Source organism: Copadichromis virginalis, linkage group LG22 (genome assembly GCF_057382275.1).
Source record: "Copadichromis virginalis isolate Kocher_CV1m ecotype Utaka linkage group LG22, C_Virginalis_male_GT1.1, whole genome shotgun sequence".
Lineage (NCBI taxonomy): Eukaryota > Metazoa > Chordata > Actinopteri > Cichliformes > Cichlidae > Copadichromis > Copadichromis virginalis.
The window spans coordinates 23,263,777-23,335,865 of NC_140638.1; the positions used below are offsets into that span (position 1 = coordinate 23,263,777).

The 72,089-nt window shown below is 41.0% G+C and overlaps 1 protein-coding gene and 2 long non-coding RNA genes across 9 annotated transcripts in view; 2 read left to right on the top strand and 1 right to left on the bottom strand.

Moving 5' to 3' along the window:
- The first annotated feature begins 26,321 nt into the window (after nucleotides 1-26,321).
- Nucleotides 26,322-28,406, top strand: LOC146683382 (uncharacterized). Of its 4 annotated transcripts, none has more exons than XR_014917547.1 (4): nucleotides 26,322-26,654; nucleotides 27,664-27,758; nucleotides 27,867-27,932; nucleotides 28,091-28,406. It is a non-coding gene; the product is annotated as an uncharacterized LOC146683382 (long non-coding RNA). The 4 variants fall into 4 exon arrangements; XR_014917549.1 differs by lacking the exon at nucleotides 28,091-28,406 and having other exon boundaries at nucleotides 26,322-26,441; nucleotides 26,542-26,654; nucleotides 27,867-28,066; XR_014917548.1 differs by lacking the exon at nucleotides 28,091-28,406 and having other exon boundaries at nucleotides 26,322-26,441; nucleotides 26,597-26,654; nucleotides 27,867-28,065.
- Nucleotides 28,407-28,448: 42 nt separating this feature from the next.
- LOC146683383 (uncharacterized) lies at nucleotides 28,449-31,265 on the bottom strand. 2 transcript variants are annotated; one of them, XR_014917711.1, is made up of 3 exons: nucleotides 31,151-31,265; nucleotides 30,938-30,995; nucleotides 28,449-29,822 (listed from the first exon to the last, which is right to left on the bottom strand). It is a non-coding gene; the product is annotated as an uncharacterized LOC146683383 (long non-coding RNA). The 2 variants fall into 2 exon arrangements; XR_014917712.1 differs by having other exon boundaries at nucleotides 30,938-31,050.
- A 32,021-nt stretch (nucleotides 31,266-63,286) lies between these two features.
- Nucleotides 63,287-72,089, top strand: part of col16a1 (collagen, type XVI, alpha 1) — an 86,173-nt gene continuing 77,370 nt past the window's right edge. For all 3 annotated transcript variants that reach the window (XM_085445372.1, XM_085445374.1, XM_085445373.1), the window contains exons 1-2: nucleotides 63,287-63,563; nucleotides 71,037-71,160. In XM_085445372.1, the coding sequence (XP_085301498.1) occupies nucleotides 71,085-71,160 (76 nt within the window). In that variant the 5' untranslated portion in view covers nucleotides 63,287-63,563; nucleotides 71,037-71,084. The remainder of the gene's footprint in view (nucleotides 63,564-71,036; nucleotides 71,161-72,089) is intronic.

Here is a 72,089-nt window from a genome sequence, read left to right on the forward strand (position 1 = left end):
CGTGTCTTTCCTTCGCTCTCTCTGCCTCACTCTCCCCTGATATCAGCACTACTCTTGGTGGTCTACCCCTCTGCAGAACATCACATTCTCTGCCTTTGGGCAGAGTGTCAGGCACAGCATTTCCTCAGCAATAATTCTGCATCATGTCCGAGGAAGCTTTTTTTTTTTGTCTATTCCAAATGAAGCACATGGCCTTTAAGCAGCTAACCCGGCCATAATGATTGCAAGAAGTGGAGGGGGGAGGTTGGCTGAGGGTGCGGTGATGACTGTTGGAGGAGTGCTTGAATCCTGCAGCTCCACTTTGTGATGACTATTTGCTAGCCGTAGGGCCACTGCTGTGCTCTGGATGCTGTGGCGGCACATCTTGCAGGGAGAGAGCTCCTGTTTCATACTTTATACATCCATTTTGAGTCAGTGACTGACAGCGTGGTGTGTGTTTCTTGACATTTTGGACTACCCCGAGGGCAAAAATATGTGTGTGCACGCATGTTTGTGTGCACCTGACCACAGTGTAGCTCCCACTGCTTTTCCATCTTTTCTTCCACTTCTCCTTCTCCCCAGACATCAGTGTTTCTTTTACAAAAAAGTACTAGAAACTCTTCTGGGGCTCTCAGATTGAATTTCTGTGTTTCACAAGTGTTATTCTATCCACTAAATACACTGGGAAAATGGGGGAAAACATAGCGCTTGGCAGCATTTTCCATTTGTGTAAGGTTGAGTTTAATCTTTAAAAAAAGAGGAGAGGGGGGGGGGTGTTTGCAAATACAAAAGAAGACGGGCCGAGTGAAGAGAGAAACTCGCAGAGGGTGATGTAATGAAGTGATAATTCTTTTACTGTCCACTGTTGGAAAACTCTCCTTGGCTTTGATAGATGTGTCTGGCCGAGTAATATGACATTTCCACGCTGTAGCAGGAACTCAACTTGAAATGTCAGACTGTGGACTGCCCCCTCCTCTGCCCTCTCTTTCTACTTTTGGTGCACTTTCTCTGATGTGACTGAGGGTGCATGTATGTGTGCATATACGTTTCTTCCTGTGTCCTGTCTCCAAGGTAACAGCAGATTATTCGGGTACACACCATCATACTAAACCCAATATTCCTTGTGTTCCCAAGTCCCTCTTGGTTTTCTTTTTTTTAGAGTCTCGTGACAACCAGTCCTGTGTTTGATTTGTCTTTTAGTTTAGGTAATGCAAGTGTCCATCAACCTAAGCCTGATAAGGAAAGTTTTTTGGGTTTTTTTTCCATTTTGCTCAGAGTGTTTCTGGAAATTCCGTTTGTTCTGTTAACTGTGTCGTTTAATAAATGGAAATGTTTTCAATTAATTTATTCTCTACGCAAAACAACCCGAGAGCCATCAACGGGTCTCTGAAGAGCATTTGCTGTGACAAATGCTGGCTTGCTTCAATTGGGTATTGATTTTGAGGTTCTTTAAAGCTGCCATTCATCAGATTCCCTTGACTTGTTCTTACTGTATTTACTCAACATTTTCATGTTGGCTGCAGCGCTGGCCTTTGTGTTCAGCACTCTTCATAAAAGGTGCATTTGACTTTGATCCAGTTTTTGGCACGTGATCTGGGAAGTTGTGTCATTCTTGCTTTAAACAATAGATGGATTGCCCAGGAACTTTTTAATTGATGGAGGCTACGGGACTGAAATCGAAGATTTGTGGTTGACAGAAAATCAGAAAATGGTATTGTGGCTCAGCTTTCCACGAACCATAAAAACTGATCTTTGTCTGGATTGTTTGGACTTTTTCTTCTAATCTTAAGCATCTTTTCCCATAGACCATAATATTTCTACTGTAGTCAAGACCTCATAGTGGGGGGTAGTGCTGTGTGGTATCAGCACTGGTATCAATAGTATCCATTTTTAGATTGATCCACCTGCTTCTAGTAGGGGGCCTTGGATGCAGTGGATGTAAATGTGCAGGCATATGTTTGAGTTGCCAGTTGTTTCTAAGGCTATTTCAACACAGTGGCAAGTTTACATACAATATTTAAGAACATGTAAAGTCTGACCGTCTTACTGCAAACAGCTCCAGCGTCTTTGGAAGTGTCTCTCCACTTTCGTTGTCACATTGTTGCACATTTTCTCTCTAACTTTGATGCCATCTCTGTCCCCAACTTGTACTCTGGTGATTTTTGATTTCTCTCGCTTTATACGGAGACAACATCAGAGTTGTAGCTGTATCATCCAGAGGACGGCTGCTGTATTGCAAACTACTCCACTGTGCAAGTCTGCAGAAAAACACAAACTATTAATTACATCAAATCATGATCCATCCAGCTATTGAAGTTACAGAGAAACTGTGTCACATGTGTTCACACTGCCATTGTTTGTTTTTTTGTTCATTTTTGTTGTTGTTGTCATCACCTCCTCCTGAGAAGAAAGTTATCATGCGCATCACATTCTATCATTTTGTCTAGAAACACAATAGCTCGAACAGTTTCTAATAAATCTAATAGACACTTTGTGAGTGATGTTGTCAGGTTTCAGTTAACGGACTCAGGCGCAGACCGGGACTCCTTACAGGATTTACAGATTTATTTCACACAACGACACCAGGTGATGCTATTTACAAAGTGCTGGAGGGAGGGGAGGGGGGTCCAGGGTTCCGGGGTATGTGAGGGAAAAGACGGGGATCTGACGTCCTCCAAAGGCTCTCTCTCTTCACTCCCTACACTGGGGAAACATCAACCACACACTCGTCCACGGGATGACAGGCAGGCAGGGAAAGGTCCGGGATAGATCTGTACACAGAGATAATAGTTAGAGGCGAACAGACGGAACGAACTCACAGATCCTTATTTGCAATCTACTGAGCGACTGACGCTGATAACTCAACGATCCAGCGACGAGTGACACAGTGCTGCTGTCTTAAATCGGCCTTGTGATTATCCCGATCGGCAGCAGGTGCGTGGGCCAGGGGCGGGAGCCCGTAATGAGCATCGCCCCGGCAGGAGAGAGAGCAAGAGAGAGAGAGAGAGAGAAAGAGAGAAAACATGTTGCCTAATACAGAATCAGCTGGTGAGGCACAGGGACCATGACAGATGTCCTATTAACAATCCATTAAATTAGACTTAGATCCACCAAGGTCTTCAACTAACTTCAAAAAAATCCATCCATCCGCTTATCCTATTATACTGCGCCACAAACTTCTCAAAATGTCTTCAAAAGGAACAAAGAAAAATGATTATATACAAAATACAACACAATTCCCTTAAAAGTAATTGCTGCCCAGAGAGTGACCTCCCACGGCAGAGGTTTGCAGTCTTAGAGTTCTTGTTGTTTTTTTTCCCCTGTATAATGCCAGGTATTTATATTGTAGGAGTCGGGCATTTATAAAACCACGTCTGATCATTCTGAGCCCCATTAATTTTGGGGATGTGACAAACTTTTCAAAAATTGATATTACAGATCTGAAAGAAGAAAAGAAAATCTACTTGAAAATCATTTGTGTTGTTGCAGAGCTGTATCACTGCATGTGTTTTCGTTATGGACCGATTTCTATAGTTTAACAGTTTAAAACATTGCAGATCCATCTCCTCACTTTTCTTCTTGTGTTGAGGCTATCCTGTGGCTCTCTGAAAGCAAAACTCCCACAAAGACATTTGTAATGAGGTCAAGTGCAAAAATAACTGTGTCCATGGGCCAGATTTTTTTAAACAGTCTGCACCGGAGCTTCTTTTTGCCATTAGAGAGCTACTGTCTGGATTTAATGAAGAAGCACAGCTTTGCAATTGAAAGCCATGGGCACAGGTATCATTGCATATGCATGTGTAGGAGTCTCCCTTTTACAGCACAAATCTTTGGGAGGAGAATATTTAAATGAATCATATGTGATTTACTAAGGTTTGCAGCTTGCAATTTAACACTAAACGTGACACTGAGAAAAAGCACAATATTTCGTTTGTGGGATAGTAGTATAGGAGTGTTTTTCTATTAGGAGGAAAATGTCATGAGAATGCATACGTAATTGTCATGGGTAAGACAGCTGTGAGCACAATGCTAAAAACTTTGGCCCTATCCTGTAACCTGTCACTCAGTCCTCACCCTCCATGTTTGGAGCTGAGTCCTTCTCAACATAGTGTATTCTGTGCAGTGTATCAAGGAATGCTCAGACCTCTACATTGCAGAAACCAAACAAACAGCCACTTTATAAACGCATGGCACAACATAGAAGAGCCACCTCAATGGGACAAGACTCAGCTGTTCATCTGCATTTAAGGAGACAGGTCACTCTTTTGAAGATGCCAATGTCCACATTTTGGACAGAGAAGACAGATGGTTTGAAAGGAGTGAAACAAGCCATCTATGTCTACTGTGAACGACAATCTTTGAACAGAGGTGGTGGCTTATGACACCAACTGTCTGCCATCTAATCCAGTTTTGAGATCCCTTCCCAGACGCCTTAACACCCACGCACATCTTGGGTCATTTGCTCTTGGTAAGTGACATGATGGGGCAAGGTCTCACAATGGGTTCACCTGAAACTGAAATGATTGTGACCCACACCCGTTTTAACACCTTGGCTCGAGTGATTAGGCAATCACAATAGGGGGGTCCAGGACCCTCTTAGGGACACTCCTAATAGGGCTTAAAATCTGGGACTCTCCCACCAATTGGTCTTAGAACTGAAGAAGCTTCTCAGATGAGAGGTGAAGAGTCTTCAAGAAACTTAAAAAGTCCAGATGCTTTTCTTTACAAGCTCCTTAGACATCAATGACCTGGATGACTGAGAGCCTTCACAGACAGTCCTTCTCTGTTGTTTAATAATAGTACAAATACTTTAATGGAACCAACCAGAACTAAACTGATCGGTTTTAGTCACATTTCTACATGCATATTTTACTTACTTAATACGTCTCTGCTCATTTTTTTTCTCAGCAGTGTACACACAGAGCTTTTAATGCAGGTTTGTTATCACTCTATCAGAGCGCTACATTGCAAATTCAAAGTTTCTGTAATGCAGTTTCATTAGTGTATCTGATTATTATCTGATTCTTGCAATTTGTAATATTGACTTTAATAAGAATCTGCACCTCACACAGCCTTTCAATAAAAAACAAAACAAAAAACAACAACAAAACCAGAGCAATGTGACCATTTACGGCAGAACAGGTTGTAATGATGCGGCTTTTCTCTGGATAAATCCTGCTCTTCACGTCAGTCCTCCATACGTCACACAGTCCCCAGCAATTTCCATCAGAAGAGTTTATCCTCATATCAAACACCAAAGATGCTGATTCTTCTTCAGCGTCCTCTCATTTATCTTGCCACACTTTATTCAGAAGAAACATGTATAAAACCTGTGCGTATATAGTATTATCTTTGCACTGCTCCTGGTAAGCAACTACTGAAGGGAACTGACTGCATCTTTGTATATAAATTAGCACACTGCTAGTAGATCACACAAAGAACTTTCCACTTCTCCGACTACATTTTTGCTAATGACTCACCACACTAAATTGCTCCACGGCTTTCAGTCTCAGAACTGACAATGCATTCCCAGTGATAGCTTTTTAATGCCAACAAAAAAGGTTTACTGGCTCTAGATATCGATGATGAGATTTGACCACTCATTTTGTCTTTACTGGCTTTGAAATAAACTTGGAAGTGACAAATGAATTTCAATCATCCAAGCTAACTATGAATATGTGAAGTACCTATGAGCCAAGGACACAGAGCACTTTGAAAGCAGCAAGAAGAAAGAACAGCAGCCGCAAGAAACAAAAAGCACCCAATGAATTTTTAAACAACAGTGATCCTGTGCTTAACCCAGCAACTTATTAGTAACATCAAACATCTTACTTGTTTAATTGATAATTTATTAGATTTGTTTTGGAAAAGATACAGACACATAATGTACTAGACGATTAAACAAGAGAAACAACAATATAAGACTAGCTGAATAATGTAAAACAACACACAGGCCAGAATATTGCGCTCAAACAAAGCAAGATAAATTTGAAAGAAGGCTAACATTAGCAGTGCTAGCACCAGTGTCTTGATTTTTTGGAAAATAGGCTATGTCCACACATATATGTGGATTTTTTTTTGTTTTGAACAATAACTCTGTCCACACATAAAACACACACACAAAATGTTATGCTCTTTGAAGAGCATGACAAAAGCAACGGGTGGCGACATAATGCTACCCGAATAAAAATACTGGTCTATCAAAAGATTACAAACAATATCACAGAACAGTCTGACTTCAAAAAAGGAGGTAAAGTCAAACACATGTGATGTTGAAGGATAACGTCTCCGTTCTTCTTGTCCAGTGAGTTTCTGAAAATCTCCACCCAGAAAGATTTACCAAAATACCTGCATAGGTGTGGACAGGGCCTTAACATCCACACACCTCTGTATTATACATGTATGCTGTTTGAGTTGAAGGGTTACATCCAAGTAAACTCCATCACAGGTTACAACCACATTCCAAATTAATGCAAAACTAAACTGATTTCTGCAGCTGCTATTCATTTGTTATTAATCAAGCTCATCACAGGCATCTGTAGTATATGAGTACTGTAGATTTAAGTCACTAGGTATGGCTAAGAAATTGACTTAGATGATCCCATATTACTTCACATGTAGAGCATGCTCTCAAAGATGCCAATCTGTTTAGCTATGTTGCGGTCACAGAAACTCTAACTGTTAAAATGGCTAAAAAAAAAACATGCCCTCATAGAAAACTTGACAGTAGTTGACCCTGTGGCGAGACAGTATTCAGGAACTTTTGAACTTTTCGCTCAAGCACTGCTTTTTCCTTTTGAGTTTTCATGTTTGCTGCACTGTGTCCAACACAGTGGATGCCTTTGAACGGAGCCTGCGTGAGTTTTTCCCCTTTTATCCCCGTTTGCACAATGTGTTCCATTTTGCAGCTGTTAAAAACACTTCTAATAGAAGATGTAATCGAACAACACTGTACTGGTTTATTTTAAGACTACCGAGCCCTTGTGCCCTTTCCTAAGATCATTTCGATACTAACCGCCTTCATTAAATGGCAGCTTTTTTAAAATTTACACATGTAATTGGAAAAATCTGACAAATCATTTTGTTTTCACGATCCATGTCTGATCGTGTAGCTTGTGACATTTTGCACACTGTTGCTATGTGGTAAATGCTATTTTTGTCACAAACTATCTGCAGGGTGGAATAGATCAAAAGGAATTGAAGGTGATCATATTTCCTATATGTGTTTATTCAGTCTTATCTGTTTTCCTATATACAAGGACATGCATTTATTGCACTCCTATGGCATTTCTACTTTAAAAAAAGCTTGAATTTATCATACAGAACACAGAATCCTTTGTAGATCCTATTTCATTATTAAGAATTGTTTGGCTTGAAAAATTCTCATTCAGAAATATGAGACCTTGAAGGTTTTCACACTATATACAAGAAAGAAAATATTTCTTCTCAGGGTTAAAATCGGGTTAGCTAGCCAACACTTTTAGTATTAGTAGTACAGTATTTAGGTTTAATAATTCTGTTATTTACTTTATTTTCAAAAGTGACAGCAGCAGAGTGGCTCTCTGATTCATAGTAATGCTGATTCTTTTCTTCTGTAGGTCTCACCCTCCTTCCGTACCACCTACACTCTTCTTTTCCTGCGTCACAAACAGGGGAGCCCTGTGAGGCACTGTGTGACACAGATCCAAGCTGACAGCTTGAAATAACAGTTAACAGCTCTTCTGCCTGGGTCCCTCTGACAAATTCACAGTGCTGTAATGTTAAATGGAGTGTACCGCAGACCACGAGCAGGTGCTCTCTGACACCACGCCGACTTCCCTTCAACACCCCTATCCTACAATCATCCATCCTGCATCATGGCAGCCTTCCTCTTTTCACTCTGTCATATCCCACCGTGTTAGTTTCCACCCGATGGCCCATGCCGCCTTCTTTACTGTCATTTTTCCTCCACGGCCTGTCATTTTTTCACAATTTTCCTTTTTTTTCCATCTGAGACCTTACCATTACTGCAATGTGAATGATTTTGCCATTATAATTTAATGATAATGAGAGTTAACTAATAAGACTAAATCTGCCATCTTAACAGTCTTTTCATGTGCATAATTCCATGTGCCTAATCATTACCCTAATGATAACTTATCTACAACTACTTATGTTGCAATAAAATCTGATCTCACTGCTACTGCGGTTACTTTAATGAATAAAGAAGCCATGTCCAGTATGCAAAGGAGCGCTTGTAAAGTCCTAAAGTTACACAAAGAAAGATTTGACAAAGATTTCAAACTTAGTGTCATTTTTACCAAATTGTTGGATTTAAGAAACTTTAAGAAACCGACAGATTTAAAAGATTCATAAACAGAGAACTTGACAGCAGGTAAATCAGTTTACAGGAATGAGGAGGGCACTCTGCCGGGGAGGAAACAGTAATTAGGTTTAGCCAGAGGTAACCATTTCAGGATTGATCTTGGTTTGCATTTGAGCTCCAGTCTAACTTAGTTATCTCTTTCAACAGGCTAAGGAGGGGTTACAGAGTGGCCGAAGAACTCTAGAGGAAGTAGTAGAAGAGAGCAGCAGTAACCTTTGATAACAGGCTGTTGGCTTGTGGAAACAGGTAAGTGTGGCACCAGGTTTGAAGTCAGTTAAGTCCACAAAAAATGCTGCAATGGCAGAGAGGAAGCTTCAGCCATCCCTTCACCAAATGAGTAACTGGAGATAGATGAGAAAGAAGAGACAGGCAGAAAGTAGCACAGGACACAAAGAAGCCAGTTACCACCACAGAACCAACAGCAATCTGACAGAGAGGAGACACAAGCCAGTCTTTAAATACTGCTAGCTGGTAGGAGATGAGAAACATGCGTGATAGTTGAGGCCTGAGAAAATCAGAAGCTCCACCAGCAGGTGGGTCCAGCAAAAAAAGCCAGCCCACAACTCCACCTGAGAGAAAGGAGGTAGCAAGAGGCCAGAGAGAGAAAGAAAGAGAAAATGGAAACAAAAAAAGAAAAACAGACTGCCTAGATCGTTACTCACATAGACACTTTATCATTAAAGTAAATGATTTGATTTTACATTCTGTGTAAGTGAATGTTAAAAGCATGTGAACCTTTGTTTCAGTATCTCATGTAACCCCATCCCAAGTAACAGACACTAAACCCTTGCTCCTTTAGGTTTAGGTTCTGCTTCATTAAGGACAGACGTTTGACGTGTCCAATCTAAAACATTATCTTCATTCTTCTTTGGTGATGGCTGCAGAACAAGACCGCCACAGTACTGAAATGGTAAGGCTAAATTAAATGCTATTGTTGATTTGCATGTGCTTAGATGAGAGTCCTATGACCACACTTAGATAACACTGAAAAATCTCCTTGACATAGGGGTGGGCGATATAAATGATATACGATAGAAACGATATAAATTTGGCCAACGATAGAGATTTTGTATCGCTCTATCACGATAGCACATGTTGATGATGTCATCAAGCTGCGCCTGTCTTGGTCGAAAGCATCGCAGTGGCTAAAACCATTATCATCTGCAAATTATGGCGGGCGACAGTCATAGCAAAGAGATGAAGCACCTTTGAAATATGGGGAAAGCCAAAAACTGTGCTTCCTCCACTTCCGTAACATTGATTCATTAATGTTGAATTCTCTCGCAGCTGCTCTATTCCCATGTTGTTGCAGTATTTTAATAACTAACCTTGTATTGTGGATGAATAATCTCAGTTGTTCTCCTGACTGACGTTTGCCCCGTGTATAGCATCCTGCTATGCGACTGCGTTTGTCCCTAACCACCAGAATCCCTCACATTAACTTTTATCGAGTGGAAAAAAAGTTGGCATTCATCCTCCAGCTTCACTGTGCTAATGTTATGCTAACATAGCTGTGTCGCTAGCAATCACGTAGCACAACATTATATACCAGGTAGTCCAATTTCAGTAACCCTGCAAACGCCACTGCTGTTTAGTTTTCTGTCTTCATTTATGTTGGAAGTGGTAGCAGAGCTGTACGTTTTAATTAGTTTCAAAAATCTCTCAGTCAGAACATGGTATGAAATGTTTAGGTGTAAACTAGCGAGCTAACTTCCTGTTAACTTCTAACTCCGTTAAATTTAATAAATTCTGTTTTCATTGATACATGGATGTAAAACTTAATTGTTACACCCGATAAAGCAGCAACGCTGATGATTTAATTAAAGATGAAAGAATTTAGACCGTTTTTAATTCTTAGTGTTCGTTTGACTTTGGGACCTGAAATGGATGGAGTTTTGGACCCAGATTACTCTGCGAAGCTCCTCACTACGGCAGCCATAATGCTCTGACAATCCATCAAGCAGTGCGGCTTACAAAAGTTGTACTAAAACATTTAACAGATTTCTGCACACCAAAATCGGTTCGAGGTCAGTAAGCACAACCAGAATTCATATAGAAGGCACACTCGATTTTTGAGAAAATTAAAGGAGTGCCTTATAGTGTGGAAAATACGTTATACAGAAGAAAATAATATATCGTGATATATATCGTTACTGCACATGCTTCAAATTATATCGCAATATGTATTTTAGGCCATATCGCCCAGCCCTACCTTGACATTTAATTTTCAAAGGTGTATCATATTCAGATATTAATTGAAATGAAAAAAATACACTGGAAATAGGAAACAAAATCCCATTTAGCATTTAATACAGCATTATTCAAGCCAGACATAGAAATGTTTGACTGTCACAGAGACAATGGTGGTGCCTTGGCTGTTTTCATCTTCCACATGCTAAAACTCATACTACTGTTATGTCAGTACTTAAACTACAGTTTTACACTTTCTTGATTTTTATATGACAGTACAGTTAGTTTACCTGCTGCTTGAAGTACAGTATGTCATTTACTGTTAGGTCTGGAGCTACATGATACTATGCTTTCTTCTGCTATGTCTACTGAAACTATTCCACTGCATTTGTAACAAACGGGGACACTAGAGCGGTCTCGCCAGAATGTCGTGCTAAAAAGAAAGGTTCTAAAATACAAGGGGGAGCAAGCAAGTCAGGTACCAAGGGCACAAAGACGAAGCAGGTCTGATCAGAAACTGTTTATTACTACAGGGAGTGCAGAATTATTAGGCAAGTTGTATTTTTGAGGAATAATTTTATTATTGAACAACAACCATGTTCTCAATGAACCAAAAAACTCATTAATATCAAAGCTGAATGTTTTTGGAAGTAGTTTTTAGTTTGTTTTTAGTTTTAGCTAATTTAGGGGGATATCTGTGTGTGCAGGTGACTATTACTGTGCATAATTATTAGGCAACTTAACAAAAAACAAATATATACCCATTTCAATTATTTATTTTTACCAGTGAAACCAATATAACATCTCCACATTCACAAATATACATTTCTGACATTCAAAAACAAAACAAAAACAAATCAGCGACCAATATAGCCACCTTTCTTTGCAAGGACACTCAAAAGCCTGCCATCCATGGATTCTGTCAGTGTTTTGATCTGTTCACCATTAAGATTGCGTGCAGCAGCAACCACAGCCTCCCAGACACTGTTCAGAGAGGTGTACTGTTTTCCCTCCTTGTAAATCTCACATTTGATGATGGACCACAGGTTCTCAATGGGGTTCAGATCAGGTGAACAAGGAGGCCATGTCATTAGTTTTTCTTCTTTTATACCCTTTCTTGCCAGCCACGCTGTGGAGTACTTGGACGCGTGTGATGGAGCATTGTCCTGCATGAAAATCATGTTTTTCTTGAAGGATGCAGACTTCTTCCTGTACCACTGCTTGAAGAAGGTGTCTTCCAGAAACTGGCAGTAGGACTGGGAGTTGAGCTTGACTCCATCCTCAACCCGAAAAGGCCCCACAAGCTCATCTTTGATGATACCAGCCCAAACCAGTACTCCACCTCCACCTTGCTGGCGTCTGAGTCGGACTGGAGCTCTCTGCCCTTTACCAATCCAGCCACGGGCCCATCCATCTGGCCCATCAAGACTCACTCTCATTTCATCAGTCCATAAAACCTTAGAAAAACCAGTCTTGAGATATTTCTTGGCCCAGTCTTGACGTTTCAGCTTGTGTGTCTTGTTCAGTGGTGGTCGTCTTTCAGCCTTTCTTACCTTGGCCATGTCTCTGAGTATTGCACACCTTGTGCTTTTGGGCACTCCAGTGATGTTGCAGCTCTGAAATATGGCCAAACTGGTGGCAAGTGGCATCTTGGCAGCTGCACGCTTGACTTTTCTCAGTTCATGGGCAGTTATTTTGCGCCTTGGTTTTTCCACACGCTTCTTGCGACCCTGTTGACTATTTTGAATGAAACGCTTGATTGTTCGATTATCACGCTTCAGAAGCTTTGCAATTTTGAGACTGCTGCATCCCTCTGCAAGATATCTCACTGTTTTTGACTTTTCTGAGCCTGTCAAGTCCTTCTTTTGACCCATTTTGCCAAAGGAAAGGACATTGCCTAATAATTATGCACACCTGATATCGGGTGTTGATGTCATTAGACCACACCCCTTCTCATTACAGAGATGCACATCACCTAATATGCTTAATTGGTAGTAGGCTTTCGAGCCTATACAGCTTGGAGTAAGACAACATGCATGAAGAGGATGATGTGGACAAAATACTCATTTGCCTAATAATTCTGCACTCCCTGTAGGCCAAGGAACACCAATAAAATTTTTTTTAAAAAAACACACGCACACCCTTAAAAACATACACGATAAAACCTCCCCGGAATAAACAAACCCAATGCTAAAACTAGTAAAAATACAATTTTCTACATTTACTAAAATCCCCTGATGTAATGTCCCACAACCCTGGATGCATTATGGGTCCACCAGCGGCCAGAAATTCCTTTGCACGAGTGGGGTCCATTCCAGGCTTGCCTTAGGCCGACGAGGAGGAGGAGCCTCCTATCTCCCTCTTATCCTCCCACTGGGCCCACCACATCCCAGTCCAGCTTCCATTTCGTACCGGAATCCTACACGCGATGCCACCATGGATCCCCTTGCGTCAGCACCCTGCAAATACACAAATAGGGGCCAGAAAGCTTGTCCCAGAAGAGACCCTGGCGTATAGCCATGGCAACCCTTTAGGAAAAAACAGTTGCACCCAGCATACGACAGTGGGGAAAGCGTTACTCACATATGCCGGCAGAGGTACACCTCTGCCCGGCGGTCAATTACAGGCAGTGTCTCCCACTGTCGCCCTTCTCGCTGTCCAAACTGGGCCGCCGTGTCACGCTGGCCACATGTCCTCTTCCAGTCTGGGCCTCCCTCCTTCAGTGTTAAGCTAGCCTGCTTTTGAAAGGTCTTTACACAGCCTGCTACCACCTGCTGAGGCATGGGTGTGTCCAGAGGTGTCCCATGTGCAGCCAGTCCACAGTGGATTAAAAACTATGTCACATAAAACACTAAAAATAGAAACAGAATAAAACCATGCAAATAAAATGACACTCATAAATAAACACTAAAAATCAGAAAAAAAACAATATACAAGATAAATACAAATTTCCACTGTGTGACACATTTATCACATTCAAGGACTTTGACCCTTTCAACTAAAGTATACTACTGTATTTTTGCAACTATTTCATGTATTGTTATAGTCAATATTTAGTACTCCAGTCAAAGTACAAGTACATTCAATTTTCCTCAGATTTTATAGCAGCTTTTAGTTTAAGCATTATTGAAAAGTAAGACAAGATTATTTTCCAGTGTACAGCAGGTTAAGTCTGTTAAAGGAAAAGAAAATTGCATTCTCCTCTGAGTTGTGATTTAAATATCGCTAACACAAATAGGAAATTATGCTGCATTGTTCATACTGCATTTTCATTTTCGAGATTGAATAAACATTTGAATATCAGCTACTTTAAGGTAGGGTACAACTTTAAAAATTAAATGTTAAACAGTTTCCCATTTTTATTTATGAATATAGTCAAAGAATAGCTCTTTAATTATGAGAAAATGAAAATGCTAATTTGACTGGCCGGTTGCATTTTCAGTCTGATTTTTACACAAATTACATACAGCCACGGTTAAAAAAAAAAAAAGTATACCTTCTGTGAGTTAACATATCACAACATCATAATCGTCGACATTGTCTGGTCTTAAAATTGAGTAAATACAACCTCAGATGAACTGCAAAATAATATATTACATTAGTTTTATTTATTTAACAAAAATTTGGCATCTATGCAGAAGAATTCCAGTCGGTTTGGGAGGGGTTATAAGGTCATTTTCAAATCACTGAAGTCCATCATTCTACAGTGATTAAACTTATTCTACTTATTCGCAAGTGGATTCAAGATTCAAGATGGTTGCCAGTCTTCCCAGTAGTCGATGTCCCAGCAAATTCAGCCCTATGTCAGCCCGCGCAATGGTCAGAGAAATTGGAATAAAAACAACAAAAAATTAAAGTGCTTCTCAGACTCCTCCCTCTAAAAAGACGACTTCTGAGCAGACCACAGCACTGGTTCAACAATGCTATTTGTGACCAAAGCGGAGCTGTTTGGCTACGATGCATGGCATCACCTTTGGTAAAAACCAAACACAGCCATCAGCACACACAGCTCACACCAACTGTCAAGCACGGAGGTGGAGGGGTGATGTTTTGGGCATCTTTTGCAGCTAAAGAATCCGGGCTCTTTGCATTAAGTCAAAAACAAAGTCCTTCGTGTACCAAAATATTCTAAGGTCAAATATAAATGTTAAATTTGTACCAATATATATAAAAACAAAGATTTTCATGTGGTGCTTAAAGACTTCCTATTACTTTGGCAGGTTGAAAGTGTGAGTGACTAAAAGAAATGCTTGAAACATAAACTTTTGTGTTTTCAGTTGAAAACTATATAACAATTATCAGTCAGCATCCATAACAACATTCCTGTTGAACAAACTGTTCTCTTATTTTAGTCAAAGGAGCTTGCAAAGAAAAGCGTCTGGACTTCTTTAAGTTGCTTGAAGACGTTTCACCTCTCATCCGAGAAGCTTCTTCAGTTCTAAGGTCAAATGGTGGAGAGTCCCAGATATAAACCTAGTGGGAGTGACCCCCCACAGAGGGACAAAAGGACCCCCTGATGATCCTCTAATCGCCTGAGCCAAGGTGTGAAACTGGGCGTGGGACCCAATCAGCCAGAGTTTCGGGTGTGTTCATTGTGAAACCTGGCCCCACCTTATCATGCGAATTCCTGAGGTCAGATGGCCCAGGATGTGAGTGGGCGTTAAGGCGTCTGGGAAGGGATCTCAAAACTGGATTATAGATGGCAGAGAGTTGGTGTCGTAAACCCCCGCCTCTGTTCAAAGATGGTCGCTCACAGTGGACATAGATGGCTTCTTTCACTCCTCTTTCAAACCATCTGTCCTCTCTGTCCAAAATGTGAACATTGGCATCCTCAATTTTTATTATTTTAGTAATTTCTCGAACGCCAACGTGCACAACCCCGAACTATTTTTCTTTTTTGTGCATACTCCTGTTAAAAACCCAATAATTCTCGTCCATGACCTTTGTGTACAGCATATTTTCTCATCAACAGAAGCATTGTAATGGAACCCACCTCCCTGATTGCCTCCCCCTTCTCGCTGTGCACATTTCTTCCTTTTTCTCCAAAGCTCTTCTCTAGCCAGCCTTTTGTTTCAAAGCAGCGACTTTAATTACTTTAGCCCATGATGGGAGCTTCGCATGACGGCTTTCGCTCAAGCCTGGCATTGGGGAATATTGGAGGAAATGATTTGTATTAATGATGGGTGGCGGAGAAGGGTGATGACAAAAAGAAGGTAAATTATTTGAGACAGAAGGAGAGGAGGAGCTGTCAGGGAAAATGTGCCTGATGAGCCACAAATCTTGGCTCAAATGAAGCTCGTCGAACCTTTTCCCAACTAAGCCATTGTCAATTGTTTATACGTCCTACCGGATGTCTTTGCAGCTCTTCAAAGCAGTTTGATATTAAAGCACATAAGCGGTGAAAATACATGCTTCTCAAACCTGTTAAATGTTACAGAAAATACCTTTGCCACTTAACTATTAAATGTGCGCCCACAGCACATCAGTACAGGTGACAGCTTTAACCATCTGTCTATTGGCGTGTCACCACACTTGACTGCTAACATGTATTAGCAGCCAGGATCTCAGGCTGTGAGGTGACTCATCGATTGGTGCTGATGCACATCCAGAGCATGTTAACAGACTCGAGGTGTTCTCTAAGGCCTTTAGATGGCGCAGGCCTCCACAGAGCCTTGTCCAAAGGGAGCTAAGTGTTGATCAATGCAGCGAGCCAGGGTGGACAGAGGGGGGGGAGTAAAAACAGAAGAGAAAGGCCACCGCTATCGCTCTTCCATGACACTGAGGATCTGGATCCGCTGGGCTTCCAGGCTAAATTAAAACAACCGGCGTCCCATTGATTCTGCCGCTGACAGGGACCATACATCACCTCACAGCCAGGGAACGTGGAAGAGAGAGCAGGGAGAGTAAGAAGACGGGTGAATGGGTGTAATAGAGAAGCAAAGAACACGTTCTGGAAAGAAAATGATCACCAAAATGATAGGAGGAGAAAAGGAATAAGAGGAGGGTAAAGGAGAGAGATGCGATTACGGAAGGGGCACCTACTGAAAGACAGAACACGGACATACATAGATGGTGGGAAGTGCAGGGGCATGGTGGGAGAGGAAAAGATGAGATGGCTAAACCAGACGTAAGCAATCACCCACTGACAACTCAATTTATTTCCAATGTATTGCTTACGATTACTTAGAAGCCGAGAGAACTTTTTGGCGGAAAATTGGAGGCGGGGAAGAGGCAGGAAACACAAAGCTTTTGAGATGCACAAAGCGAACTAGTACAGGAGGAACAGAAAAGCATAAACGAAAATTATACTCAGAACAAATTGCGATCTTTTCAGTCTGTTCAGTCAACACCTTTCCCCCACCCCTTATTCCTGGGAATTTAATTGCCTCTTGTCTCCTCACAGTATCTTAAGAACCTCATTACTGAATTCGCTGTTTGAAATATCCTTCATCTTCTGAACTCTACGACAAGAGGCATTTTTGCCCATTGATTGAAAATGACAGGGTTATTCAGCTATTGTTCTTCATCATTAAGCTCCGTGGCTGGGTATCAGTATATAAATGAGGTCTTGGGGCAAGAATAGAAGTTTGACATGTTTGAAAGTATGGGTGAATTCAAAAGGCTCTCGCAAGTGCTAGCAGCGGAGAAACACTTACACTTAGATAATTAAGTGTGAACTGCTTTGATTATTCTGCCACCTCTGATTTACTGTATTAAAATACTGTAAGGGTGCTCAAAATGTCAAATACATTCTTTGTTTTATACTCAAGATGTAAATGAACTAATATATATACATATATATAGTTCACTTAGCCTCCTTTTAATATCGCTGACTTTGCACCATAGCCAGATGTCATTCAAACTCTGGACTGCAGTGTCTTGGCAGCAGCATGTTCCAGCAATGTGATTAATTTTACTTATGAGTGGTGTTAGGGATTGCAATTTGAAATTCATACAGCTACTAATCCCCACGATGCTCTATTAGTTTCACAGTTTTGGGTGTCAGCCTGTTTGCTGCCATGCTAATAGTTGAATGGATTGATAACTCAAGTTTGGTCCCTTTGCTTTTAAAGAATAGATAGGCCCCATTTTGAATGAGGATCTGCTACATACCGCCTCCAGGGAAGTATGTAGAGTAAGATCCATGACGGCACAGGATAGGCTGGAAGGTCGTCCCACCCCTGCTTTTCAGATCCAACACTCCCTTGAAGGAGCATTAAGAGCAGCCTCAATAAAAATGCTCAATTCAAAGCTTCATCATGTAAACTGATGGTTGATCTCCGATTAGCTAGCTCCATCTTTTAAATACAGTATGTGTCTGACACCTGTTCATGTCACAACTCAGATATATCAGAGATGATGAGAAATGTCTTCGTTTTCTACCAAACTACATCTAATGGTATAACTTCAAAAAGAAACACGACCTATCCCAGCTGGCAATAGGTGAGCTAATTCATCATACATTCACAGAAAGAGGCTAAAATAACAGATTTACATTACCCCGACAGTGAAAACCTTATCATTCACACAGTACATTCAGCAATCAGGAAACATGATTTCTTCAGGTTTAGATGCTGTGTGAGCTCTGCAGCTTCCTCTGTGGGTGCAGACTCATGGAGAGCAGAGGGCTGACTGCTTGCTGAAGTCAACGTCTTGTTTTATGTCAGTCTGGCATGTGATGCGGGGGTGTTCATGCGTAGGATTTGTAGATATTTACAGTCACGTTTGACTTTTAACTGCTTTAAAAAGGAACTGGTTACAAAAGATATTATTTTGAATTTTTCAGTAAGTTAAAGGTTGTGAATAATTGACTCTATTTTGCTTTAAGATGTAGGAATAATCATAGACACATGGATTCACACACAGCCAAATGAGGAGCCTCTGGAAGTCTTTGCCCTGCAGTGGTAGAAGACAGGACGGAGAGAATAATTTCCTCCCTTCAATCTTCAGGTTATGGTTCATTCTGGTTATTCTGGGCGATTATGTTCTCCTTTAGTTAATGGGGTCTGTTTGTCTGCTAGACAACTGTCAGAAGAATTGGTCTGGCCAAAACTTTCTGAAAAGTTTGGTCATGGGATACGAGAACAGAAGAGGGTTTTTTGGGGGGGGTTTTGTATATCTTAGCCATTTTCTTTTCACCAACAGAAAATGAGAAAAATGAAGGAAAATACCATTTCCTTTATGAAATCTTTGCTAAAGAGCTAGACACACCAAGGAGTAGAACCTATGAGACTAAAAACACCTAACATTTTGCACACCCTTTGGTAGATAAACGATGAACTCTAATAGAGTTATCCACAGTGTAACGTTTGCATAATTGTGCAGCAGTGTTGAAATGTGGGGAACATCCCTCAGATTAGAGGCTACAGATGGAGCTCACCCATCAGTCCTGCTGCTGTGTAATGGCTGCAAAGATTTCATAAACTATGAGGAAGGAAACTCATAAATCTGAGTTATTTCATCTCGATGAGATCAAATACAACATTACTGTGTAAATTATTTTTGTGTGTCTTTAGGCGTGTGTGAGCAGTTGCCAGTTTAGATTGAATATTTAGCTAAAAATGTTAATGTGCTGTTGATTGTAACAATCACTCCTCCAAAGTTAGCTGTGCTAAAACCACAGTACGGCAGTATACCTACTGGAAGTCCATAGGACTTTTAGGTCAATGGACTGCATACATGGAAAACGTAGACCAACTTGGTCTAAACCACACCGACTCATTGTGTATCTGTTTCATATCCTAATTATTCAAAGTACAACTGGGGTGAATTGGAAAAGTTGAAGGCCAGTGCTGTTGATTTCTTCTGGGAAGTTGGACTAACCATATCCAGTATAGAAGATACACAATGAAGTCCTGTTATAAAGCCTTGAGCTGAGTCGTCATCTTGGTATTTTCAAACTGACTGTGAAGAGCAGTCCTCCTTTTGTACTCTTAAATCAAACTGTGGTTCAACAAACTGCAATCGCACTCAGGTGGGGACCAAACAAATGCCTTCCTGTAGCCACACTTCCTTTGCATTAAGTGATGCAGAAGAGTACGACAGACGGTTTGGTCCATACAGCCTCACAACTAGCCGTAAAATGAATGTAAAATCTCTACATTCTCCAATATTCCAGAACACAGCACGTTCTTCCTATATTCACTTTTGTTGCTCCGGCTCCAGACACATGTGGCTGGGAGTGGTAGAAAAAGTCTCATGGGGTTGGAAATAACACACTTTGGTTCACTTGGCTTTTTTCTGTGTGTGAGAAAAAACAAAAGCTTGGGACAAAGATACAAGTTTACAAGCTCATCAACTGATTGTTAAGGAACTATAAATGAGGAAATGCGCCTTAAAAATATGAAAATTTACAGTCTGACTTAAAATGAATAGTTGAACCCATAAACTTTTGGGGCACAGCCCATTCTCACATGAACACTGAAAGGATTGGGTCCTCTTGCAATCACAGGGATCAGCCCGTTCCATCTTAGTTCTTGGAACTCAGTTCTTTGTTCTGAGGAATGAAAACCGTGCAAAAATACATTCTAAAGTTTACCCAAATATAATTAAGTCAAATGAAACATGAGGTTTACGCTCTCCCAGATTGGCCAGTGAAACAAGCACAAACACTGGCTTGTCCATAGTTTTATTTTTGTTTGTGTAAAATTGTGTCTTTTCACACAGTTGCATATTTGGGACAAATAACCTACAAATAACTTTCAATTCTTTTTTTGCACAGAAATAGGAGTGTGGATATAATTCAGATGTGATTTGGTTGGTTTTTGTAGACTTCTTTCAGATTTCTTTTTAGCAACTATTGTTCAAATGTGAAAACTATGTTATTCGCCAAATACTTTGTTTGCAAGCATTTCTTTGTATCTGTAATCCCAGAAACAAGTCACATATAAATAAAGTTTGTCTGCAAACCAATTCAAACATTTCTTGTTGTGGGGTTTCTGCCACATGTGCGCCTCGCATCACTTGACCGTTCTTCACCGTCTAACATGTACTTCATGGCCATTGTGGATAAAAGGAATGAACACACATAAGGCATTGTATTAAGACTGGAAAATTGGATTGTAATTGACACAAGCGCTGCATGCATGGGTTTTACAGAGGAAAGGCTGGCAAAACTCAAAGAATCTCTCGACAAGATCCTGCGTGAATGGAATATTCTTACGCAAAGAGCTGTGAGAGGTTGAAGAGGTTATTGAATGCCCTTGTAGCTGTCTATACTATATGTCTGAAACACTATTACATGAAATGAACTGGTTTAATAAAACCATTGATTATTCCTTTTCCCCCCCCCAGTTCCTTCTGTTCCTTACCCCCATTTGTTTCTGCACTGTTCTTCTGCTGCTTTTGTTCTCCCTGTTTTTCCTCGCTCATCTTCAGCGCTCTCTGCTCTCATCTCACTTGCTTAGTCATGGATATGCTCTGGCCTTTCTCATCCATCACTCCCCCCTCTGTCTATCTGCTTTTGCTCATGTTTTCATCTCATACACTCCATCTATTGATATACATTTGTAATACTTCTGCATGATCTTATTGTATTTCCCTGCTAAGTTGGAGTGCATTCACTGGTCTATTTCCATTACTTCTTCTCCTTCTTATCTCTTTCATTCTCTCCCTCATCCCCATTTCCAGATTTTAGTTTTCCCTTTTGAACCAGCGCTGAACCTCATAGCTATGGCTGCAAAAGAGGCTTCACAGAGATGCAGAGTGTGTGTTTGTATGTATATATGACCTTGAACTAAGGTTTGCCAGTCTTTTAATAAATCAAATGCTTATTTCAAATTATTTCATGGTTTAGCCTGTAAAGATGATAATGGATGAATTGAATGCCCAGCACATTAAACTGGACCTATATTACATTTGAGTACCCTAAATAAATCCTACATTTAGAGTAGTTTAGATATTACTAAACTGCAGTTCAGTATCTTCTAACTCCCTTGGTTGTGTGACAAACAGCTGCAACCCCAAACCAAACCCAAAAAGATAAGTGTGACAGTGGTTAAAATCTGTTAAATACATTAAAAGGCATGAAATGTGTTGACAGGCACAGCTTCCTAGTGTGTGGACTGTTCAGCAAATCAGGCCAAATGAGAGAATTTATAACTAAACAAAACAAGAACTCATCAGTGTGAGTCATGCAGGGCCAGAAACACGGGTGTGACATTTTGATGGCCAAGCAGCTTACTGTTAATAATGACTCAGTCATCATCTGCAAATGTTGCCTGGTTTTAATCAGCAGCATGAAGTTTTAGCCCCTGCAAATGATAAAGCATTTGCACAACGCTGTGCTAAGAAAATCATTATGAAAATGTAGTGGCTGAAGTTGAGTGATATGAAAATGGGAAAAGCTGGCAGCGCACTGTGTGAAGTCACTGTTTTGATGGGATTTGGCGCTGAAATAATGCCAACCTGTAATCCCCCCTGAGTGAAATGTAGTCTTGTCTCTGATTGAAAACCTTTTGCCTGTCCTCGGAATAAGCCTGTCTCTCCATAAATGAAAAACTGGCTAAATATCTTCCGCTGGGTTTTAAATTATCAGTCAAATAAATACAATTAGATGGTTAGGAATCAGTTAGAGAAAGATAAAAGGAGGCAGAGTGGGGTGGGTACAAGTTGTACAGACACAAGTCGGTACACAGACAAGCAGATGAAATGATCCTTAACAAATCTGTGACTGCTTTGATGTGGAACAAAGTGTGTGTTTGTTCAGACCTGAGTAATTAAGAAACAAAGGCTTCAAATGAGGCCTGCAACAGCTGCATGTGTTCTAGTCTACATGCACTTTGCCAAAAGCACCAGGACAGGACCCAAAAATAAATATTCTGCCATATACACTTCTACAAAAATAACTAAATAAAAGTAACACTTAGAAAACACATCAGGTCTCAATGAGGCAGAAGAAAATGATGTTGGATATGTACTGTATACTGTTATAGACTGGCTAATGTGTTAGGAATGGAAGGATGCCACTTTGTTTGAGGGAAACAAAAATGATCAACCTACAGAGGGCTGAATTTGAACTCTTAGACAGCTTGAGGTGCAACCTGGCAGCCTTGAATGGACTGAAACATAAGGTCCCACAGGTGTTCTGTTGGCTTTAGGTCAGGCGAGCGTGGAAGCCAGTCAATGGTATCAATGCTTTCATCGTCCAGGAACTGCCTGCATACTCTTGCCACATGACTGGCCTCACCAGGTTCCTCCTAGTGCACGACAATGCACCAGAAGGAACCCAGGACCCACTGAACCAGTGTTGGGCCTGATAATGGGTTCAAGGATTTTATCTTGATACCTAATGGCAGTCAGGGTGCCGTTGCCTAGCTTCTAGAGCAGGGGTGGGGGCCTCGAGGGCCGGTGTCCTGCAGGTTTTAGATGTGTCCTTGATCTAACACGGCTGATTCAAATGGCTAAATTACCTCATCAACATGTCTTGAAGCTTTCCAGTGGCCTGCTAATGAACTAATCATTTGATTCAGGTGTGTTAACCCAGGCTTATACCTAAAACCTGCAGGACACAGACCTTTGAGGCCTGGGGTTCCCCACCCCTGCTCTAAAGGTCTGTGCACAGGTAGATGGATATACCGCACTACATGACCGATCCATCACATAACCGGTTATGCTGAACAATGTCACAGGCAGCATAATATTCTTCTATAGACATGTGAACGGGTGAAACTGCCCTCATCTGTGAAAAGCACATGGTGCCAGTGGTGGACCTGCTAATTCTGGTATTTGATGGCATTTTCCAGTCAGGCAATTAGAGAATGTTGGGCTCTCAGGTCACCTTCATGGACTCTGTTCCTGATTGTTTAGTCAAAGACATTCACACCAGTGGCCTGCTGGAGGTCATTTTTGTAGGACTGTAAGAGTGCTCATTATGCGCAAAGACTTTAATTGCGCCTGTGAAGTGTAATTGTTTGCTCAGATTGTTTTTGCTCATGCGTACATTATAAAAATCATTCCATAGGTTTAGGACCTTCTACGGCCCTGTCCGGCTCTCCTAGGTATGGACATTGAGGCTGTGGACAGCTACAGGTACCTTGGTGTTCATCTGAACAATAGACTGGACTGGACTCATAACTCAGACGCCCTCTACAGGAAAGGGCAGAGCAGGCTGTACCTGCTGCGGAGACTCAGGTCGTTTGGAGTGGAGGGCCCACTCCTGAAGAAATTCTATGACTCTGTTGTGGCTTCTGCTATCTTTTATGGTGTGGTCTTCTGGGGCGGCAGCATCTCTGCTGGGGACAGGAAGAGACTGAACAGGGTGATCCGAAGGGCCAGCTCTGTTCTAGGATGCCCTCTGGACCCAGTGGAGGTGGTGAGTGACAGGAGAACGGCGGCTAAGCTGTCATCCCTGATGGACAACATCTCCCACCCCATGCAGCAGACTGTGACAGCACTGAGCAGCTCCTTCAGTGGGAGACTGCGGCACCCACGGTGTGGGACGGAGAGATTTCGCAGGTCTTTCCTCCCCACTGCTGTCAGACTCCATAATAAAGACTTTAACTGATCAAGCACACACATCCATACATATGCAATAATACTAAGTGCAATAATCCTTTCTGTCATCGTTGTATTTTTACTCAGTTGTATATAGTATTTGTATTCTATTTTTATCTTATTGTATATTTATTTTATTCTACTGTATATAGTATTTTATTTTATTCTATTCTGTACAGTTGTGTACTGTATTTATTCTTATTGTATTCTAATTTTTGCCTCATAACTTTTGCACTGTCCACTTCCTGCTGTGACAAAACAAATTTCCCACGTGTGGGACTAATAAAGGTTATCTTATCTTATCTTATCTTAGAGTAACTGTAACATCAAAGCAGCTGAGACTGAATAATAACCCCCTCCGCTACTTAACTAACCAGATTAATATCCCAGAAGTTTAATTGACTCGATGCTACACTGTGACTAAAAAGTTTGATTGGTGTAAATGCTCTGTTTCACACAGTTTAGTGTTTTTGTAGTCTTTGCTCATTATCAGAACATTTGTTTGACATACTGACTCAGATAAAATAAGTGATGGCTTGCATAGTGAAAAACTGAATTGAAACGTGGTTATAGGTTACAAAATATATCAATAACATTAAAGATATTTAAATGAGTTAATGCCTTGCCAGTTAACTGAAATGCATGCCTTCATCATCAGAGACAAAACATTCACTTGATTGGATGGAGTTAAATAGTACAAAGTTGTTGGAGTTGTTTGTCTAATGCTGCTTCTTATTGATTTTTTGGGGAGTTTCTTTTTTTTCTTTCCAGACACTGGGCCGTTTCCATCCCCCAGGCTGTATTTTATCCATGTGTGCTTTGCGTGAGTTGAATGAGTGGGGGTGTCCTTAATATGGTAATCTCAGGCACCGAGCTCTGGCTGTGAGCACAGCAGTACCACCCATCTGCTGTTCCCTCCTTCTGTTTCCAAGAGGGAGCCAATGTGACTTAAGGAGAGGGGCATCTGCACCAGGGTCCAGTACAAGATAAATAAGTATTATTTTTAACTCTGATTCATAAAAAAGCTACTCCATTAAGTTCCAAGATCAGAAATATGGAGCTGGAAATGAGTGTAATATTTTGCCTTTAAAAGCTAGGAAGCATCTTAAAGTCAAAAACCCAATCAATTTGTTACCTGAATATGGCTTAATGACACCTATTGTGCCTTTGTACTGAGTCCAGCAGAGGTTTTTTCACATTATCCTATTTGTTGTTTGGCAGATTGCAGAGTGTGTAAAAACTGCGGTAGTGAATTACCCAAAACGACAATTTAAATCCACTGATTCAATGAAAAATGGATTAACTTAGTTGTTATAGCATGAAATCTCCATCTGTGTAGGCATGGATCTGTGGTGTTTTGGTGTAAAACCCCAATAAAATTGGACTGAAAATGCTGCCTTCAAAAGCATTGCTCAAATAGTACCATTATTACCTCGCTGTATTTCCATAGCAGATGCCCAGCCATCGCTTAAAATCAAATTTTATTTAGGACTTCTGCTTCAATCTGAATTTTGTCAGTTTTGACAACTTTCACTATACAAATATATTTATTTCTTTGTTTTACCATATAATTTTTTTTGCAATAATGATATATAGATGGAAGTTTTGACCTTTTTTCAAATGTGTAATTGCTTATATGCAAATGAAAGCATGAACATTATTGTTGATGAACTCTGACCTTAACTGAGACGCTGGAAGCCTGCGTTTCTTTGATGTTGTTCTGAGTTCTTTTGTGAACTCCTGGATGAGCTGTCGATGTACTTTTACAGGTCTGCAAGTACTCAGGCCTGTGTGCGTTTAGTGTAACTGAACTGAGCTTTCCAAAAAATGTGGTTAATCACAGCTAACTCGTTTAACTTTTTCCACACAGGAACAAGTAGACTTGGATAACTTTTCTCCCACAGTCAATGAAATCATCATTGAAGTATAGAAAATGCAGTTTGCATTTTCTATTTACTCAGGTTATGTTTGTCTAATATTAAAAATTTGTAAGTGTTAAAAATAATGCAAAACACTAGGAAATCAAGAAGGGGGCAAACACTTTTTCACACCACTAGCCTGGCTTCTTAGCTGCAACCTCTTCTGTTTGGACTCCTATGGAAGAAATATAGTATCATCAGAATTCAAGTATTTTTAGACATTGAATTTATGACACTGAATTTTTATCCTCCAAATGTCCCTGCAAAAATATTCACCTGCAAAAATTCACCTGAAAAAAAATCACCTGCAAAAAATTCACCTGCAAAAATTCACCTGCAAAAATTCAACTGCAAAAGTGATGAACTTTAATGACCCAAGCCAGAGCAATCAGCACCAGATCGAGTCGAGTGGCTCTCGGCCAATTAAATTACGCTGTTTGATCACATGACACCGTTAGCCAGCAGTTTGTCTCCTAAAAGAGAGCTGTTTAGAGGTGAGTGATTAAGTTTTTCTCCTAAATAGAGATCATTACAGAACGCCTAGTCCTACTTAAAATCCCATTTATTTTTATTTTATCATCTACTCGAACTAAGGAAAACGTTTGACTAACTCAAAGACAATTTCCACGCCTCCCCTGCCTGACTGCAGAGGCAGTTTTGAATTTAGGAGCAGCAAGATGGAAGCGGCAAACCCTGGCGATTCTCCGGTAAGTATATTGTTTTTTATCTTCAAGTTTGTCTTTTGAAACCTTAATTTTATTTAAATCCGTTGCTCACGTATAAAGTACACAGACGGGGTCTTTGCTCAACTCGTCTGAGGCGTGTCTCACTAAGCGCTACATGCTAGCATCCTGCTAACCGAGCTACCCTTTACATGCTGTGCTTTAGAAAATAGGATACTCGTTAAAAAATACTCCGCAGATATTGATAGATAGACGAACACTGCAAATATAATGTTGGAAACGAAAACGGCCTTTGGTGAAGTGGTAAAATACACCATGAATAAAGCCATAGAGTGAATGGCTGCCATGGTTGCAGAACAGCCTGATTTAATGACAAGAATGGGGAAGAGTGAGGCGAAGTGAACCAAAGCCACAAAACACGGTCAGACAAGGCGGCAAAAGGGCAGTGATCTGTCCGTTAGTATGAAGTTGGTGTGTGCTTTGGTGAACAAAAACTCCAGACCGGTAGCAGGAAGATGGGAGACTCGTGTTTCACTGGAATAGTGGTGAATTAAAACATCCTTTGTTGGGGACATTTAGGTGTAAATGCATCCATACAGGCAAGACAGAGGCAGACTAGACAGTGAAGAAAACAAGGCAAACATTAGAAATATTAAAACGGAAATATAGGATTAATATAACATACAATTGGGGAAAATGTAAGGAACACAATGTAAATGATATTGTAAAGTCATTAAAACAGCATACTCTGATTAAAAGAAACAGATAATTGGGTAGGAGGATGATGATGATGATGATGATGATGATGATAATAATAATAATGTTAAAGAACATGTACAAGATGGGTATGTATACTTGTAGCCAGAACTTAACTACAAAGTTGTAGCATGCCAGACCATCCTGATTGAATGTAACTTCGCTCCACACAAGTTTTATGGTAGACATATCCATATTGGTATCTAATAAATGATTAATTCTTAGATTTTATCAAACGTTAATTTATAAATTGTTTCTGTCTTTATGTTTGTTTCAGATTATGCAAGATGTAATTATTCAGTCAGCAAGACACTTGCTGCAGTTACTGACATCATCCAACTGAACTGCTGCTGTGATGAATCAGAATACAAGGTTTACTTTAGCAAGACCTATGAGTTAATGCTACATTTAACTAAATTGTTATATATTTTGTGTCCAATATTGTCTCCATATGATTTTGTTTTTTGCAACATCTTGCAGAGAACAGAGTCAAGGTACCAGCTTGGTCAACCCTAAAAGACCATCTGTTCATCAAGAAATGACCAGGTGAAAAAGTCATAAACTAAACACTCTGCATGAATTTAGGATGCAACTTTATATCTTACCTGCTCTACACTCAGGGCTTGAATTACAACAACAGTCAATCACATAAAAAAAAAAAAAAACTTTTGGTAGTTCTGTCTCTCTCTCTCCTCCAAACCCAGATGGCTGCTGGTACTGAACCAGGTTCTGGTTCTGCTGGAGGTTTCTTCTTGTTAAAGGGGAGTTTTTCCTCTGCACTGTCACTTCATGCTGCTCAGTGTGAGGGATTGTTGAGGTTGAGTCCATATGTCCTGCGAACAACTGCTGGGCAATGACACCATGCAATCTTCTGGGATTCCTTGGATAGAAAACCTGTGAGCTGCACTTGTCCTTGGTCTTCACAGCTCACCTTTTTACTGTTTATTGAATCAAAATTCTCCAGTGACATGGATTCTACATTGTAACTGATGTGATGTTCTATAAAGTGGTTTTAATAAAAAAAAGGCAAAAATTAGTTTGTTTCTTTATTTAATTTTTGAACAGTGATACTCATTCAGTAAATGCAAATTATTTACACGGCAGTGCACTATAGGCATAAATCTAGACCCCTAGATAAAACATGATGGCATTATAGCAGTGACAACTCCTCCACAGTAGCAGGTGGGATTTTTCTTTTTTGAGGACGGCTCCTTTTACCTGTCACTACAGATGGTCTGTTTGTTCTGATCAAGAGCCTTTTTTTGGGCAGCTGAAGAGGAGAAGTCTATCTTATGGCCAACCTCTGGCTGTATCTTGGTCATATTACCCAGCAAAACCCAGTATGCAGGTTCATCTGTAACAGTCCTTGTGCCACAGATCACTGTTGCTTCTAAATGGTAAATGGCCTGTATTTATATAGCGCTTTACTAGTCCCTAAGGACCCCAAAGCGCTTTACATATCCAGTCACCCACCCATTCACACACACATTCGCACACTGGTGATGGCAAGCTACATTGTAACCACAGCCACCCTGGGGCGCACTGACAGAGGCGAGGCTGCCGGACACTGGCGCCACCGGGCCCTCTGACCACCACCAGTAGGCAACAGGTGAAGTGTCTTGCCCAAGGACACAACGACCGAGACTGTCTAAGCCGGGGCTCGAACCGGCAACCTTCCAATTACAAGGCGAACTCCTAACTCTTGAGCCACGATCGCCCCCCTGAGCCACGATCGCCCCCCTACATTAAACAGAAGAGCAGTGACGTGGGTGCAGGTCTCCGTGACTCCGGCCTTACAGCTGCAGTGGGCGGCTTCAACCTTCCCTGTGATGCTCACAGTGACCCATGGCTGCAATGCTGGTTCATTCAGTCTTTGAGAGTGCAGGACCTGAAACACACACAAAGTTCTTGTCTTTAAATGAACTATGAGCCAAGGCTGACATAAATGTTTTATCTACTTAATCATTAATGTAACAGTGTTTAGAAAGTTAGCACATACATGTAATTTTTCATTTCTTTATGTGTCCATCTATAGAACGCTGCATGTTATAGTGTAAATCTGCCTGTTCTCTGTCAGAAACCTGCCTGCAGAAAATGAACCTAAAGGATGTAATGCAAGGATGTCATCACTTTCAAGATGGAGAAAGCATAAAGTGACAATTATGAATCACTTAATATGATAAGGAGATTCTGCAGGTCATTAATCAATGTATAAAATTAAATAAAATTATTTTTAGTGACACAAGATACAAATATGGAAGGAAGATGTATAATCGCTCAGTTTGGGGAAATTGTGGGTAGCCTGCAAGGGCCTCAACTTCTCCATACCCACAATGTGCAACAAATGGGCACAGCTATCTTCAACAGTGGAACATCGGCCAGTTACTTCCAACTTTAACGCAGCTTGTAGTCTTGGAGAGCAGCACACCACAACTTCTGCTAACAGTGGAAACAGATTAAGAAATCCATGCAAACAGATTCATAAACCGAAAGAATATTATTTTACAGGATTAATGATCATATCAGCCGCTGGCTGATCACAAACCCTGAGGGTGTATACGAGAAGCAGAAGAAGCAGAGGGAATATCCAGTTTAAGTTTAGATAGTATTTGTAAAGATATTGACCATATCCTTTTCTGAAAGTGTGGATATAATGGATGGGGTAAGGTACTGACATGCTACAACTTTATAGTTGTTAAGTTCTGGCTACAAGTATACATACCCATCTTGTATATTTTTTTTATTTTATTATTATTATTATTATTATTATCATCATCATCATCATCATCATCATCCTCCTACCCAATTATCTGTTTCTTTTAATCAGAGTATGCTGTTTTAATGACTTTACAATATCATTTACATTGTGTTCCTTACATTTTCCCCAATTGTATGTTATATTAATCCTATATTTCCGTTTTAATATTTCTAATGTTTGCCTTGTTTTCTTCACTGTCTGGTCTGCCTCTGTCTTGCCTGTATGGATGCATTTACACCTAAATGTCCCCAACAAAGGATGTTTTAATTCACCACTATTCCAGTGAAACACGAGTCTCCCACCTTCCTGCTACCAGTCTGGAGTTTTTGTTCACCAAAGCACACACCAACTTCATACTGACGGACAGATCACTGCCCTTTTGCCGCCTTGTCTGACCGTGTTTTGTGGCTGTGGTTCACTTCGCCTCACTCTTCCCCATTCTTGTCATTAAATCAGGCTGTTCTGCAACCATGGCAGCCATTCACTCTATGGCTTTATTCATGGTGTATTTTACCACTTCACCAAAGGCCGTTTTCGTTTACAACATTATATTTGCAGTGTTCGTCTATCTATCAATATCTGCGGAGTATTTTTTAACGAGTATCCTATTTTCTAAAGCACAGCATGTAAAGGGTAGCTCGGTTAGCAGGATGCTAGCATGTAGCGCTTAGTGAGACACGCCTCAGACGAGTTGAGCAAAGACCCCGTCTGTGTACTTTATACGTGAGCAACGGATTTAAATAAAATTAAGGTTTCAAAAGACAAACTTGAAGATAAAAAACAATATACTTACCGGAGAATCGCCAGGGTTTGCCGCTTCCATCTTGCTGCTCCTAAATTCAAAACTGCCTCTGCAGTCAGGCAGGGGAGGCGTGGAAATTGTCTTTGAGTTAGTCAAACGTTTTCCTTAGTTCGAGTAGATGATAAAATAAAAATAAATGGGATTTTAAGTAGGACTAGGCGTTCTGTAATGATCTCTATTTAGGAGAAAAACTTAATCACTCACCTCTAAACAGCTCTCTTTTAGGAGACAAACTGCTGGCTAACGGTGTCATGTGATCAAACAGCGTAATTTAATTGGCCGAGAGCCACTCGACTCGATCTGGTGCTGATTGCTCTGGCTTGGGTCATTAAAGTTCATCACTTTTGCAGTTGAATTTTTGCAGGTGAATTTTTTTCAGGTGAATTTTTTTCAGGTGAATTTTTTTCAGGTGAATTTTTTGCAGGTGAATATTTTTGCAGGGAAATTTGGAGGATAAAAATTCAGTGTCATAAATTCAATGTCTAAAAATACTTGAATTCTGATGATACTATATTTCTTCCATAGGACTCTCTCTAGGGGGAGCTGTAAAACTGTAGGGTGGAGGACGAGAGAAAGACAGACTGCTGTAATGTCACATGAACTGTGCCTTTACTTCTTTTTATAAGGCAGTGAACGTGATGCTCAGTGTTTGTATAGCTGTAACACTGAAAATTATGCTCTGACACTATGAAACTATGACTTTATTTCAGAGACTGGATCAAAAGTTTCATTTCAGAGTGGCTGAAGTAGCTTTTCAAACACTTTGACTTTAAATTTCCCACAAGGGAGCTATGCTCAAAGCTCTATCTATCTATCTATCTATCTATCTATCTATCTATCTATCTATCTATCTATCTATCTATCTATCTATCTATCTATCTATCTATCTATCTATCTATCTATCTATCTATCTATCTATCTATCTATCTATCTATCTATCTATCTATCTATCTATCTGAATGTGTGTGTGTGTGTATGTATATATAATGTATATATGTAAATATTTGTAAATTGAACTAGACTGCATTTGTAGGTTAAAAGCATTGGTATTGGCATTTATCTAACGTTACCAAATTTGCAGTGTATTACTGCAGTAGTTGGAATTTGGTAACTACTGCTCAAGTTCAAGAATCTTAGTAGGGATCTTTGATTAATGATTCAAAGATCTGCTTTCTCTGTTGTGATATGTGCTGAAATGTATGGGGTTTTGCAGTGGTGCTTTCCTTTAAGCATCTGACCTGACTGACATGAGGCAGCTGGCTGTGAGCAGTGCAAAAAGAAAAAAAGGCTTGTAACCAAGATCGATTTGTTTACAGAGCTCTTGTGATTGCCTCTATATTGTTACAAATGGCAGTTTAGGCTTAAATCCAGTAATTGTAAGTTCAGGCTTAAACCTTTACTCCTGTGACATTTCGGGTTTGATGGAAATGGAAACGTACTATTGGTCATCACGCTGAAAGCTTTCAGAGGTGCTTGGATGGAGCTCCAGGGTGAAACAACAGCACATATTTTCCTCCACCTGGACCTGTTCTCACTCAGACACAAGCAGTATGGTAATGAGGGAAATGAATAGTGAGTCTCTGGGAAGACTTTCCTCTTGCCCGTGTGTGTGTGTCTGTGTGTGCACACGTGTGTGTGTGTGTCCAGCTGCTCTCTTGGCCACTGCGTCCATTACTGTGCAGCACCAAGCAGCAGAGCATGACACACACCAGCTGGATCTGCACACACCTCCACTGAGAGAGGAGGCCTGTGCCAATGAGACAAGGAGAAAGAGAGGAACGGGGAGGTGGGGGAGGGTTATGGCAGGAAACAATGGTGCTAAAGCCATTCTCCAGGTACGATGAATATGAAACACCTTGCAAATGACACTGATAAAGTAACGGAAACCAGCGAGCCATCTAGTAGACTCTGCGAGAGAATACCTCTACACCATCTATGTGGGGTTTATGCAAGCGAGAGCAAATGTTTGCATGTCTGTCTGTGGGTGCACTAGGATCTTCTAGGGAGAGGACTACAAGCTACAGAAGCATAAACACGCCTCACACCTGCAGATTTAGAGAATATCCAGCTGTTTGTGAGCGGAAATGGGTGTTTGACATATTGAGGATGCCATGCGAGGTGTTTTCTCTCACCTTTCCTCAGATCTTAAGGGTATTTTTTTTTTTTACATTGCTCGCTTATGCACTCAAGCAAGAAAAAAAAACAACAACCAAAAAACATTATGCATGAATAGGATGTGGGAGATCATTCATAAGCTAGAAGATATATTAATTTTAGTCTTCTTACCTCATCCCACCCCATATGCTCTCTTTTCCACCCCATTCCCTCATTTAGCATTCTTCAGTCCAGCTACTCTTTCTACTCCTTGCACCTGTCTAGCCCACTGACACCAAACGGCTGCACATTCTGACATGGTGTCTGGAGCACACTGAGCATCATTTGTCAGTTGAGGGATCACAATGGCTGGAATGAGGCGAAGGATATTCTAACCTACTTTCCTTGTTTTTAGTTTAAATCCCATTATAGGCAGACCTCTTTCCTTGGCTGGAAGTCAGTGAATGTCTCACTTTGTTTTTTTATTCTTTTTCATATTAGGCCAGGAATGCTTATTCACCAAAGCCAAGGCAGCGATTAAAAAGAGTCAAATGCATCTAATATCCTTTGGCACTTCAAGTTTCTTAGAAAAACCACTTAATATCGATGAATTCAGAAAGCAAGTAAAGCGCTCAGTGACGGGGTATTATTTTGTTCCCTTCCGGTGTGAAACATTATTGACGCAGTTCAGAAATTAATGTAACTTAGATTGATCCCGCGTGCTTCCCTGATGTGAACTCTTTTAAAAAAGTCTTCAGATACATCGGATTGTTCACAATTGTAAATATTCAATTTAGGATGCGTTACACAGTTTGATATCCACTGTCTGAGTAAGCTGCCAGATTGTAAACAATGTAAGCGGGTAACTGTTGCGCTGTGCTGTCACCAGATGTGTTCCATGGATCAATAGTGTTCCAGCTAATGTCACTAAAACAGCTCTGACCTATCGAGAAGATTGGAAACTGGAAACGGGGCCTCTGTTGGGCATCAGCTGGTGCGCTCCAATAAAATTTAGGAGGGTGGTACGTGTCAGAGTAACAGTAACATCAACATCAAGACCATATCCAAAGATCTTATAGCAGGACACTACTGTGAGCTGATCAGTTCACTTGATGTCTCACTGGTTTTAATCTTGCGACTGATTACCTGACTACTGATTGCATATGTTTACGTTTGAGGATTTGCTCTAGAAGTACAATTTGTCAGATCCTTATATCTCAGTGGCTCTCTCCTCAGAGCAACAGGGTCCTTCATATTACCAGGTCCTCTGTGAGGAGTTTGCATGTTCACTTTCTTTTCTTTAGACATTTGGATTACTTCTCAAAGCTTCAAATGAGATATGCCAATTTGATGGTGTGAAGGCACAATAGCTTACATGACTGAGGGTTGCTTAATAAAACAGAAATATTCATGCCATTACACCCACTTGGCTCTTTTTTTTCATATTGTTGCCTGCACCACAAATTGCTCTTTATTAAGGTCCATTGTTTTATGATGTTGTGCATTATGTAAGTCTTGTTCCATTGCAGACATCTGGACTTTTAATAAAAGAAAAAATGGCGCATGTGCTAATAAACTTTACAGTTTCATCAAATTAAAGGCTCTCAGGAGGCTCTTTAGCTCCTTGAGCACATAACGCATAACCAAAGACTTTACAGTAGTGTGCATAAGGAATGACTCAGCTGTCATTACTTTATATTTCGCTAAATGAAGACATTACCAATCGGATATTTTCCAGATGGTGGATTAAAACCTGACTCTGCTTTTCTTTGTTTGTAATTCTATCAATTTTGATTCTGTTTACAGTCCCACTGCCCAAAACCACAACAAAACCTCCACCATATTTATGGTTGTGGAAACCATAAAGTTGAACCAAAAATATCAAATTTGGATTCATCACACATAAATCCAGTTGCCACAGATTTTTAGTCCCGATCATACCTCAGTCTTTTCTCCCTTCCTTAAGAATGGCTTCTTCACAGCCATCCTTCCACTGAATTCTAAAGAGGCTTCAGTGAACCATATATGGATGAACTGGACTCTCGGGTCCTGTGTCAGGTCGTTGCTCCATTTTTTTCTTTTTCTTAAGGACACAGCTTTCACATATTATTCATCTGCTGCGGATATTTTTAGGCCTGACACTTCTTTCTAAAAGCAATCACATGATTCAGCTGTCTTAGCTAATTATAGGTCAATGTCCAACCTACCTTTTATCAAAAAAAATAAAAAATTCTTGAAATAGTAGTTGTAAAACTACTCAGTTTACTGAAGTACTATTCAGTAAGGTTTCAGAGCCCACCACAGAACTAAACTGCAGTAGATATTACTTAGGCATGTATACAGTTTTTCTCAGTTGCTTTGGTGCATTTCTCACAACAGAATTGATCTCTGCACCACTACTAAGGCTCTTCTCAAAACAATTAGTGCAAACTGCAAAACATGGTGGATAACTTGCAAAAGTGAGTCACTTCATCAAAAAGAAAAGTCAGTTGTTCAAAATAAGTAGTCAATGCTTCAAAAGCAAGTCCCTTAATCAAAACAGATAATACATTCATCAAAAGCAAGTACTTATATCAATCAAAGTGTCAGGGCTGTCACAATTACAAGTCATTACACCAGCACCTTTGGTCACAAAATCAAATGGTTTGAACATGTTCTCATTGTGACGGATTTCTTTGTAGGTGCTTCCCAATGACATGTCAAGTCTGGACAGCATGCATGGCATGTTGAAAACCATAAATTGTAAAGGAAAATCAAGACACTCCATATGCACTCTTGATAATATTTAATTGAAACTGTTCACAGCATTGTGCAAACTGGGGAAATACAGTAAATCAAACATTTTACAGCAAACATAAACTCACTTAGACAGTAAACCTCACTCCAGTGGTTATGAAACAAAAAAACAAAACTGAAAAACAGACACTGCTGCATATCAATCATTGATATCTAGACGCTCCCGTCTGTCTGCCCACATATTTGCATCAACATCACAGCGAATGTCAGCTCTATCGATGCATCGGGGAAAGTATCTTCTGGAGTGTCAACTCCACTCTCTGCAGGACTCTGCTGTGATGTCATCACAAGCTGCATCCATAGCTGCTAGCAGGGTCATTTGGGTATGTGGATGCCTGTCATATACCTTCCACCACCAGGTAGAGAAAAACTCCTCAATTGGATTTAGGAATGGAGTGTAAGGAGGAAGAAACTCCATAAGTATCCTGTCGTGTGCTGCAAACCACTGCCCGACTACAGCAGAGTGATGGAAGCTAACATTATCCCAAACCACTACATACATTGTCCGATTGTCACCAGGATCATCCCTTTCATTTTGTGGGATTAGGTCCCTATAAAGAGCGTCCAGAAAAGCCAACCGGTGTTGTGTATTGTATGCACCAATACGAGGAATATGGGTGTGAACGCCATTTTCTGAGATTGCTGCACACATTGAAATATTTCCTCCTCGTTGGCCTGGGACATCAATGGTGGCTATTTCTCCAATGTGATTTCGTTCACGCCTTTTGCAAGATTGAATCCCGCTTCGTCAAGATATACAAACGTGTGCAGGGGTTTCATGGAAACTCCTTAAAAATAGGGTTTTCAAAATGGGTGTACAAAGTGTTTGACAAGATGTTCAACAATTTTGAGTGCACTGACACAAGCAATGAAATGAAGACTATTAGTTGTGAGGACAATGACTATTCAGCCGGTACAAGTATAAATAATTGTGACATTCATGATAAAAGAAAGGAGATAGTGATGAATAGCAAGTCAAAAGTGACCATTCTTTAGATATTTGTACTTACTCAACTGCTTCATGTCCAAAGGCATTTGCCTTTGGACGCAATGAACATGAAACCGCCACAAGGTTGTGCCAAAACGACTACATGTTGTGGAGGTTGAACTAACTGTTGTGCAAAGTTTAATTCTGTTGTGAGAAATGCACCAAAGCAACTGAGAAAAACTGTAATAGACTCCATGTACATGGAAAGTCTTGTACAAAACTCTGTTCTTGGACCAATTCTGTTTACATTATACATGCTAGCATGCATTTGATCAGTTATTGTCCATCTCTGTTTTTTTTCCACAGTGTCTCTTTTGGCCCCCCCCCCCCCTAATGATATTGATATTGGGTCTTTACATAATATAAAGCACCCTGTTGTATTTTGGGACTTGTAATGAAGGTCCTCTTCACTACTTGGCCAGTACACATGGAAGAATTTAGCATTTGTGCAAAGAAGTTCTTGCTTGCAGCCATCCAGCTGGAACTGGTTAATGTCTGCCTAAATTTAAATTAGTATGGCAAGTTTGGGTAAGGTGATGGAAAATATTGCTTTAACATCTACCTGATTTGTATCCCAATGGGTAGAAGAACCAATTTATACTCTGACTGGTGATGTTACGTTTCACACTGAAGCCCCGAGGCTTGTGTCGAGCATTGTTCTTCAGAATATCACTTGACCAAAGATAAACAAGGCCCCGTTTCTCTCATTATGTGACTCGAGCTGTTGAAAACAAGCGGGAATTAGTTTTTTGCCTGAACTGGATCTTAGGGGATTCTGAGGATCTTCACAAGCTTGCAAGGACATTGCAAGAACATTTTGGAGGTGAAAAAGCCTTTTTGGTGGCTCCATAATGTGCTTGCAGCAGATGGATACCAATTTAACACGATATCTCCCAATGATAACATAGATCTGATCAAATTCAGAGAGGATGGGTAGAATTTATGTTTACATATCCACTGCTATTTAGCCTACATATATTATCACGATAGTGCTACTGTACATCAAATGACCAGCAGATGTCAGTACTTCCAAATGAGCTCTTGAACAGGGCTTCATGTAATCTACCTTTTGTCTAAGCAATTAGCCGGAAACACGCATCACTAAGGAAATATTTTTGATGACAAGATTGTGTCTTACCTGTGTTTTTCTCCTAAGGGTGTGTCAGCTAAGAGTCCCCCAGGCTTCCTGGTTCCTGGCAGCACCAAGAAGAGGGCACTGAGTAGCCATATTGGTTTTATTGTAGATTGTAGGTGATAGACCTAGTGGAGAATTTTTAATTCAAACGTTGTCATCATTTCTACAGTATTTATTTGATGTTAATAAACATTATTGGATAAGATGTGTGTTTAGTTTAATAGTTTAGTCTATCATGTAATCCCAGATGATGGCAGGGCTTGAGGGTCAATTAGCAGCAGAACCACGTAAGACCACTGGGCTACCTGTTGTGTTTGTTAATGTTGGTGAATAAACACACCACTACACCCCATCGTAACAGCATTATATAAATACAATTAAATTGAATTCTTCTGTCTTCAGCGTGTTCATTTTTATCAACCTTTTTAAGGACACACCATGTTAAGATACATCATGTTTTGGGCTCATAGCTCCTTGGGAATCACCTTTTTGATGTGGTGATTCAAACTGTCTAATCTTTGGCTTTTTTCATAACATGTCACATCATTCAACTTTTAAGCTGCACTAATCTTAGCTACAAACATCTATATTTTTAGCAGCAAATTGTTCAGCAGCTAGCTGGCTAACTTTGTCTATCTGCTGTATATGCTAGATCTGGTGCAATGTCAGGATTGCATCACCGCACGTGCCTCTGCTCCCTATATTCCCATGTTTTGGTTGTTTATTCCCTGCTTTTCTCTCACATATTTACCTGTTTCGATAAGCAGTGGCTAGACTAGTTGAGGCCAATGCTTGTGCCATCTGTGTCACTCTGGAGTGGCCTATTTACGGAAGCTAATTCATCACGGCCTGAGAGCTTACATACGGTACATATAATTACCCCCCAACGCAAACAAGACCCTCTCAGTCCCCGTGATTTATGGTTGTGTCACAGAGGAAAAAGACACGGAAACAAGGCGGAGATAGGCAGCAGGCGGAGGGTGAAAGAAGGGTAAGGGAGGGAGGGAGGATAGAGGTGTCTGGAGTAGTAGGATGGAAATGAAGGAGAGGCTTTTCTGAGAGGAAAGGTGAAAGCTCAGCAGGCACAGAGAAATATTGCGTGTCTGCGTGTCCAATCGGGGATCAAAAAAAACAAATCTTCAGGTTAGACATTGTTAATACGTCTGCATGCCAAAGTCAAGGATTTCCTCTGTGCCTTTTTCTTTTTTTTTTTATCTCTCCAAACTATTTACACACAATCCTCGAGGCTTCACGCCGCTCATATCAGAGTCATATCCACTCTGACTCTCGAAGACAGCGGGATTGCAGCTTCTGTCGAGGCGTCGCAGCTTCAGTCATTGTTTTCACGGCTCACCCCTGCGGTGCTTATTTTTAAAACGCTTCCCCGGCACTTTTTCAGGCTGTGGTGACTGTATCGTAAAGCTGAAGGCCTACGAAAAGCCTATACAAGTGAAAATAAGGGGACAAAAAAAAAGGTGTGTGTGTTATTATCGAGGAGACGTGAGTAACAATGAAAGATTTATGACAAGCATTGAGAGCAGGCGGTGGTTTTATCAGCCTATTATCAACCAAATCGCCCCCACTGAGATGTACCACATATCTGCTCTGTTCTGCACTCTCACTGCTCTCTATCCCTCACTCACTCCTTGAGATCAATGCTCACCCCCACCGTCATCGCCATATATAACTTGGCTTTCCCAGTCTTACCGTTTATCGTTCACTCTTTTACCTTAGCTTTAATATTTACTCACCTTTCACCTTTCTCAACCCCCCGCCCTCCTCTTCCTTCTCCCCGTCTCTTTGACTTTGTGGCTCTTGCTCAGTGGACCCTCTTGCCTCTCTCTCTTCCCCCCCACCTCATTCTCATCTCGCTCTGCTTTATTGCTCTCACTACCTCCCTCCTCTTTTCCTCCCCCCCTCCTTCTCCTAGCCGCTGGAGTATTTTCTGTCTACTTTGCTTACGCCGCCTGTTTTCCCCCCACAGACTGCTCTCTGAAACCCAAGAGGGCTCTTAATCAATGGCAGTTCACCCTACCTCCATCTGGGTTTTTTTTATTTTTTATTTTGTTGCCACCTTCTCTGTTTCAGCAGCACTGTTATTAGCCCCCCACCCAACCCAGCCCCACCCTTCAAGAAAAGCAAGGCACCTAAGGGTGAGCAGGTTAATGTTCTGGCAGTTTGAGATACGCTTGTGACATTTCAATCCGGCATCTGTTTTTATCGCAGCTGATTTAAGGAGTGCGGGGGTGGGCGAGAGGGTAATGGAGGGATGAACGGAGGGATAGAGAGACAGACAAGGAGGAGGAGGAGTGAAGAAAAAAAAGAAAAGGAGGAGAGAGCCCACGGGATGGCACAGCTACCCAGAGACTGTGGACTCTGTGTGAGGCACAGCAGGGGCTGTGGACCTGCAGTTGCAGCTAAGTCAGTGAATGGAAGCGCATGGTCATGTCGCCCCCAAGTGGCACGTAGCGGAAGTGACGGAGCAATGGGACAAACTGCTGCAGTGCCTCAGACAAAATAGCAAAATGTATTTTTCAAGTTCGGAAGAAAGAGTGAAGCAGCGCTGCAAACAAGCCGGAAACAAGTTTGCCAGTGTGCGAGCAGGCTACTTTGTTCTTTTCCTCGTGACCTTTGAAAGCAATAATGCAAAAGAAGAAGAGCCGGTGAGCCTGTTAGATGCAGGGAAATGATTACATAAGTGAAATCTCGTGAAAAGAATGAAAAATGCAAATTGGCAGACTGAGGGGAATCAAATTCTCATACAGTACTGGAGATACAAGCTTTAGGGGGGAGCAGGAGCAGCCAGAGATTCCGATTGGGGAGGAGGTGGTGGTGGGATGGTGGGGATTGGTACACTGCACTGTCGGCCGGCACTTTATGCGGAGTTTCATTTGATATGAATTCAATAAGCTTGCAGCCAATCTCTATGCCCCGGGTGTAATTACCGGCAGAACAGCGGGGGCATTGTGAGCTTCGCCATCGTCTAAACGCTCCCCTGCTCGCTTCCAGGTCAGCACTGATCTTGTCTGAGAATGTCAATTATCGTCTTAAACGCCGTCGTGTGGTGGAGTGGGGGGGAGGAGGGGGTCGAGAATGATGAAAAATGGCGAGCTGGAGGAGAAATATTTGCCCAGCGTCGCAGATTAAGGAGAAAAAAAGAGGATGAAGAATATGAAAGATGATAGAATACAAATTTGGTCCTTTTTATTGTTTAATGTGAGATAAGAGGCAAGAGAGCAAGTTGCCTTGGATTCCACGTGTCACTTTAATGCACTATAATCTTGGGCTTGCTGAGGGGCAACACGTGGTCGATATGTTTGTATTCCAGCATTTATAATAAATAAAATAAAATGGTTTTGACATGTATAAAACTTTTGTTTCTTTTTCGGTCCTTTTGTTAATCACAAGCTGTATATAAAAGATGGACGTAGCCACGATGATTGCTTTTTTCCAACCCTTGAGATTTAGCCACCTTAGCTTAGCATCTAACAACATAAAATACACAGGAGCAGCTTGTTAGTCGTGAGGTGGGGTTTCCTTAAAGTGTACCCTGCTCCGTTGTTCTTCTGACTGATAACAGGGACCTCAATTTGCAATATAAACATCATATTTTATTCATTAAGCCTTAAAAGTAGCCAATGAGAGAATAAACTTGTCAGGGAAGTATTTACTGAGGTGACCGATTAACAGACCCAAAGTGCTATTTTCCCCATAGACTAGTGAACTTGTTTCTTAAGTACAGGGGTCGCTCTTAAAAAGGCTTCGGGCTTTTTTAGCTACATCCATCTTTTATATACAGTGTGTGGTCCTAAGTTTAGAAGCCTGACGATCAACAGGTGGCAGTTATGCTCTTATGTATTTGTTCTGTTCAGGATCTACAGCTAAGAATATTTCAAGAATTCGTACCACTGCTAGTCGTATCCTGTGTTTTTCCCACTAAAAGCCAAAGCTCGTTTTGACTTTTAGCTGTAATTCCATCTCGTCTCATTTCATATGCAGATGATATGCAGCTACCTGGGCAACAGCTTGTCCAAATGGTAAATGGAGTGCATTTTGATATATACTGTTTAACTCTTATGCGCTGCTCCTTTTCCATTTACATTCTTTTTATTTTTCACACACACACAAACCTAAAAAACAGCATTAAGAGTTAAGACTGACTAACCTCAGATCAGTGGACCCCCTCTGCTTCAAAGCCACAGCTACCATTCATCCATTTTTAAGCAATCAGGGATAATTTAAGTTACGTCATTCACATTTTAAATTTTTTTGCTCTTCATTGTCTTTATTATACATTTCATCCTCATTTTGTGTTAACTTTTTAATCAGCTCTCTTCATCCTGCTCATTAAGCTTTGTCCTTGGATAAAGCACTGTTGCTCAGCAGTGATTGTGTTTACACCGACTGAACTTTAGATTCAGCTCCAAAAGCTGGTTTTATTTCTTCTCCTTTAATGTATGCACTGACAAATGCAGACATATACGGAATATTATTTCGCTGATTACTTGAATTTGAGCGAGATCCTGCATTCTGTCCATACTATAAATGGCAGCGATGCACTTGGATTGCAGATTAGATGCGATCCTGGCATTAAGCTTGTCTGTTTTCATCCCTCGTAGAATCCATCACTAAATCCATCCATCAATCCAGGTTTATACTAACTCACTCATGCACCCCTGTTTCCTTTCCTCACCCACGCCTTGCCCCCCACTCTCCCCTCCCTTCCCCTCCCCTCCCTTCTTTTCCCCTTTGGTTGGTGCCAGTGGGAGTGGTCCGCCCTTGATCTGCTCTCAGAACAAACAGCCTGGTAAACATCATGAAACATTTAGTGGAGGCAGAGCAGCCTTCTCTCTAATTCACACTGGCAATGCACAGAAACAGCTGCTCCCACGGCTCAGCGCCTTGCAAAGGGGTTTCAGTTAAAGTGTGCATGGGTGCGCTGGATAGGCCTTTACATATTTGGGGAAACTTGGATATGTGCTCAAAGATCATGGATGAACGGGCGTGTGTGTGGGGTTGTGTCTAAGTGCCTTTGTGTCAGCGTTACGTTTTTGTGTGAATGATGTATTCCACAAGTATACAGGACTAAACCAGGGGTCTTTGCTTTCAGAAAATCAGGTTTCGCTGTAAAATAAGTTGGCGTGTTTGGGTAGATTAACACATTTGGCGAGTGTTTTGTTCGGAGGCAACAAATAAACGGATTAGAATCACAGCTCACTCAGCTGGAGGCCTGAGTCAATGCCTCGTACAGAAAAAATAAAAGCCCTTCACTGATTGCTTCTAACTCTGGCACAGGAGACTGTCTTGTGCTCAACATTTATAGTTATTTGTAAAACTGGATTGCCTCTGCGGTTGGGTAAATGGAGCAAAGCTGCCTTGAGATCTCACCTGCACGTAGGCACTGCAACTGCAGTTTCGCACCTCCCTGAAGCCCACAGACATTTATGTCCTGTCAGAGTGTGATGTCTCAATAATTTTTTCCTTTTTTTGTTTGTTTTGTTTTGGTTATTGTTTCTTTTTTGTTGCTTTGTGTTGTACAGAGTAACTCCAAATGTCTTGCTGTAAGTCGCATATCATCTGATTGCGCTGCAGCCGCTTCGTTTGTCAAAATCAATGAGCTAATTACCTGAAAATGCAAGTTTTCCTGAAGGCCAAGTTTTGATGCGCCGGACAGTTTGCTCTACTCGTCTCACCGCGAAAAAAAGAAACAACCAAAAAGTAAAATCAATGAATAATGAATTAAGGCGTGCGCCCTCTCACTCCCTTTAATAAAATGTAGCAAGCGGAACAGCTTATTCAGTAATGTCATGCATAATTGGCCGTGCTGCCTAGACCACCTTCATGCAGTAATCTTTCGAGACCTGACCTGATTTGGTTTCTTTTTGTTATTCCCCACCCCTTCATCCTTCACTCATCTGTCTGCTCAGCCCCCCCCCCCCCCCCCCCAAAAAAAAGCCCTAGCCCCCCACTCTCTCTGCTCTGTTTTGCATGTTTCAGTTTTGAGCTGAGATCGCAAACAAAGAAAATCCTTCAGCTCAGAGGACACGCATGTTGACGCATGCAGGCACAGAAGTCGTCCTTTGATAAAAACAACAACCGTGTGTGGGCGAGCACCTGTGATGATCATAGAACCCCTCCCCGCCCCCACCCCGTCCCATGCAGGGCAGTCTCCACCATATTGTCTAACACATTATTCATTCACCAAATTCGCGAAACTCCTACGTGTCACGGCATGCACGTCATATCAAAGCTGCAAAACGGCTCTCCGAACCATATCATTCACCTCAGTGAAATAAATCTCTGTGTGGTATCATTGTATCAGTGGACCATTGCAGCGATGTTGTGTGGGCCTCAGCGTAAGCCACAGCGAGGAAGCTACTTACACTGCGATCAATGCTACTAGGCCCTGTTAGGAGGAAATCGATCAGCTTTAGGACTTGATGTGGAACAGTCTCTTTGTCTCTCTATCTCTCTCTTTCCTCTCTCTGTCTTTCTCTATTTGCTCTCCCTCTGTTCTCAGCCTCGCACCATCATTGATCCCGGGCGATCATAGCGAGCATATCTTCTCTGGGCGGGGTGAACAGGTCAACTCTGAAGTCTTTGAGACTCTTAATAACCTGGACACCGTGACGGAAAATGGTATAGGATAATAAAAAGGTCTTTACGTTGAGCCCTGTAACCTGATTGAAGCAGCCTGAGGAAGTGTAAAAAAAATAACAGTGCAAGATCGGGCTTCTGTTCACCACTAACTTCAACACTTCACATTGGATATATCACCAGCCAGGCCTCGCTGCCGCAGAAGGGCCCGGGCTCAGGCTGTTCTCCCTGCAGTGGGGTCTAGCTAATCTAAAATAATTGCAAGGACCACTGATGCATATGAAAGAGGCAGGCAGGGCGTGTGTGAGTGCGGGCAGACAGGTGCCAAATGAAAGGTACCATCTCCTGCTGCTATTTGCCTACACTTGATGAAAGGCAGAGTTTATTCCACATTCTCCAACGCTCAGTGCTTTTCAAGCGCACGAGGCTCATAGGATATATTTTCTTATCGCGCTGTACCCGTGCAGACATTTCTCAGTTGCTGGGCCAGAATTTACCAGAAAACACTCGTTTGGTCGAGGGAGTCTGTTTAATATGATATCGGTGTGTAGAACAGCTCCATAGTAGGCGTGTGGCCTTGGTGCACATTTATTTTTTGGCATCCAGTCAAACGTCACAGGTGCGCCACAGCAACAAATTTTGTGTAAGCTCCTTGAGTAACATAAAAATTTGTTGCCGTGGCGCACCTGTGATGTTTGACTGGATGTTACTCAAGGAGCTTACACACACATGACACGCTTCTGTTTTGTTAATATACAGAAGCTGCTTACGCTTCGATCATGCTTTATGCTTTATGGTGCATAACTGAAACCTGAAGCATCCTCTGGGTCTCAGTTAGGCTGTGGTTCATCTCAGGACTGCATCTTGTAGGCTTATAGGCAGGGCCGTGGGAAGAAGAGGCTCTAAAGATGCTGCATGTCCCCTAGCAATGGTAAAGGACCTTCATAAGCACAGCTACAAATTTAAAATGAATAAATTAAATAAAAATCAATTTTAAAAAACACAGCAATAACAGAATTATTTGCCACCTATTGAAATTTTATTAAGTGCTTTTTTTTCAACAGAGCAAGGGATCTTCAGCATGCATTTCTAAATATGCTAGTTTTCCTTAGAAAGCACACATTTTCTTCTATTTGCATACAATAACAGAATTGTTTCAGAAAAAAAAAGATATCATTAGCCCCCTGAAAAACAGATTTTTATCGAGCCAAAGGACAAACCACTGCTGCTTTACCTTGGAATGCTCAGAGCTTGTAAAATCAAGTTAAAACTGAGGGGGTTTTTACAATTTCCACACAGCATAAAAACTTCAGCGAGAGATTTAGCTGTCACTTGAGGAAAGCATTATGGGAAAATCAAAAGAAATCACTTTAGGCTTGGGAAAGAAAAAAAACTGTTGATGGTCGCAAAGCAGGAAGTGGGTATATAAAGTTATCGCAGTGTTACCAAGTGTCAAAAACTGGAGTAAGAAGTATCAAATCAGTAGTACAGAACAAGCCTGGCAGAGATGGTTAGAGATAGGTACGAAGATTTCAAAGACTCTAGAAAGAAAACATGCCTAAAGGCCCCAGAACAACTGCCAGGACACCAGTGAGTGACCTAGCCAAGCTGGGAATTGTAGTCTCAAAGAAGACAGTCACTAGAACCCTGCACACTTTGAAGTTGCAAACAAAGAAAAACTTCACTTCTGCAGAGGAGACACCTTCAAGCCAGACTAAAGTATGCTAAAGGCAACCCGGAGAAAGATGATCCGTAACAGAAGCGTGTCCTTTTGGTCAGATGAGACTAAAGAAGAGCTCATTTGCCACAGAGACGGTGCTTATGTTTGGAGAAAGAAGGGAGAGGTGTACAACCCAAAAAACAGCATCACCATGGTGAAAGATGGTGGTGGGAGAAATTATGCTGTGGGATGCTTCAGTGCGTCTGGAACTGGGAATCTTGTGAAGGTGGAAAGAATCGTGAAGAAAGAAGGATGTGTGAAGATTTTGAAAGAAAACCTCAAGCAGTCAGCAGTGAACCTGAGTCATCCATGTCTTTGAACAGCCTGCCAATGGATCCAAATCCATGACCTTATTTCTGTGATGTGATGATTTTAACCTTCTTAAATAGGGCACCGTGGTAGTGTCACGATCGACTATGTTAAATTTGAAGAGAAGTGAAAGCTAGTTTAAATCATTTAAGTTCAATTCTATTTATATAGCAGCAGATCACATTAAAAATTATATCATAAGGACACTACATTAATACAGAGAAAACAGAGATAAACCCCAACAATCACATGGCCTCCTATGAGCAAGCACTTTAGGGACAGTGGGAAGGAAGAAACCTTTGACAGAACCAGGCTCAGGGAGGGGCGGGCATTAGCCATGACTTTTTGGGGGTGAAGGGTAAAAGACAGGACAAATACACACATAGAGTTATCATAGTGCTACCATTAAGCTGGCATTAGCTGAAGAATGACGGATTTATGAATTAGTCAGGTTCTCAGATACTCTCCTTTGCTATGGAGTAGTTATGGGGTAAAGTAAATGCCATTAATCTAACAATGTCTGAGAGTACAAGGGAAAAAATATGACTGAGGATGTAGGAAGTATGATATCCAGAATCAGTTGACGAACATGAAGAAATAATGCACCCCCAGAATTAAATCTGCATCTTCTTCTTCTTTATATTCAACCTAACACATCTCACACTGAGATTCGGAGAGAAGTAAGACTACAGATGTAATAGACATGATGACTCACCTGCCTCGCAAAGCAGATACTTTGGGGATAGTTTTTTTGTTTTTACCCCATGCCCCCACCCGCCCCCTTCAAAACACCTTAACAAACTCTAAATGCCTAAGGCAGAGGCAGCGTGATATTTTAGCTTCTGTGCCCTGCAGGCTCTACCTGTCAGTGCTGCTGCAAATTTACTCAACAATTTGTCAGTTACAAAAAAAAAAGAATTGCAACAGCTCTCTTGTTTTCATTTTGGGACATTATTTACTTGCAAACTGGAGGAAAACATAATGCAGTAATCTGTCTTGCTCACTTTAATGCCTTGACACGCAGCAGTCTAACAGAAATAATAAGACATGGCGTAATAAGCTGCTACAACATATAGTTTGTTTTGTGACACCCGTGAGCAAATAAATTAATGTCTGGTGAGTCGTTGGCTCTCATCTGATTTTGATCGGCTTTTGAGGAGCAAGCACTGGTGACCGACCGATTCATTAAGCATGAAACAATGTTAATGCTGTTTTGTGAATTAGGTTAAAAAACCGCATCCGCGTTTAGTTTTCCTTTCACTGCAGGTATTAATGCAGAGGTGACAGAAGGGGTGCTTCTCTTCTTATTGGGCACATGTTTGTAGTTCTATGTGACAATGTGTTTGCACTGCAGAACTGCATGAGGAAAATGCACTTTTTCTGTAAAAGGAGGACAGCTTCACCCTCTCCTGTTTGCGTCCCTATCACTTTCCAGTTCATGCTTTTTCCCGGTGTGTGGGATCCATCATTACAGTGGAGAAATTAGGGTGAACCCGCAGTCATCTGACACTTTGTGTTACCAGACATGCTGAAACTCGCTAGCAAGCCCCCTAAACAACCTTGTTCTAATGATTTCTCGAAATGTTGGAAGTTTTATTGTGTTTTGAAACCAATTAGCTATGGCTGAGGTGGATTGCTGTTGAGATAATGAGCCTGGAAGGGACAGCGCAGGGCCACTACCTGAGCCCTATGTTAATGAGCCAGCACTTTCTATTACACTTGACACCATCGGCTGTCAGAAGTTTCCTGAACTCCTGGTGTGCTTCGTTTACCTGGCGGACAGTTCGATTAGCCTAAAAGCCTCCCACTCGGGGCTGATTTACTTTTGTACTTTCTCTTTTTTTAGGGTATAAACCGCCGTGAAACCACACTGAGAACCACTATTAATGACTTTGGTTTGAAATCTATCCACCCCGAAGATGACTTACCCTGATGAAATACTCTCCAATAACAAATATCTTTATGAGCATTTAAGAAGAGTTAATGGAGCAGATAGACAAAAAGGCATATGGCAGACACAGCAGTAAGGTTACAGCTGAGACACGCAACACTGATATTGCTCCTATTGATTTGGTTATAAACACCCTGTCTGTTTGTGACTGAAAGAATGAATGCGTTTGAGCCTGCGCCACATGAAGCATGCCGGTATTGATTCAGTCAGACGCTCGCTGCAGTATGCGCTTTGTATGTGCTTTACGGCCTCCTGTAATAGGCTACAGAGTAACTGAAGGACATACACGTGCCTCTGTTTCCTCTGAGTATTGTCTTGTAAAACTCTTCTATGTGGTAATGCAGTTTTGCCTGTGCTGCTGCCAGTCAGCATCTGCCTCTGCATGCCAAGGTTTTTTACTGGTATGCTCTGTTATTAAAGAGCGTGCCCGAGTGTTTTGGGAAGTGCGCGCCCACAGTTTTGCCAGGATAACCTATCTTAGCCGATAAACACAGGGGCAAGTCTTGTGTGATGCTAAAGAGTAATATGCATTCCAGGTGTGCCTCTGTAATCTCTTAAAGTGCAGTTCTGCATTTGGAAACAGATTGCGCGTCCATGCAGCCCCCGGGCAATTAGGAGGCATGTGTCAACAGTCGACCTTGGCCAAGTCTTAATACTTCTTTGGATATCTCCAGCCCTTGAACAACAAATGACATCACTTCATGAATCCTCAGAGAGCAAAGGAAGAGATGAAGCCCACCCTCCCTCCGCCTTGGACATCGTCCCTTATAAATCGATTAAGTTCAAGTACTGATGGAAAGCGCTACACCTCAAATGGAAATTTGTTTGTCCCTGTGACAAGGTTCCAGCTGAGGTATTGTCAGGGTCCTGGAGATTAGTTCTTTAGAATCGGCCAACAAAGCTGTTAGCAAAATCCAAGTACCTGACGTAGCATTTCAATAGCCAATCCTCTCCCAGCAGGTGTGAGGAAAGTTGTGTTTTTCATCCGAGGATAGAATTCCACTTTTGTCCTTCTTAGTTCAACGTTTTCAGAACACCATAATTGCATTAATGTTTCTTTGGGAAATATCTTTCAATATGTCTGTAGGGGATATTTAATTTTCTCAGAGTCATTGTAGCCTAACAGCATTCAGCTTGGATTGACAGTCAGTCAGGAGACAGGTTCGCAGTGCATGCAGATAATGAATCCCGATGACTTTGAAGATCGCCTGGCTTCTCATCTGGTGCAAACACGAAACATTGTAGATATAATTGATTTTGTCAATTACTGGCTGGATTTCATCAGAGAGAGATCATTTGAAATAACTGAACAATATGTATCAAACTACAGAGTTTGAGAAATGAACTATTTGATGGTTAGACTCTAGCATAGCAACATAGCATTGGTAGGAAGTAGGACAGGACCACTGGAGTCCAGACCCCGCTGCTGCTGGAAGTGAAGCAGGCGGAGACTTGGATTAGCTGACCAGGATGAGGTAGAGAAGAAGTGAATGAGAGTCTGAAATACAGAGTAGCATAAAAGCACTGAGCTTGAAAGCACAAGGAACAGAGACTTGCTCCCAGAAGGTGGGCAAGAAAATTATTTGACCAGAGTGAGGATGACAGGATTGAAACTAACAGTGTGTGGAAGTGGAAGTGATGGAAGGAAGAGAATGGCAGCCCAAACATTTAGGAATGGAAGCAGATAAATGAATACAGATCCTTCTTATTGAGCATACAAAGAAAATTATCAACATGAAATTTTGTACAGACTTACAAATCCCCCTACAATGAATCCCAGAAGTTAAAATTCAGTATTATGTATACTAGATAATTACTGGTGTTTTATGCAAATTTACTCAGGTATTGAACTTACAGCCGGTGCTGTTATCTAAAAAGGTGATTGCTGCCACATTTGGTGCGCATCTGAAACGTGTTGATCCTCACTCACACTCTATCATCCATATTAAAACAATGATTCAACGATTATTGTCACCCAGCGACACACGTACACAAGGATTTTTGTCACAGGACTCTATGTAGTCCTATGAAAAAATGGTTGAACTAAAGTACGGTATTTTGTTTATGCACAACTCTCTTAAGGGCCTGTCACAGCATTTCAGTCAGGTTGAGCCCTGGTCTTTCACTAGGCCATTGCAACAGTTTGATTCTTTTCTTTTTCAGCCATTCTGTTGAAGACTTGCTGCTGTGCTTGGAATCATGCATGACCGAATTTTGCCCGGGCTTTAGCTGTCAGACAGATGGCCTCGATTTTGACTATAGATTACTTTGGTATACAGATGACTTCATGGCCGATTCAGTGACTGCAAGCTGCACGGATCCTGTGATTGCAAAACAAACCCAAATCTCTCGACCATGCTTGACAGTTGGTATGAGGTGTTTGTGCTGGTATGCTGAGCTAGGCTCTTTGGCAGTTCTGTGCATTATGTCCAAAAAATCTCCACTTTGGTCTTGTCTGGACAATGTTGCAGGAATCTTGTGGTTTGTTCAGATGTTATTTTACAAACCTAAGCTAAGCAATAATGCTCTTTTTAGAAACAAGAGGTTTTTTGTCATAAACACTGAAAATTTTGAAATGCTAACCGAAGCCTATAAAGTCTGAGATGCAGTCTCATGTGGGGTAAATTTGCTCTGTCTGCTTTTGAGAAGATTGGAGCATTGTGTCAACACATATCTGATTGGTTCAGATGAGACAATCACTAAATCCTCTGCTTTTGTAGAAATGCTCACATTCTGATCATTATTTATTCAAGTGGATTTGATTAGCAGCACCTGACTGCTACTTACCCTCTTAATTCCTGTGGAAACAGTAAGAGTGTCACGGTTCTGGGTCAGTTTGACCCAGTATTTTGAGTTGTTATGTTTTGGTGTGTTTTTGCATTTTGGATTCTTTTCTTATTATTATTATGATGATGATGATTATGAATCTATGTTTCAGTTATTCTTGTTTAGGGATTAGTTTGTAGGTTTTGTGTTCTCGTGTTTATTGCAGGTTTAGTTCAGTGTCTAGTCTGTCTCTCAGTGTCGTGTCTGCGTCTTTGTTTAGTGGTGTCTTGTTTCCTGTTTTACTCTGAAGGTTCATGTTCCTGTCTTATGTCAGTGTTTCTAGCTTTGTTCCCCCCGTCTCATTAGGTCTTATTCCTCCCAGCTGTGTTCCCCTTCTGTCTCTAATTCCTTGATGACTTCCTCAGTGTATTTAAGCCCAGTGTGTCTTTGTGTCGTCTGTTCATGCACCCTGTTATTTCTAGCTGCACGTCAGGATTCTAGCCTGCAAGAGTCGGTATTGGACATGTTCATAGTCACTTTCTCCAGTCATGTTTCCCTGCACCTTCATGTGCCGGTACCGAGATCTTGTTCATAGTTTTTTATGTTGTGTTCATAGTCTGTCCGCAGTACTTAGTCATAGTTCAGTCCTGGTCTTCGTTCATAGCCTTTAGTTACTCCCAGTTTAGGTTCTTAGTTTTGTCATTCCCATAGTTTATGGTTTGTTATTTTGCCTTCTGTATCAGCCCTGATTAAAGGCTCGCTTTGAGCTTAGCAAAAGTTTTGCCTCCTGCGTCTGTGTCCGCACCTGGGTCCACCAAACACACTCTCCACACGGTCTGCCCTCGCAGACCATGACAAAGAGTGAACTTTTTTTTTTTCTTTTCGAAAGCTTTCTTTTCCACATGACTGTATGTAATGCTTCACAAATAGCAGCTGTTGTTAGCTAGCTACACTGGCATTAACATGTGTGCCAACAATGCATTTTCTTCTGAGTGGTTGAAATTGCTTTACTGAAAACAGCTATTGTACCTATGGAAGTACAAGATTAGAGACAATTGGAGACACTTGTGAGCATGCAAACACAGCTGAGGTGAGGATGTTGATGTTCAAGAGTACATCAGTGGGACAGCTCAGGTTGAGCAATTTGAACACAAAATTGGAGAGGAAAGACTCAGATATAGAAAATAGAGGCAAATGATCTGCTTTGGCGACTCAGCAGCTGAACACAGATTTAAATAAGTTGTATATCTGTACTTGAATTAAGACCATTTGCTATTAAAGCATTTTTTACAGTAAGTCCCAGTTTAGATTAAGTTTGGTTTAAACAGCTCAATGTTGACGCAGCATTTCAGACACTCAAGTAGAGGCCTGTTTGCTTGGTGTCCTCACAGGTGCGATGCTTGGACAGGATACCAGAATTTGAATACTATGAATAAGACAAATTATATGTCCACACACATCTGCACATTCTTTATATCATTTTCATGTAGAAGCACATATCAAAAGCTGAGCATAAAAGAGAAACGTGTCCACAGGAAATGTTAAAGTTCAAGCAAAGCACCAGCATTTATGATTGAGTGGGGGGGGGGGGGGGGGGGACACGATCTGTACAAGGGAGCTGTCTGTTTAACATTTTATATGGAAAATTCACTTGGCATGCAAGACCATCAGACTTGTGTTAAGTTTATGTGGCATGTTTAGAAAACTTGGCCAAAAGAAAATTGTGCTTTTTCCAAAGTCTTGGAAGCAGAGGAGGGCTCCATCAACTTCTGAATAACGTGGCGTGTTGATCATGTGACCACAGACTCCTCTCTCTGACTCTGAGAGAAAGAGGAGTACAGCAACTCTTTCCAGACCCCAATGGAAAACTACTGCTGGAGCTACTGTATTTCCTCCACTGCTCCCCACAACTTTGTGGTCTCTCTCCTCTCTTTGAGTGTGTGTCTCCATGTTTCTCTCAGACTCTTTCTTTTCTTTCTCATTAGCCCGTCTCTACATATTCCACAGACCCATGCCCCCCTTCACTGCCTTACGAACCTTTCTTCTGGTAGGAAAGACTGAGTGAAGAAAAGGGAGGGAGAAAGGGAGAGAAAAAAATTAACTGCTGTTGTTGGAATATGTGTCAGTTGGACAAATAGGCTCCACATGCTTCTCGTCATGGTGCAGGATGTAGCACACTTAATCTACACCGCCTTCATCTTTCTTTTTCCTTCTGCCCTCCTTCCCTATCTCCCCGCACTAACTATATTTTGCCCCGTTCTTTATTGATCCCATTCCTTCACTTTATGATGCTCTATTTTGTGCTTCTCCACTACCCCCGATGTCACGACAGGCTAAATTAGACTTTGGTAACGTATTACAGCGCGTCGCTCCGGTCTTAAATCCGAAACGCGTTCGGTGTGTGGCGATGTCGTTGCTCACGTTTCTGGTTTGCTGCAGCAGTGAGAATGTTTCAGCTTGGGCCTGGCAGTTTGACTTTATTCCATGGCTTATTGCGGCAATAATGCAGACCAGCAAACTGAGGAGCTTAGCAAACACACACACACACACTTATACACACTCATACACGTTTACTCATGCTAAGCTGATGCCTGGGTTACATTATCAGTCCACAAGAGCCAGCATTGAGCATTAAGCCAATTTACTGGTACATACAAGTGTACTGGAGCTTTTAATGACTATCAAAACAGGAGTACCTCACACTAAATTACTGCTGTGTGCTGGAATGTGTTTTGGGCCCTTGCCCATCTCGGAGCATGTGTGGCTATCTCTTTCGTTATTGATTGACTGATTTATATCGCCACTCGTGCTTGAAATAGAATCCACTTCTCAGTCTGCACTGAAGATACACGGCCTCGCCTTCTGCATCTTCTCCTCGGCTGTGTGTCTGCGCGAAACTTTCACTGCTGCTGTGTGAGGGTTCACTGACTGCGCCTCTGTCTTTCTTTCTCATTTTCCCACTCTCTTTTCTCAGCGCCCTACCTCATCTCTACCTAAACAACGCCCATCCTGCCTGCCTACTTCCCTCTTTCAGCGCCACCGCACCCTCCACCCCCACCTCCCATCCTTGCAGTCCAATTCCTCATCCTTTTAGGGGAGCATGGGAGCATGCAGTGGAAATAACTGAGCCAATAAAGACACTGCCAGGATCAATTCACTCCGTGTGCCTCACATAGTTACTGAAGGAGAGAAAGAGTCCTGGAGATGGGCGTAAGGGAGGAGGAAAGGGAGTAGAGTCCATCTTCAGTACGGGTACAGCCATGGATGAAGAGGGTGGCGGAGGGTAATGTGAAAGAAGCATGGTTAGATGAACAGGAGAGGATCGAGAAGGAGGGCATGAAGAAATAAACAGACTCAGAGTCTAGAATAGAACATGTGCTCCCACATGTGGACTCCTCCCTTCCCTTGATGCCTCATCCTAATCCTAGGTGCCAATGACAGAGAGTCTGGCTAGTTCTGGAGAACCTGTTTAGAGAGCTTTGCAACAGGTGCAACCTCTTCCTTGAGACTCTTAGATTTGTTTGCGGCACGAAGCTCAAGAGTCCTCAGCTGTAATCACACTGGATTGCCTCCCTGCTCATTTTTAATTAGGGAAACTCGAGAGAGCTGAAATTGAAAAGCCCTACTTAATTTTAAAAGTGGTGTCCTGTTAAGCAGTATGGAACAGGTGGGTGTAAAGTAGAGGTGCTGAACAGAAGGCGAGGCTGATGGAATAAAGCCGGTTAAACCGAGGCCTCGCCTGTCGTAAATCATGCAACGTTTTCAGACCACCATACGACGCCGGTTGACTAGCTCATTGATCCTCCTTTCCAGATATCCTCCCCAGCCAAGGGCTGGAACTCGGCCAAACCACCCACCGTGCACGATATACGTGTGATGGTAATGTATCACACCGTCACACACACACCTATATGCCCAGATAGACACACAAGGCCTGTAAAAACCTGTCCCGGTCTAACCAGGACAGGCGCAGCAGTCATGTGTTCCCTGTCAATTTGTTTAACAACATCGCAGGCAGTGATTTGAAGTGAGGCCTATTTTCTCTGAACCCCTTCTTCCCCCAAGGCTCCGAATTTTTGCGATCATATCTCCGCCGCTGATCCTTCATGGCAATCTTTTATTTCGCCTTTATTGTCTTTTGTTTCCCATACTTTTTAATGATGAAGCCCTTTATGATCGTGTCTCTCAGGGCTGTCATCACAATTTAGTCCCACCAGGCAAAGATATGAATGGCTCATATGCATGTGAAATGGAGCATTTACATCAATTCTCATTGAAACCACAGTCGCATGCAGCAGCATGGCCTGATTTCCTTGTACATGTAGTAGAGCTGTGAAGACCTGGAGGAGAAGACAAATCTGTTAACCATATGCAGCTCTCGGGAGAGCTCTGAAACAGCGTCTTTTCATGTATAATACAGAGACCTTCAAAATAATTGCATCTTACTTGTCAATCCCTTTTTCTTGTTATCCTTCAGTTGCTCAGAAACACTCAGAGGCACCTTTGAAGGAAAGGTCTGGTAATTATTATCGCAATTCTCCTCTGCATTGGCAAGTTGCACTTCTGAGTAGCACAGCAGCAGGAAACTTTGGCACAGAAATTATCTCTCCTCAGTAATCATGGCATTTGTTGATGATGGCAAAGTGGAGCAGGTAAATAGCTACAAGTCCGTTATGATGAAAGGGTGTTTGTAAAGCTGTGAAGGAGAGTGCTTAAGTGTCTGTGTGTAAAGGGTGACAGCTTGTGCAATATGTGCTTCAAAGCTTACAATTCCTATGGCAACAATGCCATTTCCCTTACTAAGCCTTTACAAAAATGCAATTAAGTTTTGTTTTGTTTTTAGATCGAGCTTATTCTTTCATTGTATATAATTAAAACTTTAATAGATGCAGAGAAGAAAAGACTGTGATGAAAAGAATTTTATAACAACACTTTACTCTGGAGATTCAAAAACCATTGAATTTTGAGCATTAAACTATTTAACTCTGAAGACTACGGGCTCAAATTAAAGTGATTTGAATTTTTGTCTGTGAATTTGCCAGTAGCCTGTTTAAAGTTGTGCAATTTAAAAACTTAACTAAGTATTAGTTTTATCCATTCAAACAGAAAATTAAAGTTCCCAATATTCAAACAATACCAAGAATCTATTCCCATGCTAGGTGCTCTGCTCTTCAGGGTTCTTTGGCATGAGCATGGCTTTGAAATGAATGTGAACATGCTCATAGGAAAAAAAGTTGCAAAATAAAGTTTTCAAATACCAGGCATCGGGTTCAGATTATATAAAGAGCTGGGAAAAATTATTTGCTCACGTTTTGATTTCTTGGGTTTTTTCATATTTGTCACATTTTAATGTTTCAGACCATCAACACAAATTTTAATATTATAAAATACAGTTTTTCCAATTATGCTTTTATTTATTCAAGGGAAAAAAGTTATCCTAACCTATCTGGCCCTATAAAAAAATACATGTAATTGTTCTCTAAATCACCCTTGGCAGCAAGAATTGCAATCAAATGATTGCGATAACCAATGTTCCCTCTAAGCTGTGCGCAATTGCGCACTGCTGGCACGGTCTCTGCGTTGCGCACAGAAAAAAAATCTAACCTGAATTGAAATTAAAATTAATACTTTAACAATTCTGCTTTGCAGTGTTAGACAGTGCTGCTCCCGTATGGGATTAGAACGATGCCACTTTATCCCATAGTCCAGCCAATGATGCGATTCACATTCGTATATACGCAGCTAATCAACGTCGTTGACAGGCTATGACAGCGTCCTTATGTGCCGACACCTGTGTTTTAGCTGGCACAGCGGCGTGGCTGATGTGGAGTGAAGCAACGTTAATGACAACGTGTACAACCATTGGAGATGTGAGCAGGACAGCAGGAAAAATTGACGGAAAAAGTGTGGACTTTATACCAGTTTGTAAATTGTGTTGATAGGCCACGTAAAACCAGAGTTATGATAAAAATATATGCAGTGTTTGGTTTTCTTCCTGAATACTATCGTTGTTTATATTTACTGCGGGAAGAAACGGTAAAAACTGCGTTTTATAAGGAAAACGCTCGAAAGCACTCTCCGCCTGTGAGCAAAAACAAAACCAAAAACCACACCCTTTCCTATTGGTGGAAAAATGTACCATGTCGACCAATCAAAAAATGATATGGCAACATGGCATTTAGTGTTTAGGAAGGGGGAAGTTTTAGGAGGTGACGGCAGTGTTTTGAGATGTGAGAGATTTGCGACGTTTAGTGCAAATCTTGTGTAGTTAGTGTGTAGTGTAGTCAATAGTTTTGTTGTGTGTGTCAGGACAATGAGGCGACTGCTGAATGTTACAGGAGTGATACATCTCCTGTTGTCAGGCCTGCGGACAAGGCTGGACTGGGACAAAAAATCGGCCCGGGCATTTTGACTAGAGACCGGCCCACCAGGATAAAGATTGGAAATGTGACGTCATTCAGGGGTAAAACCGCAAAGGATTCTGGGAATTTGTGTTCAATTGAACTCAGTTACACAGCGATAAAAAGAAACCCAAAAAAATGGCAAGAAGCTGTTGTATTATTAACTGCAATAGCCGGTCGCATGGCAGCCACGGGAAGCCGACGGGTAAAGAGATCGTTTTTTTTTTTTTTATTGGATTACGTCGTTGAAGAGAAATTTTTTAAGCCATGTTTCCGAAGTAAGAGCCGACGGATGGTCTGGATATACCAAATATAACGTCTCAGAACACTCCAGCTCACATGTTAGTCTGCTGTAGTTAATGCGTCATTTTTCTTAACATAATTGGTGATATAGGTTACAAGCAAGTCTGGCGCTGAACAGAAATTGTCGCGCTATGCTCCTTTGTTTATTGTGCATAAATAGTGAATTGTCCTGACACAATATTGCGTTTCGCTTCTGTTATTACCATGGTACATTGACAAAAACATATACTTTTATTCACAGGATAAAACAGTTGTTTTGTATCACTAATTGTCCAGTGCGATTACAACATACACTGCTACATTTCTGTAATGCTACCAGAAATTATTTCCACTACTAATTAATTACCCTTGAGCTCAAAGGTTATATTAATAAACTGTTAACGAATGTGTATCTATGACGACGATTTGTGAGACTGGTAAACTTACCTTTGTTCGTACGATGGTCTTTCGTTCTACACGGTGCATTTCAAGGTCCTGTACCCATCCGTCGGTAAACTGTACCTGGGCTTGTTGCAGTGACCTGAAGTTACTAAACTTCATGAGTGTATGCACTCACTCCAAGAACCGTATAATTATAAATCTGAGCGTGGTGAAAGTTGGGCAGCACGCTGACGTCTTTTGTCCACTCTGTGTGCTCGTAAGGGTCTGACCCTTTCACTCTGATTTTTCCTCTTATCTTTTCTTTGTCTTTTCGTCGAGTCTGTCTTTGTACGGACCGGCATTGTTCTCCTTTTGTTTTGTACATTCCTTTTTTGTGCGGCAAAGAAAAAACAAGAAGGTATTGGAACCAGAGAATGAGCATTTTGCGGTGCTGCAAATTCTTGCATTTGATGCGGTACTTGGATTGTTTTGCCACGAGTTCCCGGCATGCAATGCGCGAAAATCACGTGATTGCTAAACAAGGGGGAGGGTGCATTCGGCCTCCTCGGCTGTAATTGGTCCAGCCCAGAGTCAATCATGACCAATTGGCCAATCCAACACCTTTCATTATATATACCCTTCCTAAAAAAAAAAAAAAAAAAAAAAAAAAAAAGTCCATTGGCCCATGAAAACAAGAAATTGCCCACGGCCCACCAGGCAAATGCCCGGTATGCCCGATGGCCGGTCCAGCTATGCCTGCAGGTATCAGGCTGTTGTTCTCCTTTATCTTATAGTGGACAGAAATAATTTTTTGGAGTGGCACAAATAATTTGTGTGGCATCAAATTTGATGCAGAACAGCTGATTGTTCTGTAAATAGTTTGAAATGTTTATTTAAAAAAACGCCTTGGCTGCGTTTTTAGGTAAATAGCTGCAAGAATCTTTAATGTTAGCAAAACTCAGTTACTTTTTTGAAGAAGTAACTACATAATTAATTGCCCAACAGTGGCCATTATATTCTGTATTTTGCAGACAGAGAGTTACAGGACTCTCTCCCAGACTCATACTCATAATACAAGTCAGAGCTTTATATAAAAAAAAAGAAAAAAAAGAAAGAAAGTTGTGTTTTCAAAATTGGAGTTCAAATTATTTTTACTTCCAATAGTGTTAACATACTACACAGGTCATGAACAAGATTTTTCTAAATTTTCATTGTAAATGGGCTAAAGCAGTTAATTAAAAGTAGTCTAACATAAATGCTGTAATTTGATTATTTTAATAAACCATGTAACTTGGATGGATTCGATGCTGGCGTGACCACAGTGCACATGTCTAATGTTGCTCGCAGTGGTCCAAGGGACCACTCAGGGAGTTTGTGTGTTTGCTCAGACACATGAAAAATTAGAGGGAACATTGTCGATAACTGTCAATGAGTCTTTCAAAGACCCATTGCTGTGGAGGAATTTAGACCAATTCACCTTTGCAGAATTATTTTAATTCAACGGCCTGTTTAAGGTCATGCCAAAGCATTTTGACTTTGACTAGGCCACTCCAAAAACATTCTATTCTTTTGAGCCATTCAGAGAAACTTGCTGGTGTTGAGACTCAGGGGCTCAGCCCGTCCTGCTTCATAATCTAAGTTTGCTCGAGCTGCAGGTCACGAACTGATGGCCTGTCATTTTCCTTCAGGATTTTCTCACAGAGAGCAGAATTCATGGTTCCATCAATCACAGCAAGTTGTTCAGTTCTTGAAGCAATAAAACGGCTCCAGGTCATCACACTAGCACCACCATTTATGACTATTGTTGTACTTTTATGAAACGCTGTGCTAGTTATGTGCCAGATGCTTTTGTCTTATCAGTAAAAAAAATTTTTCCAAAAAGATTATTAAGATGTTTTTTGGGACAAGGCTTTGTGTTCTTTTTGGTCAGCAGCGGTTTTCTCCTTGGAACTTTACCATGGATGTCAATTTTTCCCAGTCTCATGAACTCTGACTTTAACTGAGGCAAATGAGGCCTGCAGTCTTTAAATGCTGCCCTGGATTTATTTTTTTTGGTGACCTCCTGCATGAGTCATCAATGCACTCTTGGAGTAATTTTGGCTTGACACTCATAGGAAGATGCAACACTGTTTCAGTGATTTTTTGATTTAACAGGTTTGGCATTAATCAGGCCTCGGTGTGGTTAGTGAAATTGAGCTCAGCTTTCCAAAACCTGTTAAATCATAGTTAATTCACACAGGGCCAGGTAGGTTTGGAGGGCTTTGTTCCCATACTAAATCAAATCATCATTTAAAAACTGCATTTTGTTTTAACTTCGGTTATCTTTCACTAATATTACATTTTTTGATGATGTGAGACATGAGTGACAAATATTTAAATGTAGAAATCATCCATGGCTGCTTTGGAGTTTTCCTATCCAGTGTCCATCATCACCAAGTGTAACCAAAGAATCAGTGATAAAACGAGTCAGCAACATGTGATACAACTATGCAAAAACAAAGATGAAGAAGAAAAGCACTGTGTCGCGCCATAGTTCTACTTGAACCCAATTCCACTTGCCTTTCAAACTTCAAGTGCTTCTGGGCTTAGATAATCCCATTCTGCTTCTCTAAAGTTCAAGCAGTAGCTAATTTATAGCGCTGTATTGAAAAGGAGATGAAGTGTCCTTTAGGTCTATTTTATCATCTCTTCGTTTCTATTGACTTTAACCCATCAGTGTTTCTTCACTCTTGAATTAACCATTATCGGGAGGATGTTTTAATCTTGGGAAAGTGGGTGTAATGACCACTAATGATTTAATTTTCTGTAACATTTATTCTTTTTTTGCAAGTTGAAAATGAATTCCTTTTCATGTCTTGGCCCCCTAGATGGAACGTAACAAGGGGAAATTGATTGTAAGCTCCTATTGTAGTACCAAGCTCTAAACGTGTCTGTTTCTGCTGTGATTTGGGGAATTTTAACAAAACATTTTATGGGAACTGACTTGCTTTTGTTGCCGTGGAACTCTGAGGAACTGCAGCTTTCAACACTGACTTTTTTTAGCATACCAGCCAAAACACCAGTGAACTCTAGCCACTGTGAGGTGCCCATTGTGTTTCCATCCTACTGTCCATCTAATCACATTTCACAAGAATCACTACTGCATCTACAGAAATGGTCAGATTACAGCAAGAGTTACAAATAAATGTATACAATCACCTTATGATCTTCAACAAAAATGATTTGAAGGGGACTTTTTCACATTTTCACAGGATAACCTTCATGCATAGTACTTACAAATTTCACCAAAACTTGCATGTGCAATATGATAAAGAACGGACTTCACGAAACACCAAGTTATAAGATAGCTTGAAATATATCTTTGCCATATGTTGTAACCACTTGTTGCCTGTTGGCAGTAGTCCTGTTGGTTGATTTGCAGATCACCAAGGTATGGTTGGTTGGGGCCATTCTATCACCATTATATTAGCATCATGCTGATGTGTCAACATATTTTCATGCTTTTAATGGTCATGGTTACGACTGACCATGTGATCATAATACTGCTGAACTTGAACACTTTTGGTCCTGGACATGACACATTTGGGGAGCCTCTTTGACTTATTTGTAGATTTAAATTCTACTTAGACTGTGAAACACAGCCAGGCAATGACAAGAAAGCCTTTTACTTTGTTCCTGCACTTCACACATTGCAATAAGTCATGAACTGTGATGGATTGAACTGGATGAGCAATACATCATTAACATTTTGACTCATCCCTGGAGGTTGGGTAATATGTCAGGATAGGGAGATTCATCAGATTAACTTTTATTGTCTGGTCAGAGCCAAACTTCAACACATCATTTGTCAACATGCTCTGTGAAATAGGGGAAGCCACACCTTTTCAATTCCTTTCTTTCTTTGCTTATGCCGTCAAACCATACAAAGACATATGCACGCATTTGTCCAGATTCCCCATTGGTAGTGGCTGAATTACCTTGCTTTCCACCAGTGTTTTTAGTTCAAAGAGGACACCTCTGGGTAAGCATCTAGTTCAAAGTGGACGGATGCTACTTAGAGAGTTTTCACATTTTCCTTTATTGTGTTTTTTTAAACTAGGGGTAAAAGCTAATGAGAGAGTTAAAGATAACTACTCAGTAGAGATGTTGACCTCTCAACAGAGGACAGAAATAAATATCTTGTAGATGTGAGCACAGTCCTCTACCTATTCTTCCATACCATCTGAAGGGAGGTACGCATAAATCAAAAGACAAAGTGATATTTATCTGCCTCCTGAACTATTTACTTATTGACAATAAAGGTGGAATTTATGTGGCTGTTAGGACTGGTGTTTCTGGATGGTCAGGGGCTCCAACCGAGGCCACTTTATGGATTGGATGCAATAAAAGTGAGTGATAAAACAATATGGAAGCTGTGGATGTGGCCTTCAATCATAAGTAAGTATGATAAGTAAGTTCATTAATTTTAATGGAGTAAATTCCTCTCCATAATGCACCAACCAGGAGAGCCTAATCTGCATTTCTTTTCCTAATACAGTGCTTTAACCCAGGCAGAATAGAAAGTCTGTTTTTCTGGTATGTCATGAATCAAATAGTAAGAGGTGAGGGGGAGATGGAGGTAAGATGATGGGGTAGAGGGTAAAGAGAGGGTAGAGAGGCCTGGAACAGCTTGCCAAAAAGATTAGAGAGATGCCCAGGGCTTATTTTCCAGCCTTGTGGACAAGTTGATGTCACCACATGTTTGAGAGAGATCTCCCAAAGAGAGAGGGAGAGAGCAGGGAGAAAGAGGAGAGGAGAGGAGAGGTAAAGGGGGGGTGTTGGAGGGAGACTGGAAGAGAGACAGGCTGGAGGAATAGACAGAGACCAAGGGGAGGAAAAAAGTAATAAGAAACCGAGAGACAGACAACAGAGAGAGCAAAGAGGAGGCGAGAGAGGGAGAAAGACACTTGGGATCAGCAGAGAGGGGAGGGGGAAAAAGTTGGACACGGCTAATCTTGCTGTAACTTTTTTTCCCTCTTTCCTTTCTCTGTGGAAGAAGACTCAAGAAAAAAAAAGGCAAGGGGACAAAAACTAGGCTGGATTACATTTGTCTGCATTTGCATCGCCCTGCAGGATTCCCAAGCCGGACCTTGGATCTATACACGCACAACAGCGGATTAATGTGGTCGCAAACTTGTGGATTTATCAGAAATTGAAGGTAAGGATTTTACATGCTCTCTGTCGTTTTAACTTTTCGTTTAAAAAGCGATGCTTTTTTTTTTTTTGCCACATCCGCCGGAGATTTAAAGACAAGTTAGTGAAGTGCAGCGGAACTTTAGTGATGGAAGTGTTGTAGCAGCAAAGACTGCTTACAGTGGGCAACGTCACATGGGGATACCATACTGCGGGGTGTACCACACACCAACAATCTGGGATACTGAGCAAAAGTACTCTAAAGTTGCTTTCTCTCAGCGGAGATCATTAAAGTTGTATGTTCTCGGCCGCTCTGACTCGTGTAGTTGTAGTAAGCTAGTATTCCGTTATTGGATTTTGCAAGAAAACGACTAGCTCCTGGCAAAAGTGATGCTGATTTTTCCTTCACATCTAATAAGCCAGGCATGGGCACAGAACGGCTGAGGTGTTGCTGTTTTGTTTGGATGGCATCCAACCCCCTGTGGCATGGAAAAGCCTCCTAAGTACACTGGGGTTTTTTCCCCACTACATGCATATCATTCGAAAAAAGTAATCAGCTTTGGAATGATCTCGGATCGGTCTCTAAAACTTATTTTCACTTCTTGGGAAAGAAAATGAACGCCAGAGGAGTGGGGGCTTGAATACCGCAGTAACATCTGCTTTCCTAATTACTCAGCTATCCCCCATGTTTGCTGGATTTTGCATCCTGTCTGCACCCCACGACTCACATTAAAAAATAAATCCTCCTACTCTTTTTTTGTTTTCACCCTCCTCCTTCAAAATGTGGAACATTTTCCACACCTCCACGTTGTCCAAGTAGGATTCTGGTTTCATTTAAGGGTCATTTTAACTAAAAGAAACTTGCACATGTAAGCTTGGAAACCCTGGTATGTAACAGAACTCTCCTACCACCAGTAGTCTCCTCATAGCCCTGTTACAAACGTTACAAATCTATGCCCATTAAGTGTTGCTCACTTAACCTGCTGGAGGCTGTCTGTGCAATGCATAGCTGTAGGCCACAGGGCGGTATGTTCTCCCACGTATATCTTCCATACCAGCTTTTGTTGGGCCTACAGGAAATTGTATCATCTCCTTGACTCCTTGCTCATTCAGTTCAGCTGTGAAGTGAACATTAGGCGGAAATGTAAAGTCAAGCTGAAGAAAATCGGCAAGTCATCTGCTCTCTCCAGGCTGACTTCATCCACAACATAGGCTAGGAGCCAACCGGGTCATGTCATCAGATTAGGACTAACTTTGCTTCGTTGCGTTTGCAAAAGGGCCGTAGGTGTCCGTGGCATTGGAACTTCCAGGTAGCCCTGAGCAATCACAGGAAAGAGTTTTATGTATTTAGTGCTCAGTTCCTTTCCTGGTCTGATTCACACTAGCAAATATTCAAATAAAGCCCTTGAACACTGCCCAGAATGTAAGACTAGTAAAAACTTGCCTCAGTCTCTTTTCAGTGTTACACAGGTTTGGATATTACCTTCGCTAGTTTGAAGGTTTTTGCTCGGAGTCAGTTGATATTTGGAGTGTTAAGCCCTCGGGGCCCACTTCAGCTACTTTTATTTAAAGTTAAAACAAGTTTGTGAGAAGGTCAAAACTTTCAGATACAGAGTGTGCACGTTCATGTCTTCAAAGCAAAATGCATTTTGGGAAACAGCATGTTGACCGACGTCGACATCCAGCAGTAGTGTAACTAGTATTGTTTGAACCTATGAGTGTACTTAGAACTGCATTCAGGTCAGAAACATTGAGAGAAATGTAAACCTTACTTAGAGGGTGAATCCCAGACTTTGATGACTTTGCCTTTTTCCCCTTTTGCTTCAGCATAAGGTTCAGATTTGTGGTTTGGAGTCTCAAAAACCACCAGATGGATTTCCATGACTGATCCATGACTGGTCTGATCTACACACTCATGTTCCCCTCAGAAGTAACTTATTGTAAACTGCGAACCCTCTGATCCATCTGACCATAAATGACCATCATAGGGTCCAAGTTAAAGTTTTCCTGTTGTGTATTTCTACTTGCATGCATTTGTGTTTAGTTCTAAATCTCACTGGTACACGCTAAATGAAGATATTGAATGTAGTAAGCATCAATATTTAAATCAGCATTTTAGCATAACATCTGTATTACAGCTATGCAGAACTGCTATAGACGCTCTAGGCAAGTAGACTCTAGTTTTTTTCAGCCATGCATTCTCTGGAGGAATGCAGGGCTCACAGCAGCCCAACAATTATTTTAGTTTTCTCACAATAAGAATTGACCAACCTTACTCACACTAACAATTAGCAGAGCTGATTTTGAAGCACCTCGTAAACAGAAATTGAGTTTGTGATTGTGTTGTTGAACGGTAGCTTCTGGAGCATGGTGTTAAATGGCTTGAGTCACTGTGTGTGTGCTCATCTGCATAAATGAGCCTCTGTTGACTTCCTATTCAGTATGTCTGTCCACTCTGTATGGCAGCCCCTTTCGCCTTCTGTAGAACACATGTTGTACTTTACACGAATGCACACAGGCGGGCTACCTGACCGATAAGGCAGGGCTTCTGTTTGATGGCTGAATTCCATGTACAGCCTCTTCTCAGAGAGAACTTCCCTTGAGGATTTTGAGCCAGGGTGACAAACTGGCGGCCAATCAGGAAGTTGCTTTCACAACTCAGCAGCAATACCACTCTTGGATGTTTTCTTGTGTGATAGCCTAGAGTAGATTGGAAGCAGACTAGATTGTAAACTGCCCCTATCAGTCTTCTTGCTTCTGGATGCTGTGAGAGACAGCTGGAAAAGCAATGAACCCTCAGATAGTGAATGACAGACACATTTACACCGGGTTCTTCAATCTAAACAGATGCAAACTATTCTAAACAGTGGGCTGTTGGATCACTGTTATTTAATCATCCATGTCTGGGTGGCTAATAAGCAATAAAAGCAATTCTCTTGTCAGGCCATAAAGTGGACATGTTTCATTTAACTCTGTCAGAATGTGTTCCTCTAAACAGGCTTGTGCTAGAGATGTTGTTCCATCTGTAAACAGTGGCAATTGTGATGAAATGCAGGACAGTGAAAATTGCTAAGCCCTGAGCACAAGAGCCTCGGTTATTATGTGAGACTGTGTCAGTGGCTCATTCTGTATGTGTATTCAAATCCATAAAAAGTACTGGTACTACTGGGCTGGGCTGTGATTGTGGATGCTGGTCATTACTTCTGTCTGTCACTCCTTGTCTTTCAGCTTTTAGAGCTATAACAGTAAGACATCTGCTCCTGTTTTCCTTCCTGTGTCTTATCCATAACCAGTGACCCAATCACTCACAGGCCTGCTCACCGAGTCATGGCCGGGCCTGCGGCAAGCCCAGTGGCATAACCCCATCCTGGCTTTACTGTATCTGTTATTGCAAGCTATGAATGCAGTGCAGAGACAGAAATGGAAAGAGACACATCCATAGCAACTTATATCAGGAAACCTATTAAACTGTTTTGGATTATGGCCAGATAATAATAGCAATGAGCTGTAACTTTTCCCCCAGCTTGTGTTCTGTGGACTGTGATGCATTATGCATTATGTACTGTGTGAACTTTCTTATTATTGTGATCATGTGGCATGAAGCCTATAATAATGGCTGTAGCTTCAGACTGCTCAAACATAGCTGTCTAAGGCTTTGATTAACTTCCCACCCATCCGGCTGCAGGAGAAAACACGTTTTTTAACGTATTCTTCTTGTCGTTTAGCTAACTAGATAGTTTCACCTTAACAGTACTCATACTGGCAATAGTAGTGCTGACAGATCATTTGTGGCTTAGCATAATTGTACAGGATCTTGCAAAGACCTTGGTTCTTAAATAAACCGGTAACCTAAAATAAAAAATATGGAAGAAAAAGCAACCACGCCTGTGCTGTCTCAGGGTACTTGAATTTGTAATATTTCATGCATAATAGTGTTCCTATCATCATGGCTAAATGAATTGCTCCAGGAGCACGATGGTGTACGCAGAATGGGCCAAAAAGTTAAGAGCAAATTGTGTTCACTCTTACCGTCTTGACTACTAAACTATTTTTAGTCAACAAAACCATCATATGATATCACTATTAATGATGACGTCAGTGCTAGCTTAGCAAGCTAACAGCAGCAGCAGTTTAAAAAAAGAATTATAGGAAATACATTATGTTAATTTATTATGATATTGTTTGGTATTTATGTGCCTAATAGTGCCATCGTCCCTGCTGAAAAATGTAGTATTATGTGGGACCAAATTTAATATAACGTAGGTTACGATAGTTATGAAAATGGAGCAGCTAGCATGACGTCGAAGTCTAATATTTCAAACATCGTCTTTTTCTTACTACACTGATTGTAGCGTATGTATTCTCAACAATAGTTAGCAATTTTTAACATATATATGTTTTTTAAAAGCATTTCTTACAAATGAAAATCTTTGGGATTTTCGTATTCGTTATTCCCAAAACAATGTTAGGTTCCCTGTTTGTTTTGCATGTTTTGTTCAGCTTACATTACCTGTGCATCACCTAACGGTCACCAAAATTAGTATCTGCAGCAGAATTTTGTTTGACTCACTAGTTAATATTAAATAAAGAAAAAGCACCACAGGCCTGGCAACACCCCTGTTGGCTATAGTTGACAGTGTTCGTATTCTTAGTTCCAAGTTTACAGTGTTTAATGTAGCTAACCTGTCAAAATTTCTTCGCAGTAAACTGTGCATACCAGCACATTGTGTACATATTATGGTACATGAAAATATACGAAGTGGAGTATTTGAACTGAGCCACACTACTTAAGTCAACGGCTCCCAAAGTGGACTGCATACTTCAAATGAAAGTCTGGGGCAGGTCAGGCTGTCTCTGTTTCTCCAGAACATAATTTGAAGCACCGTCCTCCACCATATTGTCTTTTAACAGCTTGCTACAGAAGTCAGGTCAAGCTGGATAGTATTCACACGCCACATTGTGTAGCCCCAGGGGAGTGTGGGGGTCATTTCTCCTGGCAGACAGCACAGGTGTGTGTTCAGAGATACAGTCTGCTTGCCTGCCTGCCTTGAGGGCCCTGCTGAACCTGTAAACACTACAGAATTATGGGGTCCTAGCACATGCCGAGGGCAAGTCCAGGTCAGCTGGGATGTGTTTACCCGGGTTATATGCAAGTGGGCGGGATTAGCATGTTTATGCACGTACATTCTTGTGTGCATTTATAAATGAGCTACTGTAGTAAGGGAGAGAGACTGCGCAGCCAAGATATAATGATTATTTCTACGTGGCGTGCATTTTAATCTATGCATGCCTTTGTGTGTGTGTCTGTGTGCCTGTTGTTTGGCCACGTGGAAGCATCTGGTACAGCAGAACAATGGCTCCAGTGGAATAGTCTCCAGATGTGTTTGTGTGTTTTGGCCCCTCTGTCTGTTTGACTCTAGACCAACCGTCCTGCATGTAAATCATTTTGCTTTCATGTCCATCTTCTGCTTTGTTGTCTTGCATTTGCTGCTTTGTTTGCGTCAATAATGTGCTTAATGTGCGCATGTGCTCATGGTCAAATGTGGCTATATATATATATATATATATATATATATATATATATATATGTATATATATATATATATATATATATATATATTAGGGCTGAACGATTATGGAAAATAATCTAATTGCGATTTTTTGCCCCAATATTGCGATTGCGATGCGATATGCGATTATTTTTTAAGGTATTTGTCTTCTGTATTATTAAACAAAGACAAGCAATACATCATATAGTATGGCCAATACTATATTACATTAATTTTAAACTGTTCTTTCCTGGAAGACAGACCTCTGTTATGATGACATGAGGTGATGCATGAATTGATGACTGACATTTTTATTTAATTTCTTCAATCACAACAGTATATTTGAACATACACAATAGTTTATTTTTAGCTTACAAACATCTGAGCATAAAGTGCTGACAAGGAACCCTGGTGTAAACATTAAAATGAAAGTCAGTACAATGTGCAGATTGCAGAAATATACATAAACAAAATCAGTGGCTTTACCACACTCAGTTTTTCGACATCTGTGAACTACTAGACAGTCATTCAATTAAAAAATAATATTAAATAAATAAAAAATACACACATCTTACTGATCTCTGCAGTCAGTAACATTACACATAAAGTGCAAACATAATAGCAATTGTATAAACACACACACAAACACGCCTTTAAAGTTTAAAGGCGTGAAATTGGACGGTCTAGTTCTGATTAGCGTCACCGCTGTCTCGGTGGAGTTTAATAAACTCGGCCGTCTGCTTCTTGCTATCTAAAATATAACCAGACACTGGTGTAAATTCTCGACTGTCTCATACTTCTGTTTAATAAGTTTTCTGTTTGACGTTTAGTCAGCTGTGTGAAAACCAAGGAGGAACCCACCCGGGGGATTAATAAAGTTTTATTTTATCTAATCTAATAACTTTAATCTCAGCCAAACCGATTTACTCACGAACAAACAAAACACTGAAAAAAGCCCAACAATAACATTTTTAGGTTGTCTAAGTGACTTATATATTACGTTTAACCCGAGCAGCGAAACTCCGCGGTGATCTGAAAATGATGTGCCGGGAGTTGTGCCGTTCTCGGCCGCATCAGTAACCCTCGAGCTCCCGGCTAGCTGTCGAGCTGGTGGGTAGCAGACGCCTCTGAAAACGTCGAAGCACTTTTGCAAATATGGGATATCTTGATAAACCGAGCAGATATTTGATGTTTACACAACTACTTTCTCGCCTGAAAATATGTTAAAAGTTTATTTTGTGACCCAGAAAGATTAGTATGAGTAATTTTAAAACTTAGTAGCGGCCGCCATTGCTGGAAACTGGAGTTTGGCTGGGCCGCGCTATGAATTCTGGGATATGGTAGTAATTTGGACAGCCTTCGGCGCGTCGCTGTGACGTAATCGGTCTACAAATGCGGCCTCAGGAGGATGCAGCCCATGAATTTGGACATGTCCAGAGTATAATCGCAGCCTTTGCGGTTAGAAAATTGCACTTGATCATGTCGCGATATTATCGCAAATGCGATATATCGTTCAGCCCTAATATATATATATATATATATATATATATATATATATATATATATATATATATATATATATATATATATATATATATACATATGTATATTAGTTATATTCACATGTATGTGTCAGAGTGTGTGTAGCAGCTGCCCAGTCGAAGGCCAACCAGATGGACAGGATAATGACTATGATCAGACATTATAGAGTTACACAACTTAATGAGGACCATTCTGGTTAATTCATATGCCACTAACAAAGCCCGCATCATACTACATAATTAACACATCAACTGTGACTGACTCATAAATATACATCAACGTCTATTTAGGAGTCAAGCATAATGCACAGCTGTCGGCAGAGTAAGCAAACTGGGTGGCATGTTGACAGAATGAAGGAGGGATTTGACTTTTTTGACTTTCCCTTTTTCTCTGTGTTTATCCATCAGCTGGTGGCTGGAGTGAGGTGAGGTGGTGTTTTTTGGAGGAGTGAAACCATGTGGCTTTTCTGCTCCTCTCTGGCTCTGCTGGCCATCAGCTTTGGATCGTGTGACCCTCTGGTGTCCGAACAAGGTGAGTCAAGCCTTTCCAAAAGATGTAAACCCTAGTTATTTATTTGCATAGGTAATGAAATGTAAAATTTTGAACAATGTTTTGTTTAACAAAAGGAATAATCTGATTTAAAAAAAAACCCAAAACAATAATAATACTAAGAAAAATATCTAAAACAGGAGTGCGCCCTCTTGTGGCTGTGCATAAAAAAGCATGGACACTGTAAATCTAAGAAACAAACTGCTGTCTTATTTATGCTAACCTAAACCCTTTTTGTAATGATTTCTGCCTATTGTGCTTGACTCTAATGATGTTTCTCCTGTCTCTTCGTTACTTTTCAAATGAGCTTTTATGATTATAATTTAGTCTGCATATTAATTAAATTATTTTCATAATTTTCAGTCGATTTTTCATTGATGCTAACAGGTTTGCTAATAGCTAATATCGGCAGATAATATCGACCTGCCGATACATCAGTCAGGCTCTAATCATCAGGGATGATGAGATATTGTTGGGTAATGATTCACGGTTTGCTTAAATAAAAGTGGTTAGATAAAAGCTTACCTGTTACGTAAATAAATATTAAGCTAGTAAGTAAGCTTGCTGCTTTTGCAAAGATAAATTAAACTAACAAGATACTAGCTTTAGGCTCAGCTTGCATGGACAGAATGTCCCATTGAGCTCTAAGCAAAACAGTAAACGAGTGCACTGGAGAGTTTATTTTTCCAAATGGGTACTGACTGTACAAAAAGAAAATCAAGTGCATATCCTTTGTGGAGCTCTTTTTGTATCCTTCTTATTTATTAAGTTTTCCTGTTGTACAAGCTGTGAACAAAATGCTACTGAATATTAAAGGTCACAAAAAGGAACATGTTTAAATGTTAAAATGACAGTAAAGTTGCAAAGATGTGCCTTTATTGCCTAAAGCAAAAGTTCTAAACAGGATGTGT